Source organism: Nicotiana sylvestris, chromosome 12 (assembly GCF_000393655.2).
Source record: "Nicotiana sylvestris chromosome 12, ASM39365v2, whole genome shotgun sequence".
NCBI lineage: Eukaryota > Viridiplantae > Streptophyta > Magnoliopsida > Solanales > Solanaceae > Nicotiana > Nicotiana sylvestris.
The window spans coordinates 50,383,786-50,455,874 of record NC_091068.1 but is presented as its reverse complement, the minus strand read 5'-3'; the positions used below and the strand labels follow the sequence as shown (position 1 = coordinate 50,455,874).

Here is a 72,089-nt window from a genome sequence, read left to right as displayed (position 1 = left end):
CCATCAACCAAGACCCTGGCAATGAACTTGTCTTCAAATTGCACCGTAATATGCAATGCTTGATTGTGATTCAGTCCCTCGGGTGGTAGCTCGTCTTCGTGGAAGATGATCTTATGACTTTCTAGTACTTGCCCAACCATGTTGGCCATTTCTCCTTCGGTGATGTTATTGGGTACATAAGCCTCGCTCAATACTTTCATTAAGGCGTTCTTGTGTGCCTCTGAATTCTGCAATAGTGACAGGATAGATATCTGAGCAGGGACTTTGTTCAGATGGTCAACAATAGAGTACTCCCTTGCCTATACTTGAAACTCCCAGGTGTTCAGGTGTATAGACTCTTCTAGTTCTAGTCATTCCTTGTGCAGCATCAAATTCCTCTACCTTGGCCTTCCCTTTCTGCCAAGCCTCGACAATATAATCCCAAGGTATTGCTTTTGAGTTGAATGGGGGTGTGGTTGATACTGTCACAGTGAAAGGTTTGACCACTTCTACTTCAAATGGAGCGGGGGTGGCTGCGGGGGGAGCCACTTCCACCTCGAATGGAACTGATGCAGTTACCTCAACCTCGATTGGTGCCTAAGTATGAACCACAATAGGAGTAAGTGTGACTGCAACCTTAAAGTCATCGCCTTCTCATATAAGCTCGATCGACCCCTCAGGGTCCCATTCTTCATTCGTCTCTATCACATGTACACCATCACCTCTGTGATCAGGGAGGGGATTATTGTGGATATTAGGTGCGGCTTCCTTTGCTTGTATGACCTTGTTATCAATTAGCATATTGATCTTATCCTTCAATGTTCGGCACTCAGTAGTGGTGTGCCCTTTCATACTGGAATGGTACACATAAGTTTTGTTCGGATTGACCCATTGGGATGGAATTTCTAATGCCACAGCGGGAACATGAGTGACGTAACCTGCGGCTTTCAACCTTTCATACAGTTGGTCGATGGGCTCAACAATGGCGGTGTATTGTCTGGGTGGATTGCGATCGAAGTTGGGTCTTGGTCTTGGATAATTTTGGCGAGCTAGTGGTGATTGGAAGTGGGATGGTTGGGAGTTATAGGTGTGATGGACAGTGGCTGGTTGGGAATATCTGGGAGACAAAGGTTGATATGTAGGCGGTGATGCTTGGTATGTGGGTGGGGGTGTTTGATATGTGGGTGGAGGTGTTTGATATGTGGATGGAGGTGTCTGATAGGTAAGTGGAGATTTTGGGCCCTGGGCCACCATTACCGCCCCCAACATCTCTCTTCTTCGATATGTCACCTGATTGTAGTACCTCGAAGTTTGTTACCATCCCGCTCTTGATTTCTTCTCCGATTCTTTCTTCGAGTTTGATAATGTCAGAGAATTTGTTTTCGATAACCATCAACCTCTCATAATATTGTGGGTCATGTTCCCTGACGAAGAATTTATTCATCTGTTCTTCGTCCAAAGAGGGCCTGACTTTGGACGCTTTCGACCTCCAACGAGTAGCGTATTCATGAAAAGTCTTAGTAGGTTTCTTCTTAAGATTCTGAATGTAGAAAACATCCAGTGTGTTTTCTGTTTTGAACTTGAACCGGCCCATGAAATACGACACCATGCTTACCCAATTGGACCATTTCTTGGGATTTTGGCTGATATACCAAGACAAAGCATCCCTAGTAAGACTCCTCATAAAGAGCTTCATCCGGATCTTTTCATCTTTCCCGACCCCAACAAGCTTATCACAATAGGTCCTTAGATGAACCCTGGGGTCACATGTGCCATTGAATATTTCAAACTTGGGAGGTTTGTACCGCTCTGGCAGTTCGACATCCAGCTGTATGCACAGATCTTCATAGTTCAAACCTTCTATTCCTCTGTCGCCCTCAACACCTTGAACTCGGCTTGTTAACTTCTTGAGTTCTTCAGCCATGTTTTTAATGAGTAGGTCCTTCTCGAAAGATTCTGGTGTATATGAGTAAGATACAATTTCCACATATATAGGGTTGCTCTGATAGGTTCCAAGGACTTGGGTGTAATGATGGTCATTAGTGGAGTTTTGGGGATTGGGAATGGGTTGTGGTGTGTTTTGGGGAGTGTGGTAAGTGGTGGTTGGTGGGTACTGAATTGGTTAATGATGATGTTGCGGTGGAGTTGGTATTGGCAGCGGATTGATATTTTGGGGTGGAGTTATGTATTGATTTGGTGCAGTAGGATTTTGTGGCTGTTGGTTTTGTGTGTTCTGAGGAGGTGTTGGGTTCTTTGTGTTTTGTTAGTGGATATCGGGGAAATTGACGGTGAGTGACAAGTTTGCCAAGTTGCGAACCTGCTCAAGTTCTCCTTGCAATTGCAGTATCTTTTCTTCCAGTCTCAAGACTAGGTGGGGCCAGAGTACCACGGCCATCTGAAGTCTTTGTGTTCTCAATATTCTCCTTTCGGATTCCACTTAAGTCATCCATTTTTGTTTTTCCTTTAACTTTTGTATTGCTTGGATAAGGTGGAGGTGGAGGGACTCTAGATCTGGTGTGATACGCTGATGAGGCCAGTATGAGTGAACCAACCAGTAGAGGGATGGGAATAAAAATAAAAAATAAGCAAAAACAAAAAGGTAACAAGTCAGTGAGGATTTTAAAATGTTTGCAGTATGTAAACACATATTGCGGAAATGTAAATTCGCACCTTAATTTTGGGAGACTCATTGTGCCCGAATTAAGCCTAGCGACAAATAAATTTGGAGAACTTTAAATTCCAATAAATTCTTCATTTCATAATATAAAAATAGACGAATCCCAAAATGACACTAAGATAATAATAAAATAAGTCACTACTGGCACTTGGCCTTATTACATTTTTAGAAAAAAAGCAAATAAATCTAGCCTATTTGGTCCCAGAAGGACCTTCCCCAGATTCGATCTTCCGAACTCCATCATATAGATCCCTCAGCTCGCACAGCCCCAGCAGCAAGTAGGCTCTGGCTAGATGTCCTCCTTTAGCTCCTTCAGCGTTCTTGCAATTTTCAATCCTCTTTATGACTTTACCTTCCTGCTCCACTATTCCTCACTCCAGATATTCCAGTTTCCTGTTGGAAGTGACTGCCATCTCTTTCCACTCCTTGATCAACCTCACATTCCTCTCATGTATTTCCCAGTGCTCATTCTCAGAGTCGTGGACCCTCTTGCGTAACCTATTGTATTTGAATTGAGCTTCAGCTTCCTCATCTATGATCTTGTTCCCTCGACCAGCCCCTAGTGTCACCATTCCTTTCAGATTGTCCTCCAACCATGCTGGGTAGAGAGCCTCGCACCCTGCATGATACCTGTCTAGCTCAATGGTGTTCTTCTCCATAATGATTTTGTAGTGCCACATGTGCTGAGCTTGGCATTTGTAAGGGACGTCTTCGTCTTGAAAGTCCGCCCTAAAATGACTCATCTTGACAACCCTTGGTACAACCTGTTTTCTGCCTGCTTGCCTCATAACTCGCATAGGGACATATGGGTACATCCCTCTCAACCCGATCAACACCAAGTGCAGAGCATCCCTGGATCTAATAATAAATTTGTCTGTTGGGAAACATTCAAACATCCATTGCACCTGTTCCTCGGTCAGATTGTCGAAGAACTCTACCCATTCTTTGGCACTTTCCGGGTGAGTAAATATGTCTGGAATATAAGTCATCTGCTTAGGGTGATGGAAGGCAATATGGTCGTTCCAAGCCCTTCTCGGAAATTCTTGGTGATAGCGACCCTTTGGAAATGCTCCAATAACCATAACTGCAGCAACAAGTTACAACCCTCAAAATGCTTGACCCCTCTTTGACAGAACTCCAGAGCCCTGTAGATGTCAACTATGATCACGGACTATGGTATATGTTTGTCCACTAATCCCTTCCATCAAAGTCTTGGCGACCATGGCCAACCTAGTGTGAATTCTTGCCTTTTTAATTGGGAACATTATCAGGCCCAAGAAGCATACAATGAATATGAACACTCTGCGGTGGATGTGACCCAGAGAAGTGAGAGAGATCTTATCATGGTAGGTACAGAAAGACTTGCTATGGCCATACCTCTCATACAGGTATTCGAAAGGTATGTAAGATTCCTTCAAGCACACTAGGTCGACATTCTTCTTCAGCCCCATCATCTTTAAAAATCCCCTGCCAGTACGATTTTCTGGTACCAATAACCCGGGACTATCCCAAGTCAACCCCGCAAGCCCTCCAATTTCTTCTAGGAGTGGTGTCATTTCTATGTTGCTGAAACGAAACACGGCCCTTTCACTATCCCAGAATATAGTGGCAGCCTCGATCAATTTGTTGTTTGGCTCAATATCTAGCAAGGAAGGCAGGTTACCTAGGTACTTTCTCACATGTTTCTTGTCACTTAAGGAAAGGTCCTCCCACCAATCTAGCAGCAGTGGTGGGATGTTTCTAACCATACCGAATCTGGGGACCTCGTGCCTCATTTTCTGCAAAACAAAAAGGTTAGACCTTATCCCCACCAGACTCGACTATTTATACATTTATTATCAACATATCGGCATTTAGTTCTCCAAATTAATGCATAGAATGTGGTTGTGTCTGTTTGGATTATGGAAAACCCGATGGACTTTGGATAAGGCTTATCTTAAAGGATCATTATGTGGACAACATAACTGATCCGACTAGGTTTGACCATGATGCATGCACAATTTAACCAGAGTAAGGCTTCTATGGGGTTTAAGATAGGTACCCTCAAGCGGACAACTCGAGGGAGAAGGCATGGAATCGTTGACTGCGCCATTGATTGACTGGTTTTGCCGCAAATAAGCCTTTCTGAATTCAAGGGTAGTAAATAGGAAGAGCGCAACCACTCATTAAAGCATTGCTATAGGATTTGATATGCACGATGATGTGAAGCATGATTTATGCAGCAGTTAATAACATGTAGTCAAGTATTTGCACGTAGGGAAATTGAGTTTTCTATTGACCTACTACCAGATACCCACCCAATATCTATTCCTCCCTATAGAATGGCCCTTGTAGAGCTGAAAGAATTGAAAGAACAATTAAATGATTTACTTGAAAAAGGTTTTATCAGACCTAGTACGTCCCCGTGGGGAGCACCTGTTTTGTTTGTGAGAAAGAAAGATGGTTCCTTACGAATATGTATTGATTATAGGCAGCTGAATAAGGTGACGATCAAGAATAAGTACCCTCTCTTGAGAATTGATGATTTATTTGATCAGTTGCAAGGTACCAAATGTTTTTCAAAGATACACTTGAGGTCTAGGTACCATCAGGTTAGGGTTAAGGATGAAGATATTCCGAAGACAGCATTCAGGACTAGATATGGGCACTTTGAGTTTCGGGTTATGTCATTCGGTCTGACCAATGCCCCAACAGTATTCATGGATTTAATGAAAAGTGTGTTCAGGACTTTTTTAGATCTGTTCATAATTGTATTTATTGACGATATATTGGTATATTCTCGTTTAGAGGCTGAGCATGTTGGTCATCTGCATACTGTGCTCAGAGTTCTACAAGAAGGGAAGTTGTATGCAAAATTTTCTAAATGTGAATTCTAGTTGAACTCTGTAACTTTCCTTGGGCATATCATTTTGGGTGAAGGCATCCGGTTGGATATACAAAAGATTGAGGCAGTAAAGACTTGGCCTAGGCCCACAACACCGACGAAGGTTCATAGCTTTCTTGGTTTGACAGGTTATTATAGGAGGTTTGTAGAGGGATTTTCTTCCCTTTCAGCACCTTTGACAAAGTTGACTTAGAAGGGAGCAAAGTTTCAATGGACTGATAGTTACGAACGGAGTTTCCAGGCATTAAAGGACAAATTAACGTCAGCACCGGTTCAAACGCTTCCAGAAGGGATCGATGGTTATATGATCTATTGTGACACTTCAGGCATTGGATTAGGTTGTGTGCCGATGCACCATGGTAAGGTTGTGGCTTATGCTTCTAGATAACTAAGAAAACACGAGAAGAACTACCTGACCCATGATTTAGAGTTAGCTGCAGTGATTCATGCACTAAAGATGTGGAGGCACTACTTGTATGGCATTCATGTTGATATCTATATGGATCATAAGAGCCTCCAGTACATCTTCAAGTAAAAGGAATTGAATCTACTTCAAAGGAGATAGTTGGAGCTACTTAAAGACTATGACGTTGATATTTTATACCATCCGGGGAAGGCGAACGTAGTAGCCGACGCCCTCAACCGTAGATCTATGGGTAGCTTGTCGTATTTGCAGCCAGAAAAGAGGGGAATAGCCCATGAGGTTCATCAGCTAGCTAGTCTTGGAGTTCGATTATTGGACTCAGGTGATACTGGAATTATTATTTAGGATACGGCAACATCCTCTTTAGTAACTGAACTAAAGGAATGCTAGTACGAGGATCCTGTGCTAGTTCATTATAGGGATACCACTCTTCAGAAGGAGAAGACACCATTTGAAATTATAGAAGATGGAGTCCTCAGATATCAAGGGCGATTATGTGTGCCTAATATTGTAGGGATGCATCGGCAGGTTATGGGAGAAACTCACTATTCTCGTTATTCTATCCATCCAGGAGAAACAAAGATGTATCATGATATTAGGGAAGTGTATTGGTGGGGCGGAATGAAAAAGGATATAGCAGAATTTGTTGCCCAGTGTCCTAACTATCAGCAGGTTAAGATTGAGCATCAAAAACCCTATGGATTATTGCAGGCTATGGAGATTCCGACTTGGAAATGGGAAGTAATCAATATGTATTTCATCGTAGACTTACCTCATACCCAACGTAAGTTCGATTCGATATAGGTGATTGTTGATAGGCTTACAAAGTCAGCCCATTTTCTGCCCGTTAGAACTACATATTCCTCATAGGATTATGCAAGGCTTTATATTAAGGAGATAGTACGACTGCATAGTGTCCCTGTATCTATTATCTCGGATAGAGGAGCTCAATTTACATCTAACTTCTAGAGGTACTTCCAAAAGGGATTGGGGACTCAAGTAAGTCTAAGTACAGCATTCCATCCCCAAACAGACAGATAGGCTGAGCATACTATTCAAACACTGGAGGATATGTTACGAGCTTGTGTAATAAACTTCAAAGGTAGCTGGGATGATCCTCTGCCGCTTATTGAGTTCGCATATAATAATAGTTACCATTCCAGTATTCAGATGGCTCCATACGAAGCTCTTTAAGAACGGAAGTGTAGGTCGCCTATAAGGTGTTTTGATGTTGGAGAATCTGGATTACACGGACCAGACCTGGTTCAGCAAGCCATAGAAAAAGTAAAGTTGATTCAGGATTGACTATTGACATCTCAGAGTCATCAAAAGTCATATTCTGACATGCGGTGCTGAAACTTAGAGTTCGGGGTTGATAACTGGGTATTCTTAAAAGTATCGCCTATAAAAGGGGTGATGAGGTTTGGCAAGAAAGGCAAACTTAGCCGACGGTATATTGGGCCTTATAGGATCATTCAGAGAGTGGGCCAAGTAGCTTATAAGTTAGAATTGCCCTCGGAATTGGAGTCTGTCCATCCGATTTTTAACGTATCTATGTTACGAAAGTGCATTGGCGATCTTACCCGAGTGGTGCCTATGAATGATGTACAAATTACAGAATACTTATCATACGAGGAAGTTCCGGTTTCCATCCTATACCAATAAATTCGCAAGCTGCGGAATAAGGAGGTAGCCTCCGTGAAAGTACTTTGGAAAAACAACAATGTGGAAGAAATGACTTGGGAGGCCGAGGAAAACATGAAGTCTAGATATCTCTACTTATTTCCTCCTCCAGATAAGGGTCCGAGTGAGACGTCATAATCAATGGTATGAGTATAAATTCTTATGTTGGTTATTATCATTGATCATGTGAGGCCATTGTCGTTATTCATAATTATAGTCCTGTGTGTCGTTGGATTATTAAACTTCTACGGGGAGAGTTGGTAGTGGTGTTGTTATAGAGGCGACCTTGCCAAAGTTATATAGATCATGGGGAGTTGAACATTCGAGGACGAATGTTTCTAAGGGGGGAAGGATATTACATCTCGCGTTTTCATACGTTAAAATTTTGTTTTCAGTTAACCGATGTAGACTCTGGGATGAGATCATCTAGACGTTAACGTACTTCCGCTATTTATAACAAGCGATAAATAAGTATTATAAAGGATAAGGGGGTACACGAATTAAAAGAAAACGAGTTTCGTTGAAAGTGGCCAATTTGGAATAAATTAAGGGTCGAGCGTTAATACCCGATAATTATAAACTAGTACCATGCAAGATATCATATGACCACAGTAGTATAATGTATAGAGTATATATATAGTATATTAAAAATAAATAGAATTTTAAGTAATTTATAGCAATTTTTAAATTATGCGGGTAATTGGTTAATTACCGGATAACGAAACATTACCCAATTAACTAATAAGTGGACAAAAATTAACTAAAATAAACTATCCAATGTGGCACAAAGTCATCATGACAAGAAAATGACTCTTATCTTAGTCATTATGCCATGTGACCACTAAAGACCTAACTAAGTAAGACTTGATTTTAAGTCTTACCTAGTTAAGATAAGAACTTTGAAACCAAGTCCCAAGAACGTTGAAACCAAGAACTTTGAAACCAAATCAATTTCATGTCTTTGGCTTCATTTCAAATTCATGTCTTTGGCTTCATTTCAATTTGGTGTCTTTGGCATTGAAACCAAAAATTAGTAAGTTCAAAAGCAAAAAACATTTTACAAATTAAAAAGCTAATTGTCATACTACACCAAGACGTGAAAAGCATGAACAATTTCGTTTCAAAAATTTCAAAGGATTCAAGCAAATTCCCTTTCAACATATTTCACAGAAGTAGAAGCTTCATTTCATTCGAATAATTCCAGGAACAGGTATGTTAAGGCCCTCCCTTCTTTCTTTTGGCATGGTCCAAATTATACTGAAGAAACGAGCAAACACACAGTTTCCATAAATTACTCTATTCATATAAATAGTAGGGGTGTCTATATTTTTGACTCCCCATGAAAAATATTATTATCTTCTGTTCATGGGTCTTAGAATAATACGTAATTGGAAAAGTTTATCCGGAAGGAATATTGAGATTATTACGTATTTTTCATGCATTTTACTCATTTATACATGTGTATCGACCCATGACCAGTTGGCGTTATATACGTATATATGTAAATATATGTATATGAGATATGGGAAAAGGTTACGGCGCTATAAATGCACCACCACCTGATCAACCGGTATATGTTGATGATGTTGCCCACAGTGGTCGAGACGATATGATGGGATGCCCCCAGTGGCTTGATGATATTATGTACACCCATACCTATGCATGACACGGCATTTATATGCATGTGCATGACATTATAAACGTTTCAGAATTTACAAAGTTATTTAGATTTAAAGATGTGTTTATGTATTCCATGTTTCACCTATGTCTTTTACGTACTAATTTTCATGCCTTACATACTCAGTACATTTTTATTTCATGGGGCATGCGTTTCATGCCCGCTGTCGCGCCCCCTTTTTTCCCTTCGCGAGGAATTCCGGGGTTTTGACATTCATGGGGGTAATAACTCATTTCCTTTTGGGAATTGGGTATTTGAAGAGTCGTCACCTAACGGATTATGGTGCGTTAGGACACCTAGAGCGATTAACTCTTGGATTGGTTTGTATTACCAGAGATTTAGGGTAAGGGCTCGAAATAACCTTGAGGGGAAGGTGTTAGGCACCACTCGCGGTCCACAACGGTGGGTCCCGGCCGAATTTATATTTAGGAATTAGTCCATAAATAGTTGAATCAAATAATTTGCAAGTAAAGCACGTTAGATGTTGTATAACTCAAATAATAAGACAAAGATTTTGAACAAGTTGTATACATATAAAACAAAGTTTTAAACAGAAGGGATTTGAGAAAGGAGGGGCCCTAGGTTAGTTAGCCTACAGGATCACTCCACAGAATGTCCGGTAAATACTCCTCAATGAGGGGATACACATGACATTAGCGCGTAGTCATCATATCCCATATCTACCCTTCCAACCCCTTAGTGGTTATTAAAGTGAGTGTTGGTTAGTGATCTCTATTGCGTGTTGTTATCCGCCCCTTTCTTAATGGTCCTAGAGGAAATTTAGGACATATACCTATAGGCAGTTCTAGACAGACCCCTAAGATTTAAAGAAGAAAATACTAAGGCGACAGGCAAGAACAAATAGGACCTTAGCACATAAGGCAAAAAGAAGTAATTAGAGGCTCAAGTTTGCCTCCACAAACAACGCACATAAGCAGCATGACTCAAACACAAATAAGAGCCGTATTGTTAAACGGTATCCTAAGACATGATGTCTAAGTGAATATCAAGACATAGAAGATAGGCGGTTTATTTTATAAACTTAGAAGTAATGTCCCTATTAGTTTGCCTACTGATTTTAAGCTTGTTAAATCAGAACAACATTAAGTGACAGAAACAGTTTCAGAGTTGCAGGAATTGAAAACGCCCTATAGGTTTGCCTACACGCTGAATAGTGGTATCCTAAGAGCATGATGACTACGTTTGATATAGTAAAATAGTGGGCAAATTTTAAAACAGACTCTTGAGTTCCTATAGGCATGCTTTCTAATAGTAAATTAGAGCAGTACTCGAAAGAATTCATTTTAGGGAAAACAAACCACTAATTAGACCAGTTTCAAAATAAACTAATCATGAACTGGATTGACTTATTTAAACTAGACTAATTTTAGATCTATAGGCAGAATTTCTGGTGTTGCTCCCTATAGGCATGATATCTAATTGTTAATAGCTCATGTTAGAAACTTGTGGGCATGATAACAAATGGAAACACATGTAAATACCCGTTATAACAGAAGTTAAATTGGATCATATTCTATAGGCATGGTATCTACTCGTAAAGTTGGTTTTAAGAAATATAAACATGATTTCTATTATTGGAACCACTTGAGACCTATAGGCATGATTTCTAACATGGTAAGGCAAACATAGCAAATATAAAATCCTATAGGCATGGTTTCTACCCATATTACCCCACAAATATGTAACTACCCACCCTTTTTCACTAGTCACCCCAATATTCATTTACAAATTATTACAAACCAGATGAATGAATTACATAAATAGATAAAAAAGAAAAAGAAGAAGTTACACTATAGGGAGCTTAAAGCAGTCCCAAGTGATTTCCCAAAAACCTCCAATAGCCTCAAATGCCAATTTCATAGACAATATCATTGTCCAGGTGTGTCAGAGTTCCCTAAAGATCTCAAGGATCTGGGGCAGTGCTCACACCTAGACTTTGGAACCAAATTGAGTAAGTGCAGTGTGGAAGGGTCAACCTCAGTGTGCTAGAGTTCAGAGGGTACTCAAAAAGGATCCCAAGGCAGTACACACACTGGAGGGGGCAGAACCTAGTGACTTAGGAGTAAAGTGAGAGTGCCTGATACAGTTTGAAAAAGGTTTCAGTAGGAAAACAGTGTTACAAGGGATTTGCTTGAAATAGTTTTGTAAAAAAAATAGGGAGTTATTAAATAAGACAATTTTGAAAAGGGTAAGGTGACTAACAATCAATCAAACCAAATACGAATTAAAAGAAGTTCATCAGCACTTCAATACATGGAATCAAACAGGTGCACATATCCACTCAATGGGTAATGAGGATTTGGGGTAAGTATAGGGCACATAGTAAGCACAGATGCACATAGGTACAGAATCAGAGAAGCCTTGAAAGGGGTTCAAAAGATTTTAAAGGATAGATATTGGTACCAATATAGTAGGAGTTTCAGAAACAATCATAGAATCAGCCATTTAAAGTGACAAATCAGGTTGTATATCAAAACTGGATAACAAGTAGACACAAAGCAAGGTAGAGTCATGTTGGGACAGACTACTAGGGGAGGGGGTAGAACATGTTCTGAAAAACCCTAAGAAGGTTAGACTAGCATGATAGATGAAGTAGTAATGTAAACATGTCAATTGCATGTTGAACAACAGAACCATAGATAGAAACAAATGAGAAACATAATAAACTGAAGTAGTAAAAGAAACATATTGGTTTTGAGACTTAAATTGAAATCAGAACATACCAGTATAGGGATGGTAAACACAAAGTGAGGAATAGGAAAGCACAATAGTTAGCCTTGGCTTGCAACCAACTAACTCAGAATAATAGCAAGTAATCAAAGAGATAGCAGAAAGTTTTGAGTGTGAGAGAGCTTTTTGAACCAATGTGTTCGTGTGTTTGTGTTAATGAGAGAGTATGTATACATAGTAGTTCGAAACTAGGTAAAATAAGGCAAGAATCACAATAGTATAGTAATTATGGAATTCAGAACCAATTAGGGCAAAATCAGTAGTTAAGGGAATCAGTTCAAACGGTAAGAACAAGTAACAAATAAGAAAAGAAATCAATGTACGACCAATAAGGAAAAATTTCAAATTCATCAAGTATAGGGTAAACAATTAGGGCTAAGTTCAGAAAACTCTAATTAAGGAGATAGTCAGTAAGAATAAAGTACCAATGCAGACAAGGTAGGCGAATCAATCAATTTGAATAGAAAGGGTAGGAGTCAAAGGTTTAAAGGAAGGTCTTCCAATCAAACCATGAAATAAGGAATCTAGAATCAATCAAAGAAAGAGTCATGAGTCAGTGTTTAGCATATAAATAGAATAAGATAAGAATAACCTCAGACATAGCAAGCAAAGAGGCAAGTCTTGAACAGTCAAGATAAACACAAGCACATAGAGTTGATATAAGTTAGGCTAAAAAGTCAGTAGGAACATATTCGAGGCAAGATAGTCACAAAAACTCAAACAAGGACTGGTCAGACATGCTAATACACAGAGCCAAACGAAGAAACCTAGAAAATTAGGGCTTTCAACATAGACGAGTTGAAGAGGTAGTAAAATCATAGAATCGGTCAAAATACGCAAGAAACAGAAGTTTAAATACAAAGAATCAGTTAAACAAAGTTTAATAGAAGTTCTGAAACCCTAATTTTTAGAAGGAGGTAAAAAACACTTGAAACCAATGATTCTTTGTAAAGAGTTCCAAGGAAAGTGTAAAACATTAAAGAAACAAACTCAAATAGTCCTAGATCTGTATAGATCTAGGAGATATATGAGGAAATTAGGGTATCAAAAGAAACTCATATAAAGATGAAAGAACCTGTCTAGAATCCCAAGGATTGTAACAAATACAGCATGATTTTGCTCGAAATCACACTGGAGTAGCCAAGAATAGACAAGTGATGAACCCTAGATGCAAGTCGGCATGGCCCTTGGCCCTTTAAGACCTTAGAGAAGGCAGGCATGACATGAGAGAAGCCATTGGAGGCTTAGGAGACGATGAGAAGTCACCGGAGATGACCAGAGAAGAGAGGTCGGCGTTTGAAGAACTAGGGTTAGGTTGAGAGTGTTTTGAGAGAGGAGAGGATCTTAGGGCAGTGGATGTGGGGAAATGGTTAGGGTTGGGGGGTCGTTTGGAATAAAAGGCAAGACTGAACGAGGGTCGTCGATCTTTTAGATCAACGGCCAGGATTTGATAAGTTTTGGGTCGGGTAGGTGCATTTAGGGCCTGGGTCGGATTATTTAATCCGAAATTGGGCTGGGTATTGGGTTTAATTGAGGCTAAGATTGAAATGCAATTTGGCTAGATTTTAAATAGCCAATTTATCCCCATATAATTTATAATAAATAATAGATCATTTATAAGAGATAATTTCGTGTACTACAATGATTTAAAATAGATATTTAAAATTTTAAAAATATAGAAGATTAATTTTATGCATATAAATATTATTATACATTAATAGGGCTAATATTGCAATTATATGCAAATTAGTTTTAAAAACATAAATGCAATTATAAAAAATGTACAAAAATATTTAAACAACATTTTGGCATAAATATAGGATTTAGATTATTAAATTATCACAACAATAATTTTAAGGATAATTATTGGAGATTTTATAAGTGAAAAAGAAAGAAATAAATCAATTTAAAACCTTTTAAAATTATAGAAAAATTATAAAGACCTTGTGCATGCTTATATATGCTTATATATATATGCTATTTTGAAAGTATATATATTTTATATATATATATATATATATATATGCTATTTTGAAAGTATTTATGCATATTAAAAAATATATAGGGAACAATTGGGTATCAACACCCGCAGGTGCAGGTAGGCAAGCTGACGGTCCCCCTCTTTAGTATCCCTAATCAGCGAGAATTGGCGTGCTCCACTTGATCCGGAGATACTTTGATTTTGGTACGATACATTTATATATATATATATATAACGTGGCTCAGTCCCGACTTTGTACATCTATGTTTCTATTAGAGGTCTGTAGACAATATGTCCAATTGAGTTGTATGTGGCCTTGTCGGCTTTTAGTTTTGGATGTATAGTTGTCTATAGCAGCCTTGACGGCTCGCCCACTGTATTCTACATATATACGTACATATGCCTTGAAGGTAGGTTTCCTTCTTGTATGTTATTTTCGTAATTCAGCAGATGTTACTCAGGTTCATATCTTAGATGCATGCTTAGGGGTGTTTGACAGGTAGGACTCGGGCACTCGTCGTGACCCATCGGTTTGGGTCGTGACACTGTCCTGCCATCTTTTCTGCATTCCGAGCTATTTCAAGGTGTAACTCGAATGTTTTTAGTTTATTTTCTTTTAAATTCCGATGTAAACCCTTATATCTTCAAATTCAATGAAATGAAATCAATATTTCATCGTCTATGAATCTCTCTCTTTATTCTTTCTGATTTTTGTTATTTTTCTTATCTCTCTTTTCAGTTCTAATAATGCAAACTTAAATAACATGACATGTTTGCAGACTTCATGCCCAGATCCTAACACGATGTCTAACTGTGAAATAATGAATCAAGAACCAGAATATGATGAAGATGAGACTTTTAGGGAAATAAACCAAGAACTGGAACAATTTGAGAATAAGCCTAAGCCAAACTTAAATGAAACTGAGCCGGTTAATTTGGGTAGTTCAGAAGAGGTCCAGGAAACCGTGATAAGCATTCACGCTGATGAAAGCACTAGGGATGCATTGGTCCAACTTTTGTTCTAATTCAAAGACGTGTTTGCTTGGTCCTATGATGATATGCCAGGAATGAGTGTTGATTTAGTGGTGCACAAATTGTCAACTTACCCCGGTTATCCCCCTGTCCAACAAAAGTAGAGAAAGCTTAAAATAGACATCAGTGACAAGATCAAAGAAGAAGTCACCAAACAGTTGAAAGCACGTGTGATCCGAGTGGTCTGATTTACCACATGGTTAGCTAATGTGGTCTCAGTGCCAAAGAAAGATGGGAAAACCCGAGTGTATGTTGATTATCGGGATTTGAACAAAGCAATCCCCAAGGACAACTTTCCATTACCAAACATCCACATCCTTGTTGACAACTTTGCCAAACATGAGATACAGTCTTTTGTGGATTGTTATGCTGGGTATCATCAAGTTCTAATGGATAAAGAAGACGCAAAAAAGACAGTTTTCACCACACCTTGGGGCACTTACTGTTATAGGGTCATGATGTTTGGTTTAAAGAATGTTGGGGCAACTTACATGAGAGCTATGACTGTCATCTTTCACGATATGATGCACCAGGAAATTGAGGTGTATGTTGATGATGTGATCATTAAATCAAGAATGCAGGACAACCATGTGCGGGATATGAGAAAGTTCTTTGAGCGTCTGCATAAGTATGACTTGAAGTTGAATCCAACTAAATGTGCATTTGGAGTAACATATGGGAAACTTTTGGGGTTTATAGTCAGTCAGAGAGGCATCGAGTTAGATCCAACAAAGATAAAGTCTATTCGGGATTTGTCGCCTCTGAGAACCAAGAAAGAGGTTATGAGCCTATTGGGGAGGTTGAATTACATCAGCAGATTCATCGCTCAGTTGACTTCCACGTGTGAGCCCATATTTAAGTAGTTGAAGAAAGATACGGCAATTAGATGGACAGATGAGTGTCAGGAAGCTTTCAACAAAATCAAAGAATATCTGTCGAATCCGCCAGTGTTGGTCCCACCCGAGCTTGGAAGGCCTTTGTTCCTATACTTGACAGTGTTGGAGAATTATTTTGGATGTGTTCTCGGGAAACATGATGTGACCGAGAAGAAAGAACAAGCCATATACTATTTAAGCAAGAAGTTCACTGGTTATGAAGCCAAGTACACTTTGTTAGAAAGAACTTGTTGTGCCTTAACTTGGGTCACTCAGAAGCTTAGGCATTACTTATTGGCTTATACCACCTATCTTATAACTATATTGGATACTTTGAAGTACATATTCCAAAAATTGATGCCCACAAGAAGGTTAGCAAAATGGCAAATCCTGCTCACTGAGTTTGACATAGTCCATGTCACCTGCACGGCAATGAAAGCTCAAGCCTTGGAGGATCACCTAGATAAGAATCCTGTTGATGATGAATATCAGCCTTTGAGTACCTACTTTCCGGACAAGGAAGTAAATTCAGTTGAGGTAATTCCAGAAGACACCAATGCTTGGAAAATGTTCATCGACGGAGCTGTGAATGAAAAAGGTGTCGGGATTAGGGCAATTTTGATTTTGCCCACTGGTCAGCATTATCCAACCATAGCTCGGCTTCGGTTTTTCTGTACGAGCAACACTTCCAAGTATGAAGCCTGCATTATGGGCATGAATATGGCAATCGATCAGGATGTGTAAGAATTGTTAATCATGGGAGATTCCGACTTGATTATTCGACAAGCTCAAGGTGAATGGGAAACTCGGGACATCAAGCTCATTCCATACAGGCAACATATGAAAGATCTTAGCAAGCGGTTCAAATCCGCCGAGTTCAGGTACATTCCTCGATTTCACAATGAGTTAGCTAATGCACTAGCTACTTTGGCCTCGATGTTGTCGTATCCAGGCAATGTCCACATTGACCCATTAGAAATCCAAATTCGAGAAAGACATGGTTATTGCAATACAGTTGAGATGGAACCAGGTGTTCATCCATGGTATCATGATATCAAAAGATTCTTGAAACCAAAGGAATATCCCGAACAAGCCAGTGGAGACTAAAAGAGAACCATTAGAAGGCTCGCCAGTAGTTTCTTCTTGAGCAGAGAAGTCTTGTATAAAAGGACTCCAGATCTAAACCTTTTAAGATGCGTGGATGCCCAAGAGAGTGGAAGACTCATGAACGAAGTGCACGCAGGAGTGTATGGACCCCATATGAATGGATATGCCCTTGCAAATAAATCCTTCAAGCAGGTTATTACTGGATGACCATGGAATAAGACTGTTTCAGTTTTGTCTGAAAGTGTCATCAGTGCTAGGTACACGGTGACCTGATTCATGCACCGCCTTCAGAATTGCATCTTATGTCGGTACCGTGGCCGTTCATTGCTTGAGGTATGGATGTTATTAGGCCAATCGAGCTGAAAGCTTCGAATGGGCAAAGATTCATCTTAGTGGCCATTGACTATTTCAACAAGTAGGTTGAAGCAGTCACTCTTAAAGCCGTCACCAAGAAAGCAGTGGTGGATTTCGTGCATTCCAACTTTATCAGTCGTTTTAGTATTCCTAAAACTATCATTACGGACAATGCTGCAAATTTGAACAGTCATTTGATGAGGGAGGTATGCGAACAATTTAAGATCACGCATCAGAATTCTACCCCTTATCGGCCCAAAGCTAATGGTGTTGTTGACGTAGCAAACAAAAACATCAAGAAGATTCTTAGGAAAATGATTCAAAGTTCTAGACAATGGCATGAAAAGTTTCCTTTTGCATTGTTGGGATATCGCACAACCGTGCGCACATCAGTTGGGGCGACACCCTATCTATTGGTTTATGGTACTGAAGCCGTAATACCCGCAGAAGTTGAGATTTCATCTCTTAGAATCATCGTTAAAGCTGAGATTGAGGACAATGAATGGGTCAAGACCCGTCTAGAACAATTAACCCTAATTGATAAGAAGTGGATGGTTGTAGTTTGCCACGGGCAGTTGTATCAACAAAGAATGGCATGTGCCTACAACAAGAAAGTGCTGCCTAGGAACTTTGAAGTGGGGCAACTCATTTTGAGACGTATTCTCCCGCATCACAAGGAAGCAAAAGGTAAGTTCGCTCCAAACTGGAAGGGTCCGTACATTATAAGAAAATTGTTGCCAAAAGGGGCATTGTACTTGGGAGACATTGAAGGAAATGACCCTAAAACAGCTGTCAATGCAAATGCGGTCAAAAGGTATTATGTTTAAGCCTTCTGCAGTATTGATATTCTCCGATTGGGATGATGAAGGCTTTCATTCTCTCTACCCAAACACTTTTAACTCTTTGTTGACCCCTTGAGCCAGTTACCTTTCTTTGATTACCCTCTTTGGAACCCGAAGATGTAGTATTAAAAAAAGAGAAGAAAACAAAACAAAACAACAAAAACCAAAAAGAAAATAAAAAATAAAGTTTCCTGAACTACATTTGACTTGATTCTGAAAAGATATGTAGGCAGCCTCTCTCTGGGATTCAGTCACATCAAAACAAAAATCCAAATTGCCCCAAAAGTTGAAATTGGGGCAGAAAATATAATGGTTGGGCGATGATTTGCCTAAAAGGTTCCAAAGTTGTAATTCAATCGAAACTCTTTTACCCTAAATCCCGTTCAAAATTCTTCTGATCAATCGATAAAGATGTTCAAAATGGGAGGATGTTGGTTACTTGGATCTGATACAATCAAATAAGAAATAAAATGAGAGAGTCTTATTGGTGAAAACACACACGGGCACCGTAATGCGATGGTGAGCAGAGAAATTGAAAATGAGAAAGTCTTGTTAGTAAAAACTCACAAAGAGTACTATAAGGCGACAGTGAGAAGAGAAATAAGAGAGGTTGGTTGGTGAAAACCCACAAAGGGCGCCACTGATCGAAAAAGGAATCCCTTACAACCATTGGCACTAATAGAGTCCTGACAAGGTTTCTCGGTTTTGAGGTATGAGTTATGATGGGTTTATGAGAGTTGGATGGTTTGCACAGATCGGGTATCCAGTATAAGAAGCATGTCATGCCTATCGAAGTCTGTGTGCACTCCAGATAAGTCCTTCTTTCCTTTCCCCGAAAGGGACACTTCTCGTTTGAATTCATTATCTTGTCTGTTCTTTATTTTTCGTTGATTCCCTTTCGGTCTAATTCTCCTCCGAAACTAATACAAAGAAAAGATGGCAAGATTGGTTTTACAGGGTTTTGTTTGACAAAAGCTAAAATTCAAGAAAAAGCACCCAGCCTCAGCAGGTGCATCAAGTCGACCTCGACTGGACATGATGGCCGATGTTCCAGATTTGAAAACTCTCGAAAAGAAAAGAAATCAAATTCAAGTGCCCATAAAGGCAAAATAAGATGAAAAGGACAAGCCCCACACGGGTTAACCATCATGTGGAAATTTGGAAAGTCAAGATCCCTCGGTATAGAAATGAAACCAATTTACAGAACCTCAACAAGTAATGGAGATTTTTTTGAAAGAGCCAGGCCAAGATCAAGTGATTGAAACAATAGAGGACACAAAACCAACTGCCGTTTCAAACTGACAAATTATTCTTTGATTTAAAAATAGGAAAATAGTTTCAATCCAAAACAACCTCGCAAGAAGCAGGTGCAATAAAAGCAAGGTGTGTAGAGACCAAAACGGTCTTGTGGCAAAAGTTAACCCAAAAACGGGAAGTCCCTTTCAAACTTTTCATTCATTCTTCTGAATAAAATGCTAAAAGTGAAATGAAAAGAAAGAAGAAGAAAAATTCAAAACCATGGTAGCATAGGGTCTCCAATCTCTAGCTACGTCTTTTCCAATATAGGGTTCCATTCCCTAGTTGATGCTAGCATAACCTGGTAATCTTTCCAACATAGGGTCCCACCCCCTGATATTTTCGGCATAACCCGATGACTTTCTCGGCATAACCCGAGGACCTTTCTGGCATAACCCGATGACTTTTTCGGCATAACCTGAGGACCTTTCTGGCATAACCCGATGACTTTCCTAGCATAACCCGAGGACCTTTCTGGCATAACCCGATGACTTTCCCGGCATAACCTGAGGGCCTTTTCGGCATAACCCGAGGACTTTCCCAGCATAACCCAAGGACCTTTCCGGCATAACCCGATGACTTTCCTGGCATAACCCGAGGACCTTTCCAGCATAACCCGATGACTTTCCCGGCATAACCCGAGGACCTTTCCAGCATAACTCGATGACTTTCCCGACATAACCCGATGACCTTTTCGGCATAACCTGATGTCTTTCCCGGCATAACCTGAGGACCTTTCCGGCATAACCCGAGAACCTTTTCCGGCATAACCCGATGACTCCGCCAGCATAACCTAGTAGTCTTTTCCAGTATAGGGTCTCACTCCCTAGTTGATGTCAGCTTAACCTGGTAATCTTTCCAACTTAGGGCCTCCGATCCCCATTTGATTTCATTTAGATATAGGGTTTTCACTCCCTAATCTTTTTTTCTCAAGGATACACAATCCTGATTTTATGGATTTCAATAAAGAAGTAGTTTCGATTTTTGTTACAATAACTCACGAAATTTTCCTAGTGAAAACTGGAGTAGAAAAATTTCGTTCGTTTATTTGTTTTGGTGCTTGAACAGGTTTTTACCGTAAGGCACGAGGTTTGAGATGACCAAAAGAAGAAGTCTCAACCCAAATAAAAGAAAAGAAAAACAAGAAAATAAATTGAGCTCTAGTGTAGAAGCAGAGAAAAGATGCAGACCGTTCAAGATATGATTGAAGTCACGAACTTTGCAGGTCCCGTCTTGATCTGAAAAGCTGAAGAAGAATGAACCAGCGGTTGCGGCTAACGAGCATCAAGATTTAGATCGGAGTTTGTAGGAAGAGCCATCCAAGACTTAGGATCAAGCTCTAGAAGGTTTATAGATAGGAATCTTGTAACTCGTAGTTGATAGGCTTAGCTAGTTTAGCTTTTCATTTTTCATTTTGGTGTAATAAGGAGCTCAGCAAGCAGAAATAGCAACAACAACAGTGAAATCACAGTTACTCGGTAGTCCCACCTACCAAAACTTCCAGAACTATCCTAACTTGATTCCTTTATAGCCAAGGATATGTGAGCAACCTCCGAAGCAAAGTTCGGTCAGACTTTTTCCAAAAAAAAAAATGCTTCTCATGGAGTTTCAAACGGGCAAAAGTCGCTCGTGGTTGCTCATTTTATCTTTGACCGAAAACTCTTCGTGTTGCCGAGCAAAGAGGGACAACTGTGAGCATGTAATTTTTACCCTATTCAAAATACTCCTACAAAATCAAAGAAATATATTTCTTTCCCAATTATTTGCAATTTATAGGATTTTTGTTAGGGTTTTATTAATTGATTGCATTTTTGTGCACGTTTAATTTTTATTAAAATCATGAAAATGCCCCCAAAATGTTAAAAAATACTATGCATTGCATATTAGATTTTATATTCTTACTTTTAGGATTAATTGTATAATTAATTGCATCATTAAAATAAAATCACTCATTTTTACATTTTTTAGCCTTTAATGCTAAATTAGTCATTTCCTCTTCATTAATTTAGGATTAACTAATTTTTGTAAATATTAAAATTAGATAATTAGTTAATTTTGCAAATTAGATTAATTTAGGATTTTAATTAATTAGAAAAAAAAAGAAAAAGAAAACAAAGAGAAAAAGAAAAATAAAAAAAAGTTTTATCTTAGTATATTAGGCTAATTTCTAATTAACCCAAATACAATACCCGTTTGCACCCAAGCCCAATACCCTATCTACCCGGTCCAATGCCCCAGTCACAAAACGACCCCATTTCGCCCCAAAGCAATCCCATCTGTTGATCGTTCCAAATCCAACGGCTGGGAACTGGTCGACAATTAAATATAAAAATGTCTGAAGACCGACCCCCCCCCCCACATTAGACCATCTCACTTCGTCTATCACCCCAAATCAGAGAAACCCTAGCCGCCCTAGGATTCCCTTGCTGCCTCCGCTGTGGTCCGCCGACCAGAAATCGCCTCACGGCCAGATCATCTCAAAACTCTACCAAATTAACACCCTATAACCTCCTTTCCCTCTCCTTTCCAAATCCCTAAACCATTTCCCTCAAATCTTTCCCAAACCGCTCAAATCTTGGATCTAAAATCCTAACCCTAATTTTTCCCTTTTTCGATTTCCGGTCAACTTCTGGGTTTTGAATCCCAAGACTTCCATTATCGACTGTTTTTATTGAGAACAGTCGGTTAATGGTCGTCCACGTTTATTTTACCCCATTAAAGCTGTCCGAGTTCATGACTGATTCCAAGTTCGAAGCAGGTTTTTGGTAATCCCTTTTGCGTTCTTTTTTCTTCCTTCTTTTGTTCATCTCCTGCATCTTCTTTCTTTCTTTTAGCCGCATGTTTTAGGTAATCACAACTCTAGGTTTTCTCCTTTTTTTTCATGACTGTTTAGTTTATTTGGATGCATCTATCTATTAAGTTAACTGAAGCATGCTAAGTTTCATCATTTGAAGTTTGATTTTAATTTGCTTAAGTTCAGGTTTAATTAGGTTTAATGTTTTAGGTTTTGATAAATTGTTTGTTCTATTTTCTTTTTGTGTTTGTTTCTCTTTTATATTTGTTTTAATGTTTAGTTAAGTTGATTAGAATAGTGTCAAGAGTTAATTAACAGCTTGTTTGGCCGATTTCTAATTAATTATTAAGAAAATCTTAGACTTATGTAATATGTTTAATTGCAAACTAATTAGGTTAATTTTCTAGGATTTCTTTGCATCTTCATTTTAGTTTTGTTATTTACTGTTTGGATGTGTTGTTTGTTAAACTTAGTTTTGTTTAAGGTTAATTAGGTGGACCTATTAATTAGGATTAATTTGTTTGAATTAAATCCTAGATGCCCTTAAGTTTAACTTTTAATTTCAGAATTAAAAGGGTATTGAAATAAGCCTAGGAACCCTAAGGCTGGAATCTTCTAGATTGTTCTAGGAGGTTCCACAAATGCAATTGAAATCAGAATTCAGGTCAAGACTGGTTAGGACTGAAATATCTAATAAATGAAAGGGTAAAACTGAATTTTATATGGGGTAAATATCATAAGGTTCTAGTATTTTGGACAGCTGCCCCATTCTTAGCAAAAAATATTGAAATTAGGTGGGAAAAAAGGATATACAACTGTCAAAGATGGTGTACTATTCTGACTTTTCAGAATTTAAGTTAGAATATTCCATTTTGATGCCATCTAGTATACCCTCTATAAAGAAAAGTTACTCCTACACACAGGAGATTTTTTCCAAACCTTAAAAAGCACCTCAAAAAGCTCAGCCTTACTATTCCATTGGTAGCTGATCAATTTTTCTGATTTCGACTTAAATCAAGATAATTTTTTCCTTTGAAATTTCTGGGTTTCTTGAGTTGCAAGATAGTTTGAGATTGAAGTTGTGACACTGTTGTTCATTGCTACTAGTTTCATTGGTTTCCTGTTGGTCTTCTGATGTTTCCTTAAAGATTCATGGCTTTATTTTCTTATTCTTTATAACCAGGTATATCTTGAGCTTTGAATGATGAATGAAATGCAAGCCTGTTTTGAAGAGTATACTACTGCTGTGGAGTTTAGTATTCATGTTTAAATTTCAGCTTCTTTTGATGTTTCTTCAAGTTATTTGACTCTTGTTCTTTAGTTTCTTCCTCTCTAGCTTCTACCTAAATACATTAAATCTGTTGTGTTGTTCCATGAATCAGCTAGGATGTTTAGTGTCGAAAGTGTTGAATAGTATCTCTTTCATGTGTTAAATTTCAGCCTAAATAGTTTAGCTTAAAATGTTGAATTTTGGTTTGCTTTTACATGTGTTTTAAGTTATTCAGCAGTCCAGTTCTCTCAGCTTTGTACAAAGTTTCTTGGATCTATTTTGATAGTTAATAGTTTAATAGGGATTCTTACGTATGAATGTCTGAATTAGATCATTTTGTATTCATTTCAAGTTGGTAAACAACTCCAGCAGTTTGTCTGGTTGTATGTTAAGAAATGTTGACTAGTATATTAAGCATAAAATGCAATATTTGGTTGCTTAGTGTATTCAGTTTATATCGTCATTAATTTTAGCATGGTTAAAATGATTGTATATCTAGGTTTAAGGGTGATTTATGAATAGTCTAAGGTTTAATCTTATTTTTATTATTACTAAATGTATAATAATGAGTTAAGACCCATCATGTTAGGCGTTTAACACTTTATTTCTTTTAGGATCTGTGCAAATGTTTGGTTACATGTGAATTGAGACGATTTAAGCTTCAACAAGCTTAATGATGAAAGTTGTTCCTTAAAAGTAATTGGGCCTAGAGATGGTCCAAATGAGGTTGCCAAGCCAAAAGCAGGCCCCCCTTTGTTTCCATCCTCTTTTGTCTTCATGCTTCTCAATTTCGAGCCCAGTTGGCACCAACTTTTATTTTTTGTAAAAATTGCACGGGGCGCCCTCTTTGGTCGCCCCCATTTAACATATACCCATTTTTTAAAAAACTTTTAACTTGTACCCACTTTTTAAAAAACTTCAGCCCCCTTTCTCTTACTCCTTCTCCCAGTGATATACATATCTCTCCGGAACTTAACATTGATGTAACAATATCTCTCCTTCTGTGGCTTCACTCAATTCCTCAGAATCCATCTTACTATACATAATTAAAATAATTAAAATCTTTATTTTCAATCTGCTTCTTCAATGTTCGTCAAAAGAAAAGTCAATTGTGTTACCGGAATCCCAATTTAAAGTGTTGCGGCTCAAAAGAATCTAGTCTTCTTGACATTTATGGAGCTATAATATCCCCAACAGCTAAAATAGTACTACTTAATGCCATTTAAAGTCATCAGATCTCAAACTCTCGCATGCAGAAAGATCATGTGGATGAAGGATAGTTAATCAATGATTTTTCTGTAGTACTGGTCATGTATATATCCCTGCAGAAGTCCTCCCCCAAAAATAGCAGTACATACTTAAGGGTTTTAAAAACTTCAGCTATAGAGCTGAAATTCGCCAATTACAAACAAAAACTTCAGCTCTAGAGCTGAAGTTCGCCAGTTACAAACAAAAACTTCAGCTCTAGAGCTGAAATTCGACAGTTACAAAACAAAAACTTCAGCTCTAGAGCTAAAGTTCGCCGGTTACAAACAAAAACTTCAGCTCTAGAGCTGAAGTTCGACAGTTACAAAACAAAAACTTCAGCTCTAGAGCTGAAGCTTACAAACAAAAACTTCAGCTCTAGAGCTGAAGTTTGCCGGTTACAAACAAAAACTTTAACTCTAGAGCTGAAGTTCGACAGTTATAAAACAAAAACTTCAGCTCTAGTGAACTTCAGGCCCGACTACTAGAATGCTGAAATTTTACGTGATTGTCTTTGCTACGTCAGCCCCGTATACTGAAGTTATGCGAAAAAATGGGTACGTTTGCATTTTATTTTGCAAAGCGGGCATAAATTAAAACGTGACACAAAAAGCGGGTATAAATGCAAATGCCCCTTATTTTTTTATGATGCTCTTAATAATATAATGGGCCTTCTGTTGGCCCAATTTTTTTAATTTATAATTAAAGGTCTTGCTTATCCTCCAATGCATACTTACAACTAGTAGCCTTATATTGAACCTCGAATTAGTTTTAATACGAACATCCGTAGTTTGCTTTAGTTTAGTACAATCTTTTAAAATAAATTGAGGCGTGCCATTCACAAATGAAATCCATAACCCATGTCCCTCACATTAATACCAACTAGTGTGAAAAACACTTGGAACATTCACAACTAGTGTAGAAAATACTTTGAACATTCGTAGTTTGCTTTAGGCGCGTTTATAATAAAATTATCATAGCTACGGGTACGGTTCCCGTGACGTAGTTATGATACATAATCTCCAAATTCGGGGGCACATTTATGTGACCCGGCTACGACATCTAATAACTTTAATAAACTAAATATGTTGTAGATCATGGGTACGGTTCACTTAATACGATTCACAATGTGTATCAAACAAACAAGTGTACGACAATCGTAACATTTTCCAGAATAATTCCATAAATAGTTAAAAGCGGTTATAAATTTAAAAATTTACTAGGTTTAAAACGTGTAGTAAATCAGATAATTAGGCCAATTATTAATAGTTAAAGCGACCGTGCTCGAACCACGGAACCCAGGAATGCCTAACACCTTCTCCCGAGTTAACAGAATTCCTTATCTAGAATTTCTGGTTTCACAGACTTTTAAATAAAATCGATTTTCCTCGATTTGAGATTTTAAAAATAAATTGGTGACTTGGGACACATAAACATTCCAAGTGGCGACTCTAAAAAATAAATAAAATAATCTCATTTCGATTTATGTTACTTTAATTGGAAAAACTCTCTTATATACCCCATCAGGTGGAAAGAGGAGGTGTGACAATGCTCAATATCACAACCCGTTTGGCTTGGTCACAGACTCAATATCACAATCTGCACGGCATGGTCACGTATTACCAGTCCAATCCATATCACACAGAAAGAAGGTATATAGGAATATATGTACATAATCAATTAACATCAAGTTTCATACTACCGGAATGGTATAAGTGACATGCTAAGGTGTATACATGTGCAAAGTATACTATTATAGCTCGAATCAGGCAAATACATCACGAAAGTAGCAATCTTCAGGTTCAACAAGGAGATTAAACTCTTTGTCACTTCAAACATGGCTGAAATAGCTTACAACAGGATAAAAATATAAGAAACATCACAACATGAAGCTTAGAAATCAATTCAAGGCATATCATAACCTAAGTACTACCCCGAGCATGAATAAATACCTTAGTGCATGCACATGAGCTCAAGCCCACACAAGTGTGCAACCCATAACACGTAGCTATCACAAATAACACAAGCAACTAGTACCTCAACCTAGTTTAGGTAAGATACTTACCTCAAGCAAGCCAAATCAGTACTCTAAGAAGCCTTTCCTGTGTGAATCAACCTCTGGACAACTCGAATCTAGCTATGACAACTTAAAATTATCAATAGAAGCTATAGGAAGCAAGCCCAAACAATAAAGCTACAATCTTGGTTCATTTATGTGAAGTCAACCCAAAAAATCAACTCTGGGCCCGCATTCCGGAACCCGATAAAAGTCACAAATTTCGAATACCCATTCTGATACGAGTCCAAATATATGTGTTTCATCCAATTTCAACCTCAAATCGACCCTTAAATCATCAAATCTCACCCTCCAAAATCATAGTCCAAATCCTCCCAATTTTCACCTTTAATTCATATAAATTAGGTGTAATAATCTATGGATAATCAATATCTAATACCAAAATCAAGTAAGGATTACTTACCCTTCGATTGTGATGAAAACCCCTCCAAAAATCTCCCCTCCGATCAAGCTCCACAACTCCAACTTACCTTTCGCTTCTGCATCCACACCTCGTAGAAGTGCATTCGCTTCTACGAACTCCCCCCATGCTAGGCCAGCCTCGCACCTACGTAACAAAGGCCGCATCTCCGGCCAATCCTCCGCATATGCGCAAACACCAGAAGCCCAGAATTCTTCAGTAATGCTACATAGTCCAAAAATGACCCAAAATCAATCCAAACACACATGGTGCCCCCGGAGCCTCGTCCAATCACACCAACCAAGTCCAAAACATAACACGAACCTACTCGATGCCTCAAATCACCCAAAACAATATCAAAACTATGAATCATATCCCAATTATAACCTAAGGAAGTAATGGACTTTCAACTTCCAAAACTCTTGTCGAACCGCATCAAATCAACTTGGAATGACCTCAAATTTTGCATGCAAGTCCCAAATAACATAATGGACCCAACTCCCGGAACCAAAATCCTAAACCGATATCAACCAAGTTAATTCTTGGTCAAACCTATGAACTTTCCTAACCTTCAATTTTTTAACTTTCGCCAATTCAAGCCAAAACAACCTAGGAACCTTTAAATTCAAATCCGAATATACTCCTAAGTCCAAAATCATCATACGAAGCTATTGGAATTTGGAACCATCGAAACACCATTTCTGAGTCATCTACACAAAAGGCAACCTCTAATCAAATCTTACAACTTAAGCATCCCATCTTGGGATTAAATGTCCCAATTCAATATAAAACTTCCCCGAAGCTAAACCAACTATCCCGGCAAGTCCCTTAATCACAAATACACATGTGTAAATAATCACATAGGGGAAACTGGGCTAAATACTCAAAACGACCGGCCATGTTGTTACAGTTCTATATTTTTACTTTTGTTTTACCACTCGATTTAGGGTTACCCACTGATGGAGAATCAATAAACAAAGAAAATTTAGTCCGGATATAGCTGATGCAATCGATTCAGCACCTGCATGGTCTAAAGAACTAACTACACGATGCCGCCATCTACATGCAACATGCTTCCAAACCATATTGAAATGCAACAATGAACGAACATCAATTAAGAAAGTGCAAACAAACCTATAAAAATCAATAATACCCACTTCTATGAAAATAGAATTTAGAAAATGTACTAATATATGAAATTTTTTGCCTACAAACTGCTATGAAAAAAGGTAGAATGAAATCTAAAAAATTCCTACGTGAAAGGAACGATTGATTGTGAAACTGATGATGCGATTTTCATGGTTTGAAAAGCTTTGTAGTTTTTGAAAAAGGAAAGGAACGTGTGGCGTGAATATTCACATCTTCAGACAAAATAAATGGGTGGAAGCAAGTTGGGTAAATACTTTGGACCGCATAGGTAGAAAATGCAAAAGCTTTGGGCTTGGGTAGAAACGGGTAAATAGTTTGGGCCTAATAGGCAGAAAGTGTAGTTTCCTCGTGAAAAATCCCAAATTAAATGTGAAAATAACATCAGGTAGCCACTTTTACGCATGCTGTTTAAAATATATCCATAATTTCCAATGTATCTAAAGGTTAGTCAATTTGCTCAAACTTTAGGACATGACTTCGTGGAGTTTAAACCTCAAAGTTTAATCTTCAAGACACCGTGTCCTAAAATTCAAATTTTGTGTCCAGAAATTCGAATTTTATGTCCTAAATTTTAAATTAGTAGTTAAGAAATTAAGACACTTAGTCTTGAATTTCAAATTAGTAGCTCAAAAATTTAGGACACTAAGTCATGGATTCCAAATTAGCAGCACAAAAATTCAGGGTACAAAAATTAAGGATAGTTTGTCCTGAAATTTAAATGAATTGACTAATCTTTAAATGTATTATAGATCGTGAATATATTTGGGGCATTTGCATCTATACCCGCTTTTGTGTCACGTTTTAATTTGTGCCCGCTTTGCAAAAATATTTGCTAGCGTACCCGCTTTTTTTCGCATAACTTCAGCATACGGGGCTAAAGTAGCAAAGACAATCACGCAAAACTTCAGCATTCTAGTAGTTGGGCCTGAGGTTCAGCTCTAGAGCTGAATTTTTTGTTTTTGTAACTGGCGAAGAGCTGAAGTTTTTGTTTTTGTAACTGGCAAACTTCAGCTCTAGAGCTGAAGTTTTTGTTTTGCAAATGGCGAAGTTTTTGTTTGTAAGTTTTTGTTTTATAACTGGCGAACTTTAGCTTTAGAGCTGAAGTTTTTGTTTTATAACTGGCGAACTTCAGCTCTAGAGCTGAAGCACCACAATTAGCAGTGATTTTGTAAGAAAAATAGTGTACATCTTCTCAGCTCAAACACGAATAAACATACAAAAACTCCAAAATTTTACAGCTCATCCTACTGGTAACTTAAACTTTTTCCTAAGACTAATTTGCTGTAAATTTGGAGCAGAAGTACAACTGCTGGACTGTTCAATTAAAAAAAATTGACCTTATAACTATAGCAGCGTTGCTTTTGGAGATAAATACCAGTTTGTTTTGTAACTTGAAGAAGAAAACAAAGGAGGAGAAGGAGGAATAGAAATGGGACTGAAGTTATTTAAAAAGTGGGTACAAGTTAAAAGTTTTAAAAAAAGTAGGTATAGATTAAATGGGGAGAAATTCAAAAATAGCCAGATTTACAGGTGGTCGTTTAAAAATAGCCCAGTTTCAAAAGTAATCAAAATTTAGCCACTTTTCATGTAAAGATAAATCTGAGAGAAAACACTGTTCAAAACCCGAAAAATACGCCAGTATATTATGCTGGAGTTCCAGCATAAGTATACTTGAATTCCAGCATATTATACTGGAGTTCCAGGATAAGTATGTTGGAACTCCAGCATAATATGATGGAGTTCCAGCATAAGTACACTAGAACTCCAATATAATATACTGGAGTTCCAACATAATATGCTGGAAGTTCATATACAGGTGCACCGAACTCCAGTAAATTTTACTGGACCGGTCTCTGTTGCAGCAAAATAGTGGCTATTTTTTATTGACTTGATAAATGCTGGCTATTTTTAAATGACCAGTCCGAAAGCTGGCTAGATCGGGTATCTTTACGATTAAATGGGGGCGACCAAATAAGGCGCCCCGTGCAATTTTTATAATATATTTTAATACATGTTTAAACTTATGTACTCCATTGTTCATGGGCCCATGTTAGACGGGAAAGGCTCAATGGATATCAGCCCAAACATTAATGCCGTATTGGCCGAAAATTGAATAATAGGGTTTAGAGGGAAAAGTAAACTCAACAATTAAAAACAAAATAAAAAAAGAAATATTACTATTCGAACCAGAGGAAGGACACTCTTATCTTCTTCTTCTTCCTGGAATTCCCGCAAAAGCAAGAAAGAAGACGCTATAGTAACCGCGGAAAGAAAGCTTTCAAAAGAAGTGTCGGCTTTGTGTTTGAGTAAATGTCTGAATGGCTCTGCTAAAGCCTTATCCTCTTCAACACTCTCTTCGCCGCATGGCTTCTCGCTTTCTTCTTCACTCTCACTACCATACCCATACTCTTTCCTTTTCCTCTATCTCTCTTTCTCGCCCCTCTATTGTCCTTAACCCCAGGTTCCTTTCTCTCTGTTTCCCTCCATTATGTAAACTGTATACCTCTCTCTCTCTATATGTGTGTGTATACATATTTATCTGTTTCATTATGTGTTTAAGTTTTAAAAACATTTTATTTCTCTTATCTCTTGTTGGGAAAAAAATTAAAATCTTTGAGGGAAGAGCATTAAGGTTAGCTGAACTTTTTCTTGATACATGCACGCACCTCGGCTAATTGCATATTTACTCGATAATTTTTTCCACCAATACTTGGACACATAAGAGGAAATCACCTAGTGTTTTTGCCTCCACTGGACTTGAACGTGAGACCTATTGGTTCTTGATCCACCACTAGGCCACACCCTTAGTGTCGGGCCAACTTAAGGTTAGCTGATTTTTTGTTCAAATGAAGGGCATTTAATAGCAGGGGTCCTTTTTAGGAAGGGCGATGTTGTAACCATTTGAGGGAAATAACTGATTTTTTTGAGGGATTAATGTAATGTTTTGGGTTGGGTGACTTGGTATAATGAAAGCTATTTTGACAACTGGAGCCTCTTTTTAATTTGTTTTTCTTTGGTTTTGCTTTTAAAGAAGGGGGGAAAAGGGCACCCTTGGCCTTTTCTGTGTTTATCCATTTTGGTTTTTGAACTTTAGTTGCTGGTGTAATATATTTAGTCAAGTGAGTTGTTAGTTGCATACTGACACATGTTCATTTGGTTCTTTATACGCTAATTTTTCTGTATTTTGAAAAACTAGATTATTGTTTCAGAACGGTGGGATAGCCTTATTTTTAGGAATATGAATGTTGTTGGTCAGCTTAATATTGTTAAACATGAGGCTTTTGGTGCTTAATTTAAAGAAGACGGAAGTGCTGCCCGTTTATTTGCTAGTTAATTTATTTTTTCGATAAGTAATGCAACCCTTTTCTTTGTTTGTAACTATTTGGGTTTTTGAACGTTTTCTTGTTGGGGTTTATCTTTTTAAGAAACTTTGTGGACTTGTTTCAGGGTGATTAATAAGCTGAGGAGACTATCAGATGCGATTTTGATTAGAAACATGGTGTCTCCAAGAGCTTTTATGTCATCAAGCACTGCTACAGAGGCTTTTCAAGAAAATACAAAGTCCAAAGCTTATGGTTCTGAGCAAATTCAGGTGAATGACTATGATTATATTCATCATGTTGACGTTTTGTTTTTATGTAAGATTGGAGAAAGCAAAGAACTTCTGATCATGCTGGAAAGTGACCCATTCTTTTGGAGTCTAGATAATGTAGGTCCTTTCTTGAAACCCAAAAGAGGACATCACTCTGTGGCCGAGTGTGTTCCAGTGAGATGCTCTCAGTCTGGAGTAATGTATACGAAGATGGGATTATAACTTGATACTGGATTTTAAGTTGGTGGGTGATTCGTTTTCTATTGTGTAAGCACTTTCAAAGACCAAAAGTGATGCATTGACAGGCATTTGACATGTCAAACAGGTACAGAATGCTTGAGAAAAGCATGTGGCCCTTGCTATTATCGTACTCAGAACGCTATGTATTTAAGCTCACAGATAATTAACCAATCTCTGCTAGATAAAATGGATATCTCTGAGTTCTGTATTAAGTATTTGATGATATTCTCTCTATTTGAAAATAAAATTGAAAAAAATACAATAAAATGGTAGTGTACTTAAGATGGAAATTGTTTTATGTGGGGAAGTGTTTTACCTTGGGAAATCTTTTATAGGATCATTTTCTAATATTTAGTTGGGTATAAAATAATAAAGTTAATGAACATGCTGGCAGTCGAAGAGCTAGAGTAACGACCATGGTCACAAAGGTTGGAAGAGGCAACACTAGGTGAATTCTTCTTATCTACCTAAGCTTTCATAGCCAGAGGCCCAGAGCTATGCGGTGCTACGTTGGTGGAAGATAATAGGTATAATAGGTACACAGTGAATTAGTCAAGGAGTGTACAAGTTGGTCCAGACACAATCATTATTAAAATGAAGTGGATGATAGGGTACGAGCTACGAGGATAGTGTTATGGTAGTGTTCCTCAGTATTAAAAGTTGATAACAATCTCTAAGTATTGGTTGAAGGCTTGAAGCAAGTGAGTTTTTTCTGAGAGAAAGGTAATTATATTATGAGTGCAGCACTAAGGAAGTGCTGAAACATTTACAGGTGCGCAAAAGCAAAAGAAGAATCCCTTTCTAATAGGGATTCTAAGAGGTTAAGTAGTGATTCTGCTTCAATTATGAATTCCTCCTTACATCAAAAGGAAAATAGAAGTATACAGTTAATTTGATCTGCTGAATTGAGTTAGCTTTATCTTGTTTTTTTTCTTTGCTTCCAACCAATCTACCTCATGTATGTTTTGATTGTATTCCACCACAATGTGCTGCTGCTCCTCTTTCTACCTCTTTTCCAGCAGTATAGCGGGTCTGAAGCAAGTGAATTAGAGTAAGAGTTGAGATATTTGTGATTGAAAATGACTTCCATTGGTGACGGAAGTCATATTGCTCCTTTTGGTGGAAAATAATTTCCTTCGAGAAAAGATTTTCCTCAATTCAGTGTTAGCTAACATTAATTAACTTATTTTCTTCATACCAAACACACTTTAGTTTTTTGAATTTTGAAAATGATCATCCATATTTAAGTGATGTGGTATTCTACATGTACGTTATGAAAGAATGCAATTCTTCCATTTCAATTTTGTTACTTTTGTTTGTCTTTTTCGTTTTTCATTTTCAGTTTCTTCTTTTACCTTTCTATCCTCTATTTAGTCAAGGATATATATATGTATTGTTTGCACATTAATCTGCTCTATCACTTTATTCTGTAGGTTTAGAGTTGCTTATTACTTGTAAATTAGTTTGACCGGAAAATAAACCAGCATTCTCAAAGGCTCATTTAAGGCGTGCTTAAGCCCTGAAGCTCAAAAGCTCAGGGAGGGCGCTTCGCCTCGCTTAAGCTGTACTTCAGTGTAAGGCAAGGCATTAAGGCGTGTGCCTCATGCTCATGAGTTCTTTGTTGAATCAAGTTGCACTAAATAACAAATATAATTAGAAATAAGTGCATTAGCAACAATCAAATAGGTATATTAATTGTTAAGGATAATATTATGAATCTATTTTGTTACTTTGTCCTTGAATTACATATGTATTTTTTCCCCTTCATTGCACCTTTTTTTATACCAAACCCATACTTTAAGTGCATTGTGCGTTTAAAGCCCCAATAGACCTTGAATGCTTTTTAGAGTTTTTTGCCTTTGACAACACTGAAAACAAACATGCATTTTAGGGTGATAAGGAAAATACTTAAATTAAAACAACTGCTTTCACAGGTTATGCAACACAGAAATGTCAAATATCTTATTTTGAGCATAAGTATACATGCACAAGTACATGCAGCAGATATATAGTCTCTATTGGATCACTGACCGAATAGTGAATAAACTCTACTATATTGTGCATTACCTTTATGGAAGTCTGCAAGACATCGGTCAGCTTTTGAGTTACAGTTTACCTGGATAAGAATGTAATAGAGACAGTAACCTTCAGAATTACCTTCACTAGCAAGTGCAGCTTAATGTGAAGCAAATATATATAGTTATGTTGGATATCTTTTACTTATTTGTTTCTCAGCAGTAATTTTCTTTTTAAATTGTTTGTTTTTTACTATTGAAAATAATTATTGATGTGGATAATATGTTGATCTTTTACCAGTAAAAATAATTATGCAAATTGCTGTCTCATTAGGTATTGGAAGGTTTGGATCCAGTCAGAAAAAGGCCAGGAATGTACATTGGAAGCACCGGACCTCGTGGTCTCCACCATTTGGTATCTCTAGACTTCTATGATTCCTTTCTTTTGATATATTTGGCGTTGCTAGCTACGCTTCTATTTATTCTTGACAGAACTTTTATTGTCCTAGTTATTGAACATATTTCCTTGTAGGTTTACGAAATATTGGATAATGCCGTTGATGAGGCACAAGCAGGATTTGCAACAAAGATAGATGTGGTCCTTCATGCGGATAACTCCGTGAGCATTGCTGACAACGGTCGAGGGGTATGTGCTGTCTTATTCTCTTCTGCAGAAGTAGGACTAACTTAATAGGAGATTGCACACACTAGCTTATGTAAATATTGTGTTTTTCTGTCATCTCATAAAGGATTGACTCAACCTTCTCTTGAATATTCTGCTGTCTTAGCACATAAGATGATGTTTGTGTCATCAAGCTGTTCATGTTTGTGATTTTCCCCTGTTCTCCCTTGCTTGTTTCCAGTCCTTCCTACCTTTCAAGGAGAGGTCCTGGACGCTGCATGTGATAGAAATGGTTTTAGGAAGTGTGCTAATAAGAAATTGACATGCTTGTATATGGTTGTCAAAGCTCCTTGAAGTTCCCATTCTGATCAAAACCTTATGCTTGTTGATAAAAAATTGTTTCTCATTAGATAACGCATTTTGTTGGGAATTTTTCAGATTCCGACAGAGTTGCATCCAGTGACAAAGAAATCTTCTCTGGAGACAGTTTTGACGGTATGTTCACATGGGATAGCCATTTTCAGGCTGTTTTTAAACACACCCACACACACACATATATGTTTATATGTTTTTTCCTACTCAGTGGATGGGGCTCAGTATCAGCTTCTCATCTAACTACAAGTCTATAAAGATGTGTCCAAAGTTATGAGATTTTTTTAACCTAACATTGTTTGAGAAATTTTAAATTTTGGAAAATCCTTGAAGCCATTAAGAGTTATGAAAACCTGTTATTGAACTCCCAAAGACGGTTCCTCAATAATGAAAGATTGAAGGTATTCCTTTTCAAAAAAAAAGAAACAAAGAAAAAAGAAAGTGAAAGACAAAGTGAAAGACGGAAGGTATAGTTGTTTCAAGATTCATCAGTCAGTTTTGTTCTCGGAGCTTTGGTCATAGTGGTAAGAGTGTAGCGCGTAATACGTGGGTTAAGCACACGTAATGGGTCCGAACTTGTCGCAGACAAAGCCTGGCATTTAATTGGAGAAGTGTAGATGCTTAGTAGTATCCACTGATTTTCGAACCGCGCGCCGCTGGCCCTCAGGAATTTCTCGGTTATAAAAGTAAAAAAGATTCAACAATCAGTAATCTCTCATTGAAATTTTATAGAAGAGTTCAGTGGTACTTTCCTATGGCTTTCTTCCCCAGTTGTCTTATCCTGCCCATACCTATGGTGATTTTGTATTAAGTATCAACCAGTGCTAGCATAATCTTCTATTTAGCATGATTGGCCCACAAAACCTGACCTAAGATACTCGGAGCAGTAGTATTAGTAACCCGGAGTTTTCTTATCCAAATTCCAAAAATAAAAAATAAAAAATTAGTGACCCGAAGTTTATGTGCTTTACAAGAATCTTCATCAGCTATTTTAAAAACACTACAACAAAGTGGGTGCAAACCTTGGAGATTAGGGTTTACAGAAAACACTAGGTTATTTCATCACATCTGCTTAATCCTTGACGAGCAGAATTACCCGATACATGTGCTGGTGGGAGGTAGTAGGTACCCATGGAATTATCAAGGTGCACGCAAACTGCCTTGACACCACCATTATAAAAAAAAGAGAAGCAGTATTGCTTGAGTAAGGTGCAAGGTTACTGCATAATCACATGCTTAAGCCGAAATTCAGAGAGGTATTTTCTTAAATTGTATTCAGAAAGGTGCTTTTAAAGCAGTGCCACAACTCATAATTAAATAGACTAATTCACTCTTGTGTTGGTTTTCTACTTTTTGGTATACCTCTTTTATACGTGACTACGTGTATGTTTTTGCCTAAACGTTAATAAAATTTATTACCTTTAAAAAAAATTGAAGCACAAACTCACTCTTGCTTATTGTTTATATAAATGGATCTAACAACAACAAACCGAATATAATCCCACAAGTAGGGTCTGGAGAGGGTAGTGTGTATGCATACCTTTCCCGTATCTTGTGAAGGTAGATAGGCTATTTCCAGTAGACCCCCGACTCAAGGAAAAAAGCAAAAAGAAGCAGTAACAACAAGCAGTAGCAACATCAAGATAAGATGATAAGATAACCGAAACGAAAGAAACAACAGGTAATGATATAAATCTAGGAATAAGAAAATGCAAGAGTAATACTAATATGGCTGGTATGGAAAAGAGATACGCCCGATTACCTACTATTAATTCTCGACCTACACACCCTTCTATCAAGAGTTATGTCCTCTGAAAGTTGAAGCTACGCCATGTCTTGGCTAATTGCCTCTTCCTAATACTTCTTAGGCCTACCTCTATCTCTAGAGATCCACTCTATTGTGTATGTTGAAAAGTTTTGTTGATTATAAGCGCCTAGTTATATACTGTACAACCAATAATATTGTAGTTTCCGGCTTTTAAAATTTATTACATTCTTCTGAATTGACTCTTGTGCTACTTACTGATGTTGTTTGCACTGTTGCAGATAGTATAAAATCATGGAAATCAATGTTTATGAATTTCTGTCTATATGGAAACCATGCTTTTAGAATAGACAATGAACCAAGAGTATATCTTGATGATGTGGTTGCAAATTGTGCAGGTTTTGCATGCAGGTGGTAAATTTGGAGGCTCAAGTAGTGGCTATAATGTGTCTGGTGGATTACATGGTGTGGGCCTGTCAGTTGTTAATGCATTGTCACAGGTATCAATATCATATTTTGGAGATTTCTGCTATCATTTTCCAATACACTGATAATGAATGCAGAATTTGTAATTTAGAATATATTTGTGCTATAGCCGCCCCTTTTCTTTTGTGACGGTTGTCGCTAGTTTTTCTGCTCTTAAATGGGTTGCTTACTGTCCTTCGTGTTTTATCCCTAGATTGTTGCTATTACTTGTTGCTGCCTTGTTTCGGTTTTCTGATTGCATTACTTAGTGTTAGTTTTGTATTTTCGCTTCGGTTGTCATATTGGTTTGCTTGTTATTGCCCCTTCCTTTTTCCTTCCTGAGCCGAGGGTCCACCGAAAACAGCCTCTCTGCCTTTTTAAAGGCAGGGTAAGGTGTGCGTATACTCTACCTTCCCCAGACACCACTTGTGGGACTACACTGGGCTTCTTATTGTTGTTGTTGTTGTAAATGGGTTGCTTACTTTAGCTTTATGTTGTTCTCTTGTTAACTAACTGTCTAAGGATACTTTAATCAAATTTGTCAGTGCCATTGCTTTAACTAGATAAGTGGTCTCTAGTTGTAGAATGACCTCAAATGTTGTTTACTTGCATATTTACGAGATTGTTTAAACATTCTCAGGTTTTTTCTTTTGTGACAAATATGTGCAGTTCAGGATCTTTCAAAATTTTGAATTGTATTCTAGACTTGTTGTTCTGGGTTTTCATTTTCAAAAGTTGATTGTGTTCCCTTCTTGGGGTGCCATTTATCTCATTTAAGGAAAGCAGATATGAATTTAGGCTATAATCAGAGAGACTACATTCTGAAAATGATAACAGACAATCCATTGTTCACCTCTTGCATGTGTGGACATAAATCAATAGTTGAGCAGTTCAACTCTTCATTCAGTGACCTTTTGATTTCTAAATAGAGCAGTGTTCCGTGAGTATCTAAAAGGAAATGAAATAATGTTTGTAGTATTACATGTATTTGTAGTTATATTTTGTTTGTCTTGCTAAAAAAAAACTCTCGTTTTCATCAGATATGCTTTTTGTCAAAAATGTGACCGCTGATGGGTTTCGTCCTTTAATTGAATAGTACTAGTATGAGTGCGGTAATGTTTCATCTATTTCTTTTTTCTTCTCTTTCCTTTTGGGCTTTTGGTTGGGCGTTAGTCAAGATAGTTTGAAGAAGGCTTAGAGAATTGCAGTAAAAGAGAGAGAGAGAAGTGAAAGTAATATGAGTCTTTACTCTGTATTGAATAAATGTAAGCACTTGGTACTGCAGTAACCCTGATGAATGGAAGAAATGGTCACAAAGGCTGACGTGAATGGTTTGATTGCTTTTGTATATAATGTAGAGCGTAGCTGACAATGTTCAGCAAAATGCTTACAGACGTGATCACTTTTCCTTTGCTAATCTTTCAGCTTTCTTGAGTAGTGATCTATATCATGTTCTCTGATAGGCCCTTGAAGTTACCATATGGCGTGATGGTAAAGAATACCAACAGAAATATTCACGTGGGAAGCCAATAACAACTTTGATATGTCATGACCTCCCGGTGGAAATGAGGGATCGACAAGGGACTGCCATTCGGTTTTGGCCTGATAAAGAAGGTAATTACATTGTCGTCAAACTCCAAAAGATGTTGCTGCCATCTCCTTTCTTATCATGTTTCCAATTTCTGTATTAGCATCTAAAGTTCTGATGACATCTTGCTTTGCAGTATTCACAGCTGAAATACAATTTGACTATAACACCATAGCTGGGAGAATTAGGGAGCTTGCTTTCCTCAATCCCGAGGTATGTCAAGATTGTTCTCGCAGAGAAAAGCCTACTTGCTCTTGCTGCTTTTAATTTATGAGCAAGTCGGTGTAGCTTCTTACTCTGTCACCTTTTAAAGAAGTCGAAATAGAAAGGGATAGGAAATTGTCAGTAATATTAATTAGATTCATGCAAAGTTTTCTGAACGATGCTGTCAAATGATGCCTTTGAGAGGTTTTGTTCGTGGAAGGAACTTCAGTGGCTGTTTGAATGTCTTCCTTCTTCAACCTATGGTTTAAGTGAAAATGCTTATGCCATTTGGTGACTGTATGTTGAAGTTCATTGCAATGCATTTGACATTCCTCATTTCTGCATGCTGCATTTTGGTGCATAGACATACATAAACTTCTTCCAAGAAATGAAAGCTTCTTATGATTGATAACTATATTTTCATATGCAAGATTCAGTTTAGTTTCAAACAATTGAGCAGTTCTTTTATTTCAGCTAACAATTGCTCTCAAGAAGGAAGACGTAGATCCAGAGAAGATCCAATGCAACGAGTACTTTTATGCTGGAGGATTGGTTGAATACGTGAAATGGCTGAATGCAGACAAAGTGTGTTTGTCTTTTCCCTTTTACTTTTCACACACTTCATTTTCTCTTTGAAATTTGGGAGTAAATTGTTTGCTATTGAAAATTTAGAACTGGCGGTAAAAGGCTTATTGCATTAAATTGACGAGCTTGAATATGTTCAGGTTATTCAGGGTGATCTCTCATACATACATGTCATGTTACATGGTGTCCTTGTCCGTAGGCATCACGTCTAGAAAATTGAACGGAACCAGCAAATTATATTTTATTCTCCCTTGTTTCAAATTTGTTCTTCCCATTCTGATTTGGCACTATTATTAAGAGGACTTTAAAATTTGAGCTGTTTAAAATTTGAGCTGTTTAATATTTGTTATGAAGCATATTTGGATGTTTTTTCCTTATAAACAACATATCTTTTCGTTTGCACTACAAAATAATAAATTAAGGATGAAGTTGTATTCAGAAGAGTAGAACTGATTTCTATAAAATATTTTGTGGTATATAATATGTATCTATAAAATGCTTTGTGGTGCCATTTGAGTAATGTAGACAACATCTTGGGTCATTTCAAAGAGGAAAGGTGTCACACCCCGAACCTGGGCCTAGACGTACACGGCACCCGGTACCTGATTACATGTGACCGAGCAAACCAACTGGCTGGCTGAATGAACATGTGATATCATAACATATTGAATGCTGAGATAAACTAACTTATGCTGATATAGTGAAAGTCTGAATGATATAAATCTAAGTGCGAAAACACTAATATGTCTGAAACATATTCGTAGCCAATTTTGCTTAACATAAAAAGCCTACGACTTTTTCTAACTGATACTCTAGTCTATGAAGTGTCTAATGAAGTACTGAAAACACTAAAAGACTGTAAAGTAATGATATTGCCCCGAAAGAATGGGGGCTCACCCAATAGCTGGTATGAGAATCCTAGCACTCTGAATTATCAATCCTTAAATTATTACTTGCATCGTGAGATGCAGGCCCCGGACGAAAGAGACGTCAGTACATTTGAATTGCACTGGTATGTAAAGCAACTGAAAGAAAGAACTGTAAATACTGAAATTGAAATTGAACTGATGACTGAACAAGGAAGTAAAGATATGAATACTCTCTCCTCTGAATGATGAACCACCTGTTTATCTGAATAAATAAACTGCGGCTTCAGGCCTAATATATATGTGCACAAGCTACAGCCTTGGGCCCAAGTATACATATACATAACTGCGGCCTTAGGTCCAAAGATGCATAAAGCATAAACTACGGCCTCAGACCCAAATACATGTGTTCAACATTCAGGAATTTAAATTCAGGAACTGAGAATCATATTGCAATACATGATATTGAAATACTGAATCATTCTGAGTTACATGATATTGGAATGCTGCATAGGAACTAGACTGAGACATGTATTCCTGAACTGATAATGAAAACTGAAACTTCAACTGTTTATGCCATGCTGAGTACTCTAGACTGAGACTTATGGGCATTAAACACAAGTCTATATTGATTATCCACTGAGCTTACAACGTTCGGACTGAAAGTCATGAACAAATTATGAAGCTAGAAATAGAAGTTATGCAACTATTCAAAGAACTAAGCTTAACCATATTTCTGAGCAATTAGTAACGTTGTAAAAGAAACGTAGTGTAGGAGAATCATTAACATTCCCAACCATAGAGAGTTAGCCTCATATACCTTAACTTCCTGCTCTTGAGCCTAATACAACGTTCGCCAACCCTTTCAACTTTAATCTATAATAATACAAGTCAAAGGGATTCCATATTCGCAATAATATTCATGTTTTGGTCACTTAGGCATTTTATCACACCTTATGGGCGTAAAGCCTCATAGCCTTTGTTAAATGGTATTTTCTTCACCCAATTCTTATTCTACTACTTCTAGGCGATTCTACAATCCCAAATATATGTAACTAACACCGTTTCTCATCACCCAAATATTTACAACAATCTTAAGTAAACAACCCAAATCCCTAGCATAGTTCATATGATTCTCTTTATCAAACCCATTTACTATTCTCCCAAGAACTCATCAATTCATAGCTATAAATGATTAGGGAGTAGAAGCATTACCTTTTTGAAGTTCAATCTTCTTGAATTCGAGTTCTAAGGTTTTTTTTCTCAACAATGATGTCTCAATCGAATATCTAATGATTTGAAGGGTTTACCCATGTTAATAAGGTGTTAGAGAATTGAAATTAACTTAGAAAATCATTATTATAACTTACCTTGAATGATGGAGGGACCTTGGAGGAAGTTGGGTTCTTGAGAGCTCCCCTTTCTAGAGCAAATCTACGTGTTTGGGGTGTAGGGAACGAGGTAGGGTTTAAATAAGTGTACACGTCCAAAAATTGAGGAGAAAATAAAAGTGGCCCGGATAGACATCGTCAGCGTGGGGGCATCACAGAGGCGCCAAAATAACAGTGCAAGGCGCCATCCGAGGCGCCAAACTACACGACCTTGCATCGTCAGGGGCGCTAAAGTTAGCGCTCTGCTTGCACTGTCGAAGGTTGGAAGACAGACTTTCCATAAACTTAGTTGATTCTATCGAATCTTATGCACCTCACTCTCCGTCTTGATTCCAAAACAACTATTTCCAACCATACTAATCCCGATAGGACTTCACATGTCTAAAATGTCACATTAATACTCATTTAACACATCCACACCTAAACCAAATTTTCTAAGTGTTACAAAAGGAGGACAAGCATTTTGGTAAATGGGGTATTTGTTCCATGGTATCACGATCTACAGTTCTAGCACAAAAGTAATAGTATATCTGAATCAAGTCTGAAATTGGAATATCCTTGCTTCATAAGAAAAATCGAGTCTGAAATCTGTCCGATAATGTTATGCATGTATATTTAACAATGACTTAAATTAATTACTGTCTTTGCCCCTAGGGCTTTGGTCCAGTGGCAAGAGCATAGAGCATGATGTGTGGGTTAAGCACACATCACGGTTTCAAACCCTACCACAAACAAAAGGCTGGTATTTAAATGGAAAAGGGTAGACGAGCGAACCCATTATTCACCGAAAACCGTGTTCCACTAGCTCTCGGGAATTTCCTGGTTATCAAAAAAGAAAAAAATTGATTGACTTTTCCGGTGATGCTTTTGTTGTATGAAGTCTATTAAGTAGTTCTCGACTTCTCTCTGCTCTAGAAACCACTTCATGATGTGCTGGGATTCAGAAAAGAAGCTGATGGAATCACGATTGATATGGCTCTTCAATGGTAAGATATTCATATCTTTTTATCCTTCTATCCATCTTCCTCTATTTACTCTTTTCTTCGTCAAGCATGGTTGGAATTATAGCAACATATAATTTTTATGCTGCACCATGCCGTCATGCAGTGGTTGCATGGTTTTTTCCTTCTCAGCAATTGGTATGTATATGAATTGCGTGTTAAAAGTGGTATGTTTTACACATTTTCTTGTCTGTTTTTCATTGCAGGTGCTCAGATGCTTATTCAGACACGATGCTAGGTTATGCAAACAGCATACGGACGATTGATGGTGGCACTCACATAGATGGTGTGAAAGCTGCCCTAACAAGAACTCTCAACAATCTGGGGAAAAAGTCAAAGACAATCAAGGTTCGTTGAATTTAGGTTCATTGTTTCTTTTGTTTCTGTTTGCTCCAACAAAAATCTGTGGTGTTTTTGTATCTCTCCAGCCTTTCCAGTTTGCTGATACAGCACCAAAATCTGTTGGAATTCTTCTGGTTTTCGCTTGCACTTCTGTCCGTTTGACCATGATTGCTTGGATGTGTGCATGCTACCCCTTGCAATAGCTTTGCTGGTTTCAATTGGAAAAAATACTCTGCACCTTGTGTTCACATTGGAGCTTTAGTGCCTTCAGAAACTTTAACTTCATAACCACCTTATGTTCTCATTGTTTGATGTTTACACGAGCTAGAGGATTATTCTAAAGTCGTACGAGTCTTTATCTGGAATACCACCTTTCGACCTAAAGACTTTGTAGTTATGTGTAAGGAAATCACTTAAATTTATATAATAAAAAGTTTCCCTTTCAACTACTTAAAAATGAATCCATCCTTTGTTGACTACATTGTTTTTTGATAACCAAGAAATCCCCGCGAGCCAGTGGCCCATGGTTCAAAACCTATCAAAAAATGTGCCGGCCCCTCTACCCTTTATTAACTACATATTAAGAGAACAAAGTTTAAATAGTAGAGTTAATTGGAACCTATTGAAATTGAGATGTGTAAATAGTGGTTTAGTTCTTGTCACATCAAGGCCACTATAACATTGAGTAGTATTAGTTTGGTTTTTTCACATTTCGCTTTAGGAAAAGTGGTGAAATAAATTGAACAGGGAAAAATAATAGTAGATAAGCACTGGGATGGAGTATATTATTAGGTGAGAATACAAGCGTGCAAGGTCAATGAACTTTGGCAGTGCTGACTTCAACTTTTAACAAAATTTTTCAGCTTGGAACTGCTTATATGCAGACATCTTCGAGAAGTATAGTAGCATTGCTTTCTGGACCATCACATAATCTTAGTTATGGGGTCTTTTTACATCTGTTAGTTTTTCATTCAAATTATGAGTGCCGTAGACCAGAATGTAGGAGAAGTTTTTTTGTTCTTAAAAATAAGTCCTACTTAATCAATGCCTTCGAGAAAGAAAGAAAAAATGTTCTATTTGTTCAAAGAGGAAAAGACAAAAATTGAGGTTCAGTCCGAATCTCCAATTCCGCCTTTCGGAATTCGCTATTCACTTTCCCTCTGACACACTAATTGAGTGCAACCAAAATATTCGATCACCCTAAATCTGCAAAATCTGCTGTGTTAGCTTGAACTCTCTCTGTTTAATGTCTCAATAAGTAGGGATATTTGGGTTACTCTTTAAGTTTTGTTCGTTTGTATTATTCAGGAGAAGGACATAAGCTTAAGTGGCGAGCATGTAAGAGAAGGATTAACCTGTGTTATTTCTGTTAAAGTTCCGAATCCAGAATTTGAAGGACAAACTAAGGTATCTCTCTCCTTTCATGGTTGAAAATTTTGTTACAATTGTTATGGTATAAAAGTTTTATGAAGCCTTAAAATCTCCAATTTTTGTGAGGCCGACATTGTTTACTATGTTTTCAATTGAAGACTAGGTTGGGAAATCCTGAGGTTAAAAAGGTGATCGATCAGTCAATTCAAGAGTATCTGACTGAGTATCTGGAATTGCATCCAGATGTGCTAGATTCAATTCTTTCCAAGTCACTAAATGCACTAAAGGTACCTAAGTTTGTTACATACACAAGACTGATCTTTGTAAGATTAAGCTGACTAAGTTGCCTGCTTGAGGACATCAATTGGTGTTATAAGAAATTATTTTACCTGCTGTATCTATTGCACCATATGCAGGCGGCTCTTGCAGCAAAGAGGGCTCGAGAGTTGGTGAGACAGAAAAGTGTCTTAAAATCATCCTCTCTTCCGGGGAAGCTTGCTGATTGTTCAGCCACAAATCCTGAAGAAGCTGGTAACTTACCTTATTATGGATTTTAAAACTAGTGTGACATTTGGGTCAAACATTTAATTTTAGTTGCATGAAATATATAGGACCTTTCTCTGTAGAAAAGACTGAACGTTTGGCATGCTTCTGAGTGTAGCTCATGGATTTTGAGCGCAAACAATCTAATAAAGTAGTTATGGGCATCCATTGCTAATAGGAATTAGGAAATACCTTATTTCCATATTACTGCAATAGAGTTGGTTCTACTGCAATAGAGCTACCTTCCCGAAGGTAGGGGTAAGGTCTGCGTACACACTACTCTCCTCATACTCCACTTGTGGGATTTTACTGGATTTTATGTTGTTGTTGTTGTTGTTGTAGAGTTGGTTCTATGTTGGTGGTGTTTTTGTCACTAGTAAGGAGGCGTGCAATGTTCGGGCTAGTTTTTTTCAAGAGATCCAAAATATACTTCCTTTGAGAAATAAAGATTCCTCTTTTGGATCTAGCAACCTCAATTCCTAAGAACTGCAGTTTTCCTAGATCCTTAATCTCAAATTTATGTACCAACAACTAGTTCAATCAGGCCATCTCCTCTTTGTCATCTCCTGTCATTACTATGTCATCAACATAAACTATGAGAACAGTGAGTTTACCCGTTTGATGTCTTATGAAGAGGGTGTGATCAACATTGCTTTGTTGGTAACCGAAGGAGATATCATTGCTTTGCTGAATCTGTCAAACCAAGCTCTGGGGGATTGCTTCAGTCCGTACAAGATTTTCTTCAATCTGCATACCTTTCCTTGACTCTGTGCATTATCAAATTCAGGAGGAATCTCCATACTTCTAAGTCTCCATGAAATGCATTCTTTACATCAAACTGTTGCAAGTCCCAATCAAGATTAGCTGCACAAAACAAAAAAATTCTAATAGTGTTCATCTTAGCAACATGGGCAGATGTCTCTTGATAATCCACTCCATAAATCTGAGTGAATGCCTTAGCCACCAATTTTGCTTTGAATCTTTCAATTGAGCCATCAGCTTTGTGCTTTACAGTGAAGACCCATTTGCAGCCAACCAACTTCTTGTCTGGTGGTGAAGTGACAAGTTCCCAAGTCTCTTTTTTTGACAAGGCCTTCATTTCTTCAATCATAACTTGCTTCCATCTAGGATCTGCAGAAGCTTCCTTCCAATTCTAGGGAATAGACACAGAAGAAATAGACAAGACAAAAGCTCTATAAGAGGGAGACAAAGAATTATTGGAGACAAAATAAGATAAAAAGGGTGTTTGGTGGGGCAAGATCTGGCTGTTTTTTTGTGAGCAATAGGCACATCTAACTCATTAGGAAATGTAGATAACTCACCAGTAGAAGAAGGTTCAGCTTCGGTAGATTGCATGATGGCTTCTTCTACTCTAGTTCTCCTTGAGTAAGGTTTCAAATCAGGCCTATCCAAATGCCCAATAGTTTCCCACTGAATTCTTCAATCTCATTTTCCCATGTGACAATGTCATCAAGAGGTTCAGTAATGGAACTAGGTAGAATCACCTCTTCCTCTTTACTACTCTCCCCCTGAAGAGGTGATGAGGTAATACTGAAATATGACTCAGATTCTCGAAAGGTAACATCCATGCTAACAAAAGATATCCTAGAGGGAGGATGATAATATTTGTAACCTTTTGTGTCGGCGAAACACCCAATGAAAACACACTTTATAGCTCTAGGATCAAGTTTCCCAGAATTTCTATTGTGGACAAAGCAAACACACCCACACACCTTTGGAGGAACAGTATATTCATTCTTAACCTTTAAAGCTTCTAGAGGCTTTGAAAATTGAGGGGTTTAAGTGGCATTATGTTGATAAGATAGGCAGCCGCTAGAATAGCATCTCCCAGTAAGGTTTTGGTAGATGCATGGTGAACATAAAAGATCTTGCTACTTCTAATAGATCCCTATTTTTTCTTTCAGCGACCCCATTTTGTGCACTAGTGTAAGGACAACTAGTCTGATGGACTATCCCATTGAACTCCAAATAAGCACCAAATCTTTTATCCATGTATTCACTGCCATTGTCAATTCTCAAGATTTTTATTTTGGCATCAATCTGAGTACATATCATCTTATAAAATGACTGAAAATGAGAGAAAACTTCACTTTTGGTTTTTAACAAATATACCCAAGTCATCCTAGTGCAGCAATCAATGAAAGTAACAAATCATCGACTACCAGACAAAGAAATAATTTGGGTAGGACCCCATACATCAAAATGAATAGTCATAAACGGAGTTGTGCTAAACTATTATCACTCACGGGATAAGAGTTTCTAGTATGCTTGGCATATTCACACCCATCACAAAACAAAGATTCAAATCGAGTCCTTGAAAACAAATTGGGATATAACTTCTTCAAAACAAAGAACGATGGGTGTCCTAATCGTCTATGCCGCAGTATTATTTCTTGGTTGACATCCTTACTTTCCCCAAAATAGGCTTGACCAGAGTTTTGAATTTCATCTAACATATACAAGTCATCACGCAATCTACTACTGCCAATTCTTTTCCCCTGTTTCAAGATCCTGAAAAATATAATGATTGGGAAAGAACTCGGTTTTACAGTTTAGAGCTTTGGGGATGGCACTAACAGATAGAAGATTGACAGAGAACTCAGGGACATGGAGCACGTATGATAGTTTTATATTAGGAGTACAAACGACAAAACCTGTTTCAGAGGTAGGTATTAAAGAACCATTGGCTATTTTAACATTATCTCCTTTTGGAATCGGAGAATAGTTTTGAATGCTTTTAGAAGAGCCTGTCATGTGTCTATTTGCACTAGAATCAACAATCTAAGAATTAAGGTGAGCAACAAAGGCAGTATCTGATTGCACATGATTGGATGTGGCAGCATTAGCTGAGTCAAGTTTGGCTAGGAGGCGACGAAGAAGTTGAATTTCATCTAAAGACAAGATTTCTCCTAAAATCGTCTCCTTGAATATCTCCATATTTCTACTCAATCCGAAGGAAATCTGAAGAAAATTTCTCAAAAATAATCTGTCTTGCTGGAAACCAAATCTGTCTCGAGCAAACCTTAGCTCCGGTGAATGGAAAAATAAAAAACCGGTAGGGATAGGCTTGGAATGTTCCGGTGACCCTAATAGAAAAGAAAATTCCAAAAACAAAATTGACCAGAAGGAGTCTGTGTGGGGGACAACCACTAAGAGAGAAAATTCGACCTAATGTAAATTAAGGAAATAAAATAAATCTATACAATCAATCCATGTATGTTTACATCCCATGAGCAAAGAAATTTATACAAAGCTCCTAATGTAAATTAAGGAAATAAAATAAATCTATACAATCAATCCAGCTATCAAATCAAATCAAATAAGATCTCCTAAATATAACCAAGTCTCCTGAAATCATGCTAATCAATACTCCTAAATCAAATATCCTTGAATCATGCTAATCAACACAAAGTAGCGGAATCCCAAGATAGGACTGACCCGACTAGGACCCCAAACATCTGAATGGACTAAAGTGAAAGGTGACTCCACTCGATTATCGAGATGCCTAGGGAAATGGGAGCGAGTATGCTTATCGAGCTGGCATGACTCACACTCTAGAGTGGACAAGTGAGATAATCCAAGTACCATTTTCTGAAGTTTTGACAAACTGGGATGTCCCAATCATTTATGTAATAAATCTGGTGAATCAGTAACAAGACAAGTTGTTGAAGAAAGACAAGATGTGAGTTCATGTGATTTAGCAAGGATAAGGTTATAAAGTCCATTTGATTCACGGTCGGTACCAATGATCCGCCCCGTACTTCATTCCTGTATAGAAACAAGGCCATCAAGAAATAAAACAGAACATTTAAGTGATTTGGCTAAGCGACTAACGGCCACGAGATTAAAAGGACTGCTGGGAACATAAAAAACTGAATCTAAAGGTAAGGAAGGAAGTGGACTTGCTTGACCTATTCTAGTTGCCATGATTTGAGACCTGTTGGCCATTGTGATTGTTGGAAGAGATTGACAATATGAAATAGTAGTGAAAAGAGATTTGTTACCAGAAATGTGATCAGATGCACCTGAATCAATGACCCAAGACTCGGAGGATGAAGATTGGGAGACACAAGTCACACTATTACCTATTTGAACTACGGAAGCAATCTCTGAAGATGTATGGTTACACGTTTTATACTGAAGGAACTCAATATAATCCAGTAGAGAAACCATCCAATTATTTATAGTATAAGATCCCATTTTGCTACAACCAATTTCTCAAAGTCTTCGCTAAAAGTTGTATGGTTAACCTTAGAATGGCAAATCAGAACACTTATTGATTTATTTATTTATTTATTTTTCTCTCTTAATTAGATGGAGTTGAAAGTCAAGGTTTTCACTTGAAATAGTGGAAATCAATAACTCCTGCGAGAAATTTGAAGAAATAGCTGGAAAACACTGTTCGCGACATGAAAAAAATACTATTCACACCAGAAAACGCCAAAGTTGTCGGATTAGAAAGAAAATTGTATGGACAGGCTCGAGATCACCTCTTAAGAAAGCCGTTCTAAAAAAGTTGGGCCAAAAAGTGGCCAGAACAGTCGCACGCGCCGATGCGTGAGACTGGAATGTCGCCGGAAAATTCACTGTCAGTGGCGCGTGAGGGCGCGTGGCAGGTATTTTGGCGGAGATTTTTGTTGGGGTTGGTCGCCAGAGGGTGATCTACCTCGTGGTAGGGTTGGTTTTTGCACAATACCGACAAAAAAGAACTTTAAATCCGACAAACCTACGGTCACCGAAGTTTTTTCGGCTAACTGATTTCTTCTTCGTGGAGTCACTGGTATTTTTGCACAGCGATGAATCTCTCACGGTAGCTCTGATACCATGTGAGAAGCACGAGAAAAAAATATATTATTGATATTATATTCAATTATAATACAATGAGCCGTATTCATACAATACGTATCCTGTTCCTATTCTATGTGGGACTAGGACTAGTTCACGTTATTTACATAACTATCTAACAATAAACTATGAGAAAAGTGAGTATACCCTTTCAATGTCTTATGAAGAGGGTATGATCAACTTTGTTTTGTTGTTAGCCGAAGGAGATCATTGCTTTGTAGAATCTGTCAAACCATCGCTTCAATCCGTATAAGGCTTTTTTCAGTCAGCACACCTTTCCTTGACTTTGTTCAGTATCAAATCTAGGAGGAATCTCCATATACACCTCTTCTTCTAAGTCTCCATGAAGAAATGTATTCTTTACATCAAATTGTTGTAAGTCCCAATTAAGATTAGTTGCACAAGACAAAAGAATCCTGATAATGTTCATTTTTGCAATAGGGGCAAATGTCTCTTGATAATCCACTCGATAAGTTTGAGTGAATCGCTTAGTCACCAATCTTGCTTTGAATCTTTCAACGGAGCCACCAACTTTGTGCTTCACAGTGAAGACCCATTTTCAGCCAATCAACTTCTTGTCTGGTGGTAAGTGAGAAGTTCCCAAGTTTCATTTTTTGACAAGACCTTCATTTCTTTAATAATAGCTTGCTTCCATTTAGGATCTACAAAAGCTTCCCTCCAATTTTGGGGAATTGACAGAAGAAATAGACTAGGCACATGCTCTGAAGGAGGGAGACAAAGTTTTATAGGAGACAAAATTAGATAAAAGGTGTTTAGTGGTGCAAGATCTGACTCCTTTTCTGTGAGCAATAGGAAAATCTAACTCATTAGAAAATGTAGATAACTCACCACTAGAAGAAGGTTAGCTTCGGTAGATTGTATGACGCTTTTTCTGCTCTATTTCTCCTTGAGTATGTTTTCAAATCAGGCCTATCCAAACGCCCTATAGTCTCCCCCTAATTCTTTCTCCAATTTCACCTTCCTTGTGATAATGTCATGCAGAGGTCCAATATTAGAACTAGGTAGAATCACCTCTTCCTCGTTACTGCTCTCCCCCTGTAGAGGTGATGAAATAATATTAAAGTAGTGCTTAGATTCTCGAAAGGTAACATCCATGCTAACTGTTACGCGGCGCCTTCCTGAGATTCCTTGGAAGGGCGACGTAAGGCTAAGCAACTGATGTCAGTGCAGTTGCTGTCCGCCAACTGTGGTCCCCTCCGTACGCTAGACTAGATTGTCAGTGCCGTACGGGAAAACCAATGCCAAGAGCAATTGAGAGAACAAGAATGAGAATTGAGAATGAAAGAAAGCTTGATTGCATTAATGAAAGCTATTACAGAAAGGTAACGCGGTGTCGAGGGGAGAGACACCAGTACAGAGAATTGTTTGCTTGCTAGAAAGTTTTGATTGTTTGGTCCCCCTTAATAATGCTTAAAAAAATAATCCAAAGCTACAAGACTAGACTTGATTAAGCTAGAGAAACATAATGAAATTACATGGAATAAAACTACTCTATATTTACAATGAAAAAGACTTAGTTTGCTATAAGGCAGAAAACATGGCCGTTGTCGGCAGCATAGTCTTTGGCATCAGGATCTGCGCGCGCGGCATTGTCTGCGCGCGCGGCGCTGTTGGCATCTGCCTGCGGTTGGGCGCTGGCGAGGGATATCGGTGGGGCGACAGAGGCACATGCGCGCTTGTCACTTGGCGCGACCAAGACCACGGGGCCGTCCGTGGCGCTAGGCATTGGAAGGCTTGCTAGGACGCCACGGGGCGCGCCCAAGGGGTCATGGGGCACGGCTGGAAAGCCGCCCATGACATTCTCCCCCACCTGAGTTGGCGACGTCCTCGGCGCCTTACTTGCAAGATAATCTTCAATTAGGCTCTTGTAGGCTTTGAGGTTTGTTCCCCTCTCCCAAGTGTTCTCCTCTGCATCACAGCCCTGCCATTTCACCAAGAACTCTTGGTGATCTTTCCTTGAGGCATGAATCACTCTATCATCAAGGATAACTTCAACACGCCTTTTCCCTGATGAATTGGGCCCTCGAATACTGGGTATTGTGAGCTGACTCCTTGAAGGGTCCTCCGTGTCTTCCCGAAAAGGTTTCAGGAGGCTGACATGGAAGACATGATGAATTTTCCACCAAGCTGGGGTATCCACCCGGTATGCAACTTTCCCAATGCGCCTTTCAATGGACAAGGGTCCAATGTATTTTTGCAATAGGCGAGGGTCATGGACCCCCGCAAATAAGTAACGCTTTGGAATTTTGACCATCACTTTGTCTCCTACTTGGTATTCAACAAAGCGACGATTCTGATCAGCATGCCTCTTCATCCGCTTTTGAGCCTTGACAAGATAGCTCCGCACTATCTCCAAATTTTGCTTCCACTCTTTAGAGAAGCTAGCAGCTCGAGGAGATTTAGACATATTTGGTGCATTGACTGTGTGTGGGAGTAGCGGTTGCTGTCCGGTAACAATTTCAAAAGCGCTTTTGTTTGTACTAGAGCTCTTTTGTGAATTGAAACACAGTTGAGCAGCATCCAGAAGCTTCACCCAATTCTTCTGCGATCCGGTTACAAAATGACGCAAATATTCCTCCAACATACCATTGAACCGCTCCGTCTGGCCATCAGATTGCGGATGAAAACTTGAGCTGTGATTCAGCTTCGACCCAAGACACTTAAAGAGTTGGGTCCAAAAGTTGCTAGTGAAGCGTGAGTCACGATCACTAACAATATCTTTGGGTAGGCCCCAATATTTGACGACATGAGAGAAGAAGAGTCGAGCTGTATCTTCTGCTGATATATATTGTGGGGCAGCAATAAAGGTTGCATACTTGGAAAACCGATCTACCACAACCAAGATAGTTGTTAGATCTCCGACCTTGGGCAATCCGGTGATAAAATCCAGGGAAACACTTTCCCAAGGTCTCTTTGGGACAGCTAGTGGTTCCAAGAGTCCCGCCTGTGTTAAGCGGTCTGACTTGTCCTTCTGGCATACTAGACAAGTCTTCACATACTGAGCAACGTCATCGGCCATTTGAGGCCAATAATATGCACGGCGAAGTAACGCCATGGTGCGTTCTTCACCGGGATGGCCGGCCCACAGAGTATCATGACATTCCGCTAGAAGAGTCCTTCGTAGATCTCCTCCTTTAGGAACATAAAGTCGGTTCCCTTTCACTTTCAGAAAACCATCTTCCATGTAGAACTGGCGAGTCTTGCCTTGTCCTACCAAATCAACCAAATACTGTGAAGCAGGATCTCTGATGAGTAGATCTTGTATCTGGTCCTTGATGGAGGTGGCTACCTCGCTCCCCCTTAGGGTGGCGAGTAAGCACACTGATGCTAGATCAGCTCTCCGACTGAGCGCATCAGCAACATGATTGGTCTTCCCACTTCGGTATTCCAGGTTGAAGTGGAATTCAGCTAGGAGTTCCTGCCACCTGGCCTGTCGACCATTCAACTTCGGCTGGGTCATGAAATGGCTAACAGCTGTGTTGTCTGTCTTGACCACGAACGGGGTTCCCAGCAGATAGTGCCTCCAGAGGCGCAAGCAGTGGACGACAGCCAATAATTCTTTCTCATGGGCGACATAACGCCGCTCAACATCTTTCAGCTTCCGACTCTCGTACGCTACAGGATGCCCTTCTTGTAGCAGGACTCCACCGAGGGCATAGTCAGATGCATCTGTTTGTACTTCGAATGGCTTGGCCAGATCAGGAAGGGCCAAGACGGGGCTACTAGACATAGCCGCTTTCAATGCGTTGAAGGCCTCAGCTCGCTTGGGTCCCCATTCCCAAGGCGTGACCTTCTTGAGGAGTTCTGTCAATGGTACTGCAATGAGGGAGTAGTTTTTCACAAATCGCCGATAGAAATTGCATAGACCAAGGAACGCCCTCAAGGCGTGGATATCCTTAGGCGGCGGCCAATCTGTGATTGCCTGAATCTTCTGCTGGTCCATCTTGATCCGCCCTTCCTCGATGACATGTCCGAGGAAGTCAATTTGCTTTTGAGCAAAGGAGCACTTAGATAGCTTCGCATATAGTTCATGCTCCCGCAATCGAGCTAGGACCTTCCGCAAGTGCATCAGGTGTTCCTCCAATGTTTGGCTATATACCACAATGTCATCCAAGTAGACCACCACGAATTCATCAATGTACTCTCGGAAGACTTGGTTCACCAAAGTGCAAAACGTAGCTGGGGCGTTAGTCAAGCCGAATGGCATAACCAGGAAATCGTACGACCCATATCTTGTCACACAGGTTGTCTTGTGCTCATCACCCTCTGCAATCCGAACTTGCCAATAACCTGTCTTCAGGTCTATTTTGGTGAACACTGTCGCACCACCCAGTCTATCGAACAAGTCTGCCATTAACGGAATAGGGTACTTGTTCTTCACAGTAATTTTGTTTAGAGCCCGATAGTCCACACAGAGTCGTAGACTACCATCATGTTTCTTTTGGAATAGCACAGGGGACCCGTATGGGGATTTGGAGGGCACGATAATCCCTGTGTCTAGCATTTCCGTCAATTGTCTCCGAAGCTCGGTGAGTTCGGGTTGTGACATTCTGTAAGGCGCCCGGGCAGGTGGCTTCGCGCCCGGCACCAGCTCAATTTCATGATCCACAGTGCGCCTAGGCGGTAGTCGCTTTGGCATGTCTTGTGGCATGACATCTTCAAACTCTAGTAGTAGCTCCTTCACGGGTTCAGGAATGGGACCCGAGGAGCATTCTACATCTTCGATGCAGAGGGTTGCCAGGAACGTAGGTTCGTTTCTTTTGACCCCCTTCTTCAACTGCAAGGCCGAGATGTTTTCAACGGCCATCTTCATGGGCATGCACGGGATAACGCAGGGCTTGGCCCCGTTTGCTCCCATCATCAGTAACATGTCAGCATACGGTACAGGCATGGTGTTGGTTTGCCTCAGGAATTCCAATCCAACTATCAACTCGAAGTCATCTATGATCACCACGCGCAAGTTGAATTTTCCTTCGTAAGGGCCAAGCTTCATCGGTACTTCTTTGGCTATTCCACCCACTGGCTGGGGAGGTGAGTTGATAGCCTTGACACGGCCTCTACCTTTCCCTACGACTAGACCAAGGCGCTCCACCTGAGTCGAGGCTAAGTAGTTGTGGGTAGCACCCGTGTCTACCATGGCCCGAATGGGCTTGCCATTCACCTTCATCTCAACGAACATTAAGGTCCTCTCGTGCTTAAGAGGAGTCTCATCATCCGCCTTCTTTTTCCCTTTCTTGGTGACGGGACATGGGTCCTTCTTCTTACGGATACCAGCACTAGTCTCTGCTAATGCCTCAGAAATGGAGCCAACAATTGCATTGAAGGCACCTACGGGTTCAGTCTGATCCGCATCGTCTGAATCGTCATCTGTCCCATCATCAAAAGTCTGATGGGCATTCATCTGTGCATGTGGGCACTCATTGTTCCAATGTGGTCCGCCACAATGACGGCACCCTGAAGGAGGCTTCCTCCCCCGATCATTGTTGTTAGATGCAGCACTGTTGCTGCCTGTGGAGGGAGCCTTAGGTTTGGTTGAGCTTCGATCTCCCCCACTTCTGCTAGGGCCACCATTGCTAGACTGGCCCCCTTTGAATCCCGCTCGGGCAGGCGGCTGAGGCCTATCCTTCCGAGCTTCCATTTGATAGTCCCCAAGGCATTCAGCTGCTTGGATCGCCTTGGGCAGGGTATCTACCCGTTGTCTTTGTAGCTCCATACGGGCATAAGGTTTCGGCCCTTCTAGGAAGGTGAAGAGCTTGTCTTTGTCCCCCATGTCGCGTATGCTTAGCATGAGCGCGTAGAATTTCCCGCACGTAGTCCCGCACAGATTTGGTCTGACGGAGCTCCCGTAGCTTTCTCCTTGAATTGTATTCAACATTTTCGGGGAAGAATTGTAGGCGGATGGCTGCCTTCAGTTCTGCCCATGTTTCGAGAGCATCTTCACCGGCCTTGATGGCTTCGTATTTCACCCGCCACCAGAGTTTAGCATCACCCTGAAGATACATGGCAGCAGTTGCTACCTTCTTAGCTTCTTCTAGGCCCCCAACAACATCGAAATATTGTTCGACATCAAAGATGAAGTTCTCCACTTCCTTGGCATTCCTAGCTCCACTGTATGGCTTTGGCTCAGGAATTTTCAGTTTTTGTGTCGCGGAGGTGGGGTTTGCAGCGCCCCCGATCTGGTTTCCACCGCCTCGCAGCAGGCCCTGTAAAGCAGCATTTACGACATTAAGCTTGTCTGTCAAGTCGTCAATAGTTTGTTGCATGGCAGTCGCCCTGTCTGCCTCTTGTGCCCTGTAAGCTAAATCCTCGACACGCTCCTGTTGGAGTCCCTCGAATTTGCCAAAAATTTCGGCTGCCTCTGTGGCTGCCGTTTGCCGGTCTCCCTCGGAGTCACGACTGATGTTTTCAATGTCAACTTCGGCCTGGAGCACCCTGCGGTCCAGGTCGTCCAAGTTCTTAGTTCAGGCACCGTATCCATGATGGGTAGTAATCCGTCAACCGTCTTTTCAAGGGCCGCAATGCGGTCCCCATGATTCACCATGGTAAAAAATGGTGGTAATGACAATGCGTTCCCTCGTCTGATGTCGAGCTTAGGCTCTGATACCAACTGTTACGCGACGCCTTCCTGAGATTCCTTGGAAGGGCGACGTAAGGCTAAACAACTGATGTCAGTGCAGTTGCTGTCCGCCAACTGAGGTCCCCTCCGTACGCTAGACTAGATTGTCAGTGCCGTACAGGAAAACCAATGCCAAGAGCAATTGAGAGAACAGGAATGAGAATTGAGAATGAAAGAAAGCTTGATTGCATTAATGAAAGCTATTACAGAAAGGTAACGCGGTGTCGAGGGGGAGAGACACCAGTACAGAGAAATGTTTGCTTGCTAGAAAGTTTGATTGTTTGATCCCCCTAATAATGCTTAAAAAAAATAATCCAAAGCTACAAGACTAGACTTGATTAAGCTAGAGAAACATAATGGAAGTACATGGAATAAAACTACTTTATATTTACAATGAAAAAGACTTAGTTTGCTATAAGGCAGAAACAGTTCCGTTGACAGCAGCATAGTCTTTGACATCCGGGTCTGCGCGCGCGGCGTTGTCTGCGCGCGCGGCGCTGTTGGCATCTGCCTGCGGTTGGGCGCTGGCGAGGGATATCGGTGGGGTGACAGAGGCACATGCGCGCTTGTCACTTGGCGCGGCCAAGACCACGGGGCCGTCCGTGGCGCTAGGCATTGGAAGGCTCGCTAGAACGCCACGGGGCGCGCCCAAGAGGTCATGGGGCACAGTTGAAAAGCCGCCCATGACATAACAAATGATCTCTAAGATGGAGGATGATAACATTTGTGGCCTTTTTGTGTCGGAGAATTCCCAATGAAAACACATTCTATAGCTGTAGGATCAAGTTTTCTAGAATTCCTACTATGGGCCATGCAAACACGCCCAAACACCTTAGGAGGAACAATATATTCATTCTTACCCTTTAAAGCTTTCAGAGGACTTTGAAAATTAAGGGTTTAAGTGGCATTCTGTTGATAAGATAGGCCAGCTACTAGAATAGCATACCCTAGTAAGGTTTTGGTAGATGCATGGTGAATATAAGAGATCTTGCTACATCTGATATATGCCTATTTTTTCTTTCAACAACCCCATTTTGTGCACTAGTGTAAGGACAACTAGAGCCCATTTGGATGAGCTTGTTTTGAGTGACTTTTAAGCCATAGGTTAGGAATTCTAACTTTTGGCTTTTGGCTTGTTTTTGTCATTTTAGCTTAAAAACACTTTTTTACTTTATCCAAACACTACAAAATGGCTTAAAAGCGATTTTGACTTAAAAGCACTTAAAACAAGCCAATCCAAACGGGCTCCTAATCTGATGGACTATCCTATTGGACTCCAAATAAGCACCAAATCTTTTATCCATGTATTCGCTACCATTGTCAGTTCTCAAATTTTTTGTTTTGGCATCAAACTGAGTACAAATCATCTTATAAAATGACTGAAAACAAGAGAAAACTTCACTATTGACTTTTAATAAATATACCCAAGTCATCCTAATGCAGCAATCAATGAAAGCAACAAACCATCGACTATTGGACAAAGAAACAATTTGGGTAGGACCCCATACATCAGAATGAATAGTCATAAACGGAGTTGTGCTTCTATTATCACTCACAGGGTAAGAGTTTCTAGTATGCTTGACATATTCACACGAATCACAAAACAAAGTTCAAATCGAGTCCTTGAAAACAAATTGAGATATAACTTCTTCAAAACAAAGAATGATGGTGTCCTAACCGTCTATGTTGTTGTATATTTCTTGGTTGATATCCTTACTTTCCCCAAAAAAGGTCCGACTAGAGTTTTGAATTCCATCTAATATAGACAAGTCATCATGCAATCTACCACTGCCAATCTTTTTCCATGTTTGAAAATCCCGAAAAATACAGTTATCGGGAAAGAATTTGATTTTACAGTTTAGAGCTCTGGTGATGGCACTAACAGATAAAAGATTGACGGGGAACTCGGGGACATGGATCACAGATAATAGTTCAATATTAGGAGTACAAACGACATAACCTGAGATAGGTGTTAAAGAACCATTGACTATTTTGACATAATCTCCTTTGAGACACGGAGAATAGTTTTGAATTCCTTTATAAGAGCCATTGCTGCCTTTTGAGGTAACTTTTTCTCCCTCGCAGCAATAGGATTCCTAATCTCAGAAAGAGGTAGAGTTTTTTCCCCGATCATAATGTGTGGAACATAATGTGTCGTAAAAAATGTTGAAAGTGAGGATGTATGGTCGATGAAAAAGTAAAGTAGCAATTTTATCTTGTTAGCGTGTGTGTTAGATGTTACTCTCTCTAAGAGAAACTGTAAGATATTCTCCTTTATTTTTCTTTAGTAACAGTTTGAAGATTTGGAAAATATAATTTGAGGAAAAAGGATTAAGATTGTAAGTCAAAGTTTTGAAAATGAAAAAGTAATCGCTGGAGATAGGGGATGGGGGGGTTGAGGATCGCTAGAGTGGGGGATAAGGATGTAAGATGGCTTGATATGGTGAGCATTCAAGTTAAAAAGAAAACAAAAGTAACTTAGTCAATTCTTGCGCTCAAAAATGAGTTGGAGGCATGCATATTACTGTCAGTTTCAGATGTCTAAGAGACACATCCCTGCCTAGTTGAGGTGTGTAAAGTAAAAATATCTAATTGGCATGTACCTTTACCAAATAAAAAAAGAGTATCTAACTGCTGTTTCGTGTCAATTCTGAGGGGCTATTTGGGTATTTGGCCAAAAAGGATATATGGAGTATTTGATAAAGAGGATATCACTTCATGGTTGAAAACCAATTTGTGTAATTAATTAAATTTCTCAAGGTAATTTAAAGTGTGATAATATGTTAAGTGTGTCAAACATTGTGTATTATGAAGAAGAGTCTCATGTAAAACCAGGATTGAGGGAGTAAAATTTTGAAATGTAGCACCCAACATATATGCTGATATCAGGATCTTTCGTGTTATGTTTCTTTAATTGTGTAGTTGGATTATGTGTGTGAGAATGTACTGGAGAAAAGTCTATCTTATTAACAATGATACAATGAGCCCTATATATAATATATATTTTACTCCTACTGCATATGGGACTAAGACATAGAATTATAATATATATTTTACTCCTACTGCATATGGGACTAAGACATATTTTACTCCTACTTACATATGAGACTAAGACATATTTTACTCCTACTATATATGAGACTAGGATTATTTATACATAACTATCTAACACTTCACCTCAAGCCGGTGTATACAAATCATATGTACCGAGCTTGTTACATATGTAACTAAAACGATGACCAATAAGGGACTTGGTGAAAATATCTACGAGCTGATCATTCGACTTCACTATGAGTCATGCTAAACTCCTGGATAACCGTGCTGAACTTACCAAACCAGACTCGAGGAGACTGCTCTAGACCATAAAGCGACTGGCGCAAGCGACATACAAGGCCACTAGACTCCCTTGAGCAACAAAACCAGGTGGTTGATGATAAACAGAAGTCGGTCGAAAAGTCGTCGAAGAAATTTGAAAATAGTGAGACTAAAATGAATTCACACTGCAAAATAGGTTCTAAAACACCATTAGAAAACAGAAACTTTTCTGGAAATCACTGTTCATGCCGGAAATCATTGTTCGCGCCAGAAAAAATAAAAGTTGTCAGAATTTGATGTAATTTATATGAGTAGGCTCAGAATCACTGGACGAGTAAGTTGTCCTGAAGAAGTTTTGTCACAAAGTGGCTGGAATGGCTCACACGTGCCGAAAAAGTTACTGTAGCTCGTCGGAACCCTAGTTCTGGCGGCGCGTGGAGGCGTGTGAGAGACTTTCTGTGGGAGCGATTGACTGGGGTTCTGTTGCCTGACTTTTTCGAACAAGATGGTAGTGTTGGTTTTCGCACATCACTTACCGATGAGGAGATAGCGCAAATCAATCGTGAGTCATCAACCGGAAAGATGCACGGTGACCGACTTTTCTGTTCCGATGGGACTGGAATTTCTAGGGTTTGGTCGCACAAAGGTTTCTGATGGTGGTATGGGTATATGCACAGTACCACTATAGCAGTGATGAACCCTGGGAACAAGACGAAGTTGCTGGAAAATTGCACGGCGATGAGATCTTTCTTCCCGGATGTCGCTGGAATGACGCGCATCCATAATTCTCACTGAAGCTCTGATACCATGTGAGAATGTACGGGAGAAAAATCTATCTTATTAACAATGATACAATGAGCCCTATATATAATATATATTCTACTCCTACTGAGCCCTATATATAATATATATTCTACTCCTACTACATATGGACTAGGACATATTCTACCCTTACTACATATGAGACTAGGACATATTTTACTCCTACTACATATGGGACTAGGATTATTTATACATAACTATCTAACAACGTGTCTTTCAGCATAGACATGCATATATATATATTTAACTGCCTTTTCTCAAAATCTTTATTTCTTTTGAGATCTTTTCTCAAAATCTTTTTTTCTTTTGAAATCTTTCAGAAATATTCATCGTTGAGGGTGATTCAGCTGGTGGAAGTGCAAAACAAGGCCGTGATCGGCGCTTTCAGGTAACTAAACTCGTTGGTGCTCTGTGATTAGTTATCCCTGTTATTCAGACAATGCTGTAGCTTACAAAATTGCTGATGGAAGTTCTGCAACCTGATTCCCCACCTGACATCCTCATTGTGGCCAGAAAAGGAAAAAGGAATTGTTCAGCTGAAGCGTGAATAATGCATATTTACATTGGTCAAAGATAGATCAAACTTATCTGGAGAAATTGTGTAGCAGAAGGGGCGATTGGAAGACTAATTTCTTACTGCTTTCTAAGTTAATGGCATATTCTGACTGCAATGTAAATTATATCAGTTATTCATGTTTTGCAGGCTATTCTTCCTTTAAGAGGCAAAATTTTGAATATTGAAAGAAAGGATGAAGCAGCTATGTATAAAAATGAAGAGATTCAAAATCTTATTCTTGGTTTGGGACTTGGAGTTAAGGTACTATGCTCATCTTTTAGGTTCGTGCAATGTGCTGTTTATTCAGACTTTTTTCTCATTCAATCTTCTGCATCTCAGGGGGAGGATTTTAATAAGGAAGCTCTCCGTTATCATAAAATCATAATTTTAACAGATGCTGATGTCGACGGTGCTCATATTCGAACGTTGTTGTTAACCTTTTTCTTCAGATATCAGGTGCGCCCCTTTCGTTTTTATTCATGGTCTAATGAAACATCAACTAGAGTTTTTTGCTGGAATCTAACAGTTGAATTATGAAGGGAAATAATCAAGATGTGTAGTTGATTGTTTGGAGAACCTGATTGAGATATTCTTAATTGTTGCAGAGAGCTCTTTTTGAGGAAGGTTGCATATATGTTGGTGTTCCACCTCTTTACAAGGTTTATTTTCTTTCGGATGTTGTCTTAACAGCTTATGTATTTTATTGTCCTTTAATGTTCTATTTGGAATTTTTCAGGTTGAGAGGGGAAAACAAGTATACTACTGCTATGATGATGCAGAACTTAAAAAGGTCCAGCGTTCCTTCCCTTCAAATGCATCATATAACATACAGAGGTTCAAAGGTGAGATAAGAAACATGACATGTTTTGGCTTTTTGGTTTTGAAGACAGCGTATTCCATATGAGAAATGTTCAGTTGCATATCCCGATATTATCGAAGAGTTCGCCAAAGTTTTTAGCCAGCTAAATGAGGGCCCCAGAACAAATGGCAAAAACCAATTTAGATAACCTTAGGTAGTTCGTGGAAAGAGAAAGCCTTGCTGCATGAACATTGGCACAAAAAAAGCATGTGCTCAGATTTGGGGCCTTGTATCCTACTTATAGCTTTTGAAGGCAGCATGGACTCCCCAACTTTTGATGTTGTCTATGAGAGTTAGACATGGGAAGAAAGAATTTCTTGTATTCATGTGTCTTACATTAGCCCTTTTTATATAGGGTGTTTACTTAGTACTAAACCCTTCTCTACCAATGTGGGGCACTATACATATTAACTCTCTAACCTTCTCTATTGGATGCTTTCTTTTCTATTAATGAATGTGATTGTTGTTTTTAGTGTTTTTTCCCAGCAATGTCGATACACTACTTAGGCATCTCTTATACATACACATGCAAGTTCTTCTAAACCTCCCTTGTTCAATTCATGTGATGCGATGGAAATATTTTCAGGATTGGGGGAGATGATGCCAGCCCAGCTATGGGAAACAACAATGAACCCGGAGACTAGGCTGTTAAAGCAATTAGTGGTGGAGGACGCAGCTGAGGCAAATGTTGTCTTCTCTTCACTTATGGGATCCAGGGTATGTCTCTTTCTTTTCTGCATGAAGTGTTAGGCTGAATCTTTTCTTGGGGATACCTACTTATTGGAGCAGACTTAATGCATTTCCTTTTAATAACTATGGTGGATTGTCCATCTCTTTCCACCCTTTTGCTATTGGCTCGCTTTTATTACCCATCTCCCTTTTGGCAAATACAGGTTGATATTAGGAAGCAACTTATACAAAATTCAGCGAGCATGATGAACCTCGAGCAACTGGATATATGAATGTGATGGCAGGGCTTTGTGGCACTTGATTTTCCAATTCTCCCTGGAAAGCAGACAAGGATTTTAATTACCAGTACCTTGACATGCATCACAGGATCTTGTCCTCCCTTGTTTATTTTTTGCTTTCCATAGTATTCACTCTTGTCCAATGGAATTTAACTTATTTAGTTAGCAATGTAACATAATGGTTGATGTAAGTAATGAGCTCTAGGAATTGTCCCTTAGTCAATGAGGTGTTGCTGGTCAGACTGATCTACTGATGAGCGATGAAAGTACTACTACTACTTTGTGCTCTGTCATTCTCGAGGAAATATAGAAAGTTGTGGTGGTCACTCCATCTTTTATATTAAAGACCACATGAACAAATGAATGTCCTCTCTAAGGCTGTCAAAATTGTATGAATTACCTTTAGGGGGTGTTTCACGAACTCCAATTCTGATGTTCTACTTTAACATTGTTAAGGAGTATGGGATGTTTGACAACATTACTTGGAAAGTGTAACTCTTATAATTTTGCTTAGCCCATGTTTCTAGGGTCCAAGGTAGTATCGATTTTTAATCTCACTATGACTTAGTCGTCACATTTCATATTTCTGACTTTTCAATGATAAAAGTATTAAGGTTTTTTCCCCCTCATTGTTTCTGAAGTTACGCTGGTCGAATGTTATTTCTGAATGTAACCCAGAACTATTCTTTTAAACATGATATTTTTTTTGCTTGTCTATTATACTAACAATTTTATCTTTATAGAGTTTAATATTGAACTCTAATTCACATCTACTACTTTGTAAATCATCCAAAAACACTGAAAATAGTTGATGATGGACAATTTCCTACTATCACCTCTTACCTGTAGGGTTTTTTCATTTGCATTCTAGTGGAGTGGTAATATGAAAATAATGACTACCGAAAAAGATTTGGATTATTCTAGCAAGCACCCAATAAAAATAAGGAGTAAAATGAGAAAGAAATAATTAGAGAAGACAGACCATTAGATATTTAGCTACACAAGTCTGACTAAGAAAAAAAGAAAAGTAAAACACATAAAAGAAAAGGTTTAGATCAAGAGTGACCAATCACATGGCTTCGACTTTTAATATGTGGTGAACAAGTTCACGACTTTACTTATGAAACAAAATAAAAAAATGAATAAACTTTGAAGCAAATAGCAGTGTCCATAGTCCATTACTTAACATTCACTAATCACAACAAGAAAATAGCGTTTTTCACAAGAACAGGCAAATAGCAGTGTCCATAGTTCATTACCTAATAGTCACTAATCACAACAAAAAAATGACGTTTCTAAAAGAACAAGAATTTATTTTCAAACTCTAATGGGTTTAAAATTATTAACAAGTGGTCAAGTTTCGACATTTGCACAAATAATCACTTTTAAGACAACTATTTAAGAACATAGCCACAAAATATAACTTAGTACAATTTTAGTCATTTTTACGAACTTCAGACAAAGAAGCAACAACAACGAAAAGAGTAAAAAGGAAGAAGAAAAACAACAACAAATGGAAGAAGACGAAAGCGAAGAAAAAAAAGAAGAAGAAGCAACAAGAAGAGGAAGAAGAAGAGTGGTGAAAGGAAAAAGGGTCGCGCACCACTATTTTTGATATTGTCTAGATCTGCAATATTGTTAAATTTCTAACTAAAATTTAAACATATTCCAAAAAAATAGTACGTGGCGTGAATAATCCGAGTTGAACTAGCCTCACGGGTTAAGCCAATTTAATTCTCTATTTCCAATCAATTAAGGCGTCACTGATCCCATGTATGTGTAAGGCTCTGTAAGAGTTTGCCCAGGATTTAACGATTTTCTAATGTCAAAGTCAAGCTAATATGTTTAGAAGATTGTAAAAGCTCACCGCAATATGGATTTGTCGATTGTGCAATGCGTCGTGAAGTGGGAAGAAGTTTTGACATGAGAGGGCGGTCTGCGGTCATTTATGCAGACCGTGAATCAATTCCGCTGGCTGCAGAATCACCGTGGATTGGGGGAGGAACAACTAAATTTTGAGGGCTATTTCGTGGTGGGTTATGCGGACAACATAACTGTTTTGTGAATCGCATATTCATCGCGAAATTGGTCAGGCCACATGGGAAATTTTTGAAGGAGATCTCGTAGTCCAATGTGCGGAACATAGAACCATTTCGAGAACCGCAAATCCGTCGTAGACCTATCCAGTTCCAACTCAAAATCTAGAGGACCCTTTCGCAGAGCGCAGAAGCATTCCGAGCTCCATTCCGTGATCGCAGACCCGACTTGGAGGGGAATTTTTGGTTTTTTTACGTGACTTTATTTTTAATAAAATGCCTTGGAGGTCGTTTTAGATGGGAAATATGATTTTTGAGAGAGAGAGAGCGCTCTAACAAATCCGCACTTCAATTCTTACCCATTTCTTGAAGATTCAAGGAAGAAAACTCATAAGGTCTTCAACTAACCTGGTAAAAATTTATCCTTGGCTCACATGCTATTCTATAGTGAGTGGATTAATAATATTTTAGTGTTGGGGCTTATGCGATATTGATTGGAAGCCATAAGCCCCCAATCACGAATTTGGGTATATGTGAAGAATGGAAGATGCAATTCTTGAGTTGGGAGTAAATTGTTGGGCTTGCACGTGCCAATGGAGGTTATTGGTTGCCTTAGGATGGTGGTAGATGAATTGTTGAAATGGGAGTTGGTTGAGGGATGAATAAATCCCATTGTAGAAAGTTGTAGAGAAGTATGCACGCTAAGTGTTTGGTAAAATGCCTAAAAAACCTAGATTATGAGAATTCTTACTAATAGTAGTTTCTATTGAACTATGTTGATGTAGATTGAAGTATAAAGAGAAGTGGAACTTCATAGGGATCCTAAGGAAAGTTCGATTGAGGTATGTTGGCTAAACTCCGCCGGTAAAATCAGATTCTATGAGCCCCTTATGAAATCTAAGTATGGTTTGTCCAAGTCCCTATTCTTATTATTTTAAATTGCCTTAAATGAATGATTTATCAAATGCCTATGTACTCAAATCTTGTTTCAATTACCATCCTTATGCTCTCCCTTGAAAACTATTTCAAATGTGATTGATGTATCAAATGATTATGATTTCAATTCATGTTTCAATTGCAAATCGCTATGCTCCCCTATTTGGAAGCAATTCAATGTGTTTTCAGCTCTTGCATACTCATGTTTTAGTTCCAAAATGAATAATGATATACGTCCTAGGAGTCGATAAAAAGAAAAATGATTTAGGAAATGCCTTACATAAAATATTTTTGGGAGTATCGTTATGTCACCGAGAAAATGTCGGTTGTAAAGGCCTACGCCGCACTACACATGCTGGTGTATGAGATGATTGGGAGATAAATTGCCTTCACACCATGATGAGATTATTTCCCCTTAATTGGGATGAATTGATTGCCAACAAAGACCATGTCAACCCAAACAACATTGTGGTGAGACGGCCTAGCTGATCGGGCCAAAATCGGACTCTCTGCCACGTACATGGTGGTATGTCAGTAGCTAATAATCTCTCAACCAAAATTATTAATGCTCATTTGAAGTTTGTACTTATGTTATACTTTCTTATCATGTTTTAACTTGGCATTTTAAATATTATTGATTTTCTCATTGCTTCGATGTTTTCTCTACCTATATTGGTATTCTATTCCATGTGAGGGTATTTAGCTTTACATACTAGTACTGTTCCATATGTACTAACGTCCCTTTTGTCAGGGACGCTGCATCTTTAATAGATGCAGGTGGTACCTTAGCAGGTGGCACAAGTTCTCGATAGTCGTGTACCATCCTCTCAACTGATTCGGCGAGCCCTACTCTACACCGGGGCCTTATATTGTGTTGACTCTTGTACATTATTTTGAGATATAGCCGAGGCCTTGTCGCTGACACTTCCTTAATTTTTATCATATATGTTTAGAGGCTCCGTAGATACATTGTGAGTCACATATATATGAGGAAAAACTCTAAATGTTGTTTTGTCGTTTCATTCCACTTATAAGCCATGAGCTTGTATCTTTTGCTAACCATCAATGAAACCCTTTAATGAATGAAAATGGGTAGTGTGCAGTCTCGATTGATCATTACATGTTATTTCTTTGTGAATTATTCATGGGCAAGATTGGATAGTAGGCACCTGGCAGGCTTGCTTGACTGGATTACCTCAGTTGAGCACCAGTCCCGCTCCCCAAGATCGGGATGTGACATTATGCTTGTAGAAATCAAAAGGAAAAATTGCGAACACAACTATCTTTTAGAATATCTCGTCGAAGTATATCGTCTAGTTTGTTAGCATTATATTTTAATGATGATAATTTATTAAGTCCTTTATACTGATTTCAAGTTGCTTTTGCAAGAGTAATTAATAACAAGCCCAAATCCCTGAAGAAAAGATGTAGAAGGAAGGAGAATTGTGAATAATGATAAGTTACAACGTCCCCACTTGTGGGTAAGACTGTCGAGGAGCTGATACAGATAAAGGTGAGGGGTAGAAGAGTGATGGAGAGTAGAAAAGAAAGAGTTCACTGCCACTGTGGTCAAGTGCTAATGGAGGATAGATTAATGATATTTCTTTTTAGTAACAATGTATTCTCTTTTGCAGGAAACATTACTCTATACATGTCCTCTCTATTGGCTATCTCTCAATGTGCGACATTAGCACTTGATGCTCAATCTATTGAGAAAGTTTCAATGGAAGGCACACACATGGTATGGAATTGCACAGTTGTGGATTCAGAACCTAGAACTGGGGCCTTTGTCCAGTTGTGTACACTTGAAACTGCTTAGAGCTGATGGTTACTTAATATTAAGTTTACAAATTTTGAATACAGAATTACAAGCTGCTTTATTGCACAGGAAACTGGCAGATTTTACACTTGTCATGCTTAGGTTTTGGTCCTAGTTTGAACAATTGAAACTACCCAGAATTGAAGATTTCATGATTTTGTTCTTGCACAAAGTGTTTTAGATTTACATGATGATCTAAAGTGTTGGAAATTGGTAGTTCCTTTTAGCCTCATATCCAGGTTTTGGCTATGTTTAGGTGTCACGACCTAAAGTCTACCAAAGGCCATGATAACACCTAATCCACTTGTTAGGCAAGATAATACTCAACAACAATTATAAAAGCCGATTATTAAGTTATTAAAAGAGTGATAAATCAATAAAAAAATGGAATAAGTCTCAAATACATTACAAAATGCATGTCTAAGATAGGGTCTAAACATGATCACAACGACATCACAAGCTTTCAAAATGCGGTGTCACATTATCACGGGCATCTAACAAGAGTAAACTGTCTTAACTGAACAACAATGCTTATCTGGAAAGAAGTAAATAGACATGGATTGATAAGTAGGGCAATGGAACTTCATGTGCTACAGATCGAATCAAATAGAGAAGCTTACCATGAAGTCTCCAAGTAAGCTCCTACACTGTTGGATGGGTACCATTAGTCCCTGCCTCAAAATCTACACAAAAATATGCCGAAGTATAGTATGTGTATAAAATCACGATACTCAGTAAGTATCAAGTATAGCTTCGAAAAGTAGTGAAGAGGGATCGACACTAACACTTACTAATAATCCAATAAATCAGATTGAACTTGTGATGAAGACTCCGACGATCAGTATAAATCTTGCATGACACACCATACAAGTAATGCCTCAAAATTTTAAGTACATGAACAATAGCTGCTACATTTAAATTATGGACATGTAATTCTTTTCATTCAACTACCATAATGCATAAGCAATCATCTTGCATCAGCACCGCACCAGGGCCAACACGTGAAGCATCACACTACACCGTGTGTGGTCCTAAACGTGTGAGAAACACGAACACAGAGGCATAGTCAAAGCTCTCCTCACATTCATCAGACCATCTAAAAGAAGCACCATTATGAGTTAACTTGGTCAATGGAGCTGCAATGGATGAAAATTCCTCTACATAAAGACGATAGAAGCTAACCAAACCCAAGAAACTCCTAATCTCTATAGTTGTAGAAGGTTTAGGCTAACCCTGAACTGCCTCAATCTTTTCCGGATTGACGTTGATACCATCACTAGACACCACATTACCCAAGAAACCTACCAAATCCAACTAAAACTCGCAATTAGAAAACATAGCATACAACTCCTTTTCCCTCAGAATATGAAGCATTATCCTCAAATGCTACTCATGCTCCTTACTACTGCGGGAGTATACCAAGATATCATCAATGAATACAATAACAAAAGAATCCAAATATGACTGGAATACAGTTTTTACAAATGCATGAAAGCCATTGGAGATTAGTCAAAGCCAAGAGATATCACCAAGAACTCTCATTTGGAAAGATAAAGGAGTGAAACAATCAACCTATTGATAGTGGAAGACCCAAAATGTCCATAACGAGTCCTAAAAGCCTTCTTAGGGATGTCAGAAGCCCTAATCTTAACCTAATGAAAGCTCAATCTCAAATCAATCTTCGCAAACACTCAAACAACCTGAAATGGATAAAACAAATCATCAATATAAGGGAATGGGTACTTGTTCTTGATAGTGACCTTGTTCAATTGCCTATAGTCAATGCATATCCTCATGGAACCATCATTCTTCTTCACATGTTGAAATTTGGCAATTTGAAGTAGAAAAGTTTGATCGTAGATTAACTTTTATCTATCGAGCTTGAAATTTAATTTTGGGACTTGGAATAGGTCCGATATGTTATTTAGAATTTGTCTACAAAATTTGGTACCATTTGGAGTTGATTTGATAGGATTAAGATGTTTAGTTGTAATTCTAGAGATTCTTGAACTTTACTTTGAAATTCATGCATTTTAGTATTCGATTTGTAGTTTTAGATGTTTTTTTCATCACACGAGTGAGTTGCGTATGATATTTTTAGACTTGCGTAGATGTTTGGTTTGGAGCCTTGAGGGCTCGGATGAGTTTCAGACATGTTTTGGAAGATTTTGAACTGAAAATGAATTGCTGGTGTTGCTGATGCTCAGGTATCGCAATTGCGAGCAGCAACCTCGCAATTGCGAAGGTGATAGTGGGGGCTCAGAGGTTGCAATTACGACTTCCCCTTTGCATTTGTGAAGTCAGTAGGATTTTGGCTTGGTTCAAATTTGCGAATAATACTTTGCTTTTGCGATTATATCCAGCTTAACGATTGCAAAGCTTTCGTCGCAATTGCACTGATCTCTGAGGCTGTCAGGGCTCGCAAAAGCGATCCCTGGTCCGCAATTGCAAGGGTTCGCAAATGCGACACTTGCAGTTGGACAAAAGGGCTGGAAGGCGGATTTTACAACATATTCTCTCATTTTAGAGCTCTAGACTCGGTATGATGCGATTTGGAGAGGGTATTTTCATCTACAAACTTTGGATAAGTGATTATAATCTGTTTCTAACTATATTCCATCAATTTATCTTGGATTTTAACATCAAAATCATGTGAATCAAAGTGAAAATTTGTCAAATTTTTGAAAAATAAGAAGATTTTGAAACTAATCACAAATATGAACTCGTGGGGTCATGGGTAATCGAAATCTACCATTAGACCCGGGTTTTGACTGGTCGGGCCCTGGGTTGACTTTTTCAGAAAAATGTAAAGATCATAGATTTATCTATTGTAATTTATTTCCCTTGCATTGTTTGATAATATTAAGCCGATTTTGGTTAGATTTGAGCCCTATGGAGGCAAATTTTACAGGAAAAGCTATTTCCAAGAGTTGAATTGGCCTAGTTGTGGTAAGTATCCTGCCTAACTCTATGTCGGGGAGCTACTCCTTAGGATTGGCATTTATTTATTCATTTGTGCTATGTAAAAACCACGTACGCAAGGTGACAAGTGGATACACGAGTTCTATATGGTATTTGATCGATTTAGGCTACTTCGACTCTTTCCATACTTTAATTGAAACGTCATATCATGTTCTAAATTCTTATAGTCCATCTATTCTTACTTGTGTTTGTCTATACTTACATGCCTTAATGACTTATTTAGAACTTGTTCTACATTCCACTTGATAAATTTCTCTCATGCTTTAGTTGAATTTGTTGCCCTTTTATTGTTACATGTTATATCTTTCATTGTTGATTATCATTATTTGAAGTCATTATACATGTTTTCTTTCATTGTTGATTATCATTTTTTGTAGTCATTGTACATGTTATCTCTTTCATTATTGAGTTACCATTATTTGAAGTCACTGTTACACGTTATCTCTTTCATTGTGAGTTATTCCTATTTATTATTGTGGTTACCCATTATCTATCTCATTGTTGATTTATTTGTGTTGAAGTTGTGTAAGTCATTATCACGTTGAGGTGAAGTGGTTATTTGTTGGGATATCCTTCTTGTTGAGAAATTTACATTCATTGCTTTTGTTGATATTCTTGTAAATATTATGGTTGAGCTATGGGCTATTATTGTGAAAATATTGATATTGTTGATTATTGCCAAGTTGTGACATATGGGTACTTGTGGTACGAGTTGTTATTGTGATATGAAATTGGCGCGCATGCGGTGATATAAGGATAGGTGTTAATGTGCATGCGGCGGCATACATTGCGATTTATGTGCATGCTGCTTGTAAGGGAATTATGTGAAGCCA

General features: G+C 38.6%; 2 protein-coding genes across 3 annotated transcripts; both read left to right on the top strand.

Annotated features, from left to right (window-relative positions):
* Nucleotides 1-16,720: 16,720 nt before the first annotated feature.
* On the top strand, nt 16,721-17,071 carry LOC138883016 (uncharacterized). Its single transcript, XM_070163672.1, has one exon. It carries the CDS (start codon nt 16,721-16,723, stop codon nt 17,069-17,071), a length of 351 nt encoding a protein of 116 aa, XP_070019773.1.
* Nucleotides 17,072-30,647: 13,576 nt separating this feature from the next.
* On the top strand, nt 30,648-63,961 carry LOC104240257 (DNA gyrase subunit B, chloroplastic/mitochondrial). 2 transcript variants are annotated; one of them, XM_070165106.1, is made up of 21 exons: nt 30,648-30,995; nt 31,946-32,090; nt 34,680-34,760; nt 34,878-34,991; nt 35,406-35,462; nt 37,503-37,604; nt 39,033-39,183; nt 39,294-39,370; nt 39,836-39,946; nt 43,119-43,189; nt 43,411-43,552; nt 44,855-44,953; nt 45,076-45,204; nt 45,334-45,448; nt 61,421-61,488; nt 61,804-61,917; nt 61,996-62,112; nt 62,262-62,315; nt 62,393-62,498; nt 63,102-63,232; nt 63,409-63,961. In XM_070165106.1, the coding sequence occupies exons 1-21, from the start codon at nt 30,817-30,819 to the stop codon at nt 63,475-63,477; spliced, it is 2,232 nt and encodes a 743-aa protein (XP_070021207.1). In that variant the 5' UTR covers nt 30,648-30,816; the 3' UTR covers nt 63,478-63,961. The 2 variants fall into 2 exon arrangements, with proteins under 2 accessions (XP_070021207.1, XP_070021208.1); XM_070165107.1 differs by having other exon boundaries at nt 30,650-30,959.
* Nucleotides 63,962-72,089: the final 8,128 nt, after the last annotated feature.

Excerpts from the sequence above, each read along its gene's own strand:
- LOC138883016 (XM_070163672.1), top strand. The coding sequence starts at position 16,721 with ATGGGAGATTCCGACTTGATTATTCGACAAGCTCAAGGTGAATGGGAA.
- LOC104240257 (XM_070165106.1), top strand. The coding sequence starts at position 30,817 with ATGGCTCTGCTAAAGCCTTATCCTCTTCAACACTCTCTTCGCCGCATG. Across the intron at positions 43,553-44,854 it reads AAAAGTCAAAGACAATCAAG|GAGAAGGACATAAGCTTAAG; the intron begins GTTCGTTGAATT and ends TGTATTATTCAG. Across the intron at positions 63,233-63,408 it reads CTTCACTTATGGGATCCAGG|GTTGATATTAGGAAGCAACT; the intron begins GTATGTCTCTTT and ends TGGCAAATACAG.